The sequence below is a fragment of the Dipodomys spectabilis genome, unplaced genomic scaffold, assembly GCF_019054845.1.
Source record: "Dipodomys spectabilis isolate Male_0828 unplaced genomic scaffold, ASM1905484v1 ptg000067l, whole genome shotgun sequence".
NCBI classification, from domain to species: domain Eukaryota; kingdom Metazoa; phylum Chordata; class Mammalia; order Rodentia; family Heteromyidae; genus Dipodomys; species Dipodomys spectabilis.
The window spans coordinates 8,223,756-8,287,906 of NW_024870744.1; the positions used below are offsets into that span (position 1 = coordinate 8,223,756).

Below are 64,151 nucleotides of genomic sequence, written 5' to 3' on the forward strand. Positions count from 1 at the left end.
TCTCAAGCCTTGAGCACTTGACCCACAGCTCCACTTGCTGCTTTTTGATGTTTAATCGGAGGAAAGGGTTTCATAGACTTGCTTTCCTGATCGGGCTGGCTTTGACTTTGGTTTTATTTTTTGGGTCCGGTCGTGGGGCCTGAACTCTGGGCCTGGGAGCTGTCCCTCAGCTCTTCAGCTCAAGACTAGCGCTCTACCACTTGAGCCACAGCGCCACTTCTAGCTTTTTTTTTTTTCTTTTTGCTTATGTGGTGCTGAGGAATCGAACCCAGGGCCTCAGGCATGCAAGGCAAGCGCTCCACCACTGGGCCACCTTCCCAGCCCCCCCCACTGGCTTTGAACTGTGATCCTCAGAACTCAGCTCCCTTAGCAGCTGGGGTTGCAGGTGTGAGCCTCCGGCGCCCAACTTGAAAAGTATTTTTGTGCTGGTAGATGTTACTCAGAGCCCGGCATGTACAGATGGAGACAGACCCCCGAAGAAGGGCTGCCAGTGGTGCAGGGCAGGGAGCTGGCCTGCTGGGAGGCTGTGCTGCACAGGTGGTCAGGGAGGCCTCTCTGGTTGGAGAAGGAGTGGAGAGGTGGCCAAGTGGCCCAGGCAGAGGAACAGTGCTGGTGAGGGGCAGGGTGTGGAAGCCAGGTCAGGACAGACTTGGGTCTTCCCCACTGCGTTCTTCCTGAACAGCCTGGTGGCCTTTGTGTGTATTGTGAAAGTGGATGTTGAGACTCTGCAGGGTAGAAAATCCAAGGGACCCATGGAATTTGTGCCCTGATTTGGCATGTAGTAGCTGGAATCATGTTCGTGGGCATTTTGTGCAGGAGGAAAGTGGTTCAAGCAAGATGCTGACAGAGACCGATCACAAGATCTGAGAAATAAGGTTTTTTGGTGTGTTTTTTTTTTTTTTCCTATGAAAGAGAATGACTTCTCCTGAGGCTGGTGTTGAGGTTTATTGTCCCACGCAGTTAATGAGGATCAGAAGCAGGCAGGCACAATCTAAGTCCAAAGTGACAAGAGTGACTTCACCCCCAGGGAAAGCTCTGGGGAGATCTGGTCCCGTTTCACGCCAGCTCCGATACTGGATGGAGCCGTCGGCAGGCAACCAGACAGGCACTGTGGAATCTGAGGCAAAGCTGTAGGGTTTCTCTGGGGGAGATTTATTGCAGTGCCAAGTATGTGTGTATAAAATACATAATTCCTCTCATATGGCCGCATAAATCCAAGAGGGTTGGCAGTAAATAGAAAAAAGTAAAAAGGAATTACTGACTAATTTGTTCAGAAACTAGAAGGAAATCAATAGGAAAGCTGTAGCTCAAAGTGTGTTTTGAAATAATGTGCCCAGAGAAGGAGCAGGCCGCCCTCACTGGTGCAGGACCAGACATCTTAGGCACTCTGGGGTGGTCTGGGGACGCGGCAGGCAAAGCCAGAGGAGTGATCCTAGTTGGCATCTCTTCAATGGAGGTGTCCATCTGGGGCATGAGTACTGCCTGGGAGGTTGGCCTGCTGGCCTTGGGCCTCCTAGAGCTCGCCAGGGTGGAGGGGCAGCCAGGGAGGGACTCTTGCTCAGGGGCTAAACAGTGTTCTAGGAGCCTGGGATCTCTCAACACAGCAATGAGGACAAGGGATGATAGCTCTGTGTCCTGTCACCTGGCACACCTTGGAGCTCTGCCAGCTGTGCTTTGGAGAAGTCTCTGACTGAAACCATGGGTACATGGAAATGCGTCCACGGGAGCCACATGCAAAGATGGAGGAGCATCTGACTTACAACTGGGGATTGCTGAGACCTGCAAGGCTCAGCGTGGGGCTCTGTCTCTGAGGCTAGCATGTTGCCCATTGGTCCGGACTCCCCACTCATGTGGAGACCTTCTAGTTCAAGAAGTAAACTGCGCCAGGCACCAGTAGCTCAGATCTGTAATCCTAGCTACTCAGGAGGCTGAGATCTGAGGATCACAGCTCAAAGCCAGTCTGGGCGGGAAAGTCCAAGAGACTCTTTATCTCCAATAAACCACTCAGAAAATTGTTTCTATACCAAAACTCGTTATTTTATTTTTATTTTTTGGTTGGTCGTGGGGCTTGAACTCTGGGCCTGGGCGCTGTCCCTCAGCTCTTCAGCTCAAGACGAGCGCTCTACCACTTGAGCTACAGCGCCACTTCCAGTTTTCTGCTGGTTTATTGGAGATGAGAGTCTCATGGTCTCTCCTGCCCGGGCTGGCTTTGAACCACGATCCTCAGATCTCAGCCTCCTGAGTAGCTAGGATTACAGGCGTGAGCCACCAGCGCCCGGCAAAACTTGTTATTTTAGTATAGTTCTATACTAAAACTCATTCATTTTAAAATGGTAATTTTAAATTGTTTTATCTTTAATTGTACAAAGGACTTGCCATTCAATAGAACCGCTTATGAATATAACCTATTTTGATCACTGACATGCCTTTCATCATTTTCCACCGTTCCTCCCAACCTACCCCTTCCCCTGCAATGGGGTTGTGGTTATGTCTTAAGAAGTTAGGACTAAGCTGGGTGCTGGTGGCTCACGCCTGCAAGCCTAGCTACTCAGGAGGCTAAGATCTGAGAATCATGGTTCAAAGCCAGCCTGGGTAAGAAACTGTGTGAGTCTCCTTATTTCCAATGCACTATCAAAGAAACAACAACAACAACAAAAAAAGTGGTAGAGCACCAGTCTTGACTTTTTAAAAAAGCTCAGGGACAGTGCCCAAGCCCTGAGTTCAAGTCCCAGGACTGGCACACACACAAGAACTAAGTGTAATATATCCATGGAAACTTTGGGAAATATAGTAGTATAAAAAAGCAGAGAAGGGTCTGGGAGGGTGGCTGAGTGGTAGAGTGCTTGTCTCGCATGCATGAGGCCCTGGGTTTGATTTCTCATTACCATATAAGCAGAAAAAAGTCAAAAGTGGTGCTTTGGCTCAAGTGGTAGAGCCCTAGCCTTGAGCTGAAGAGCTGAAGGACAGCGCCCAGGCCTAGAGTTCAGGCCCTACAACCAAAAAAATCAAAAAACAAAAAACAAAACAAAACAAACAAAAAAAAAAAAACCAAAAAAATTTTCTGAAGACAATTTTTTTTTTGGGGGGTCCGGCTGTGGAGCCTGAACTCTGGGCCTGGGCACTGTACCTCAGCTCTTCAGCTCAAGGCTAGCGCTCTACCACTTGAGCCACAGCGCCACTTCTGGCTTTTTTCTTTTTGCTTATGTGGTGCTGAGGAATGGAACCCAGGGCCTCATGCATGCAAGGCAAGCACTCTACCACTGAGCCACCTTCCCAGCCCTGAAGACAATTTCTTCATATTTTAAAATATTTATTCAAGTGGGTTTTAGATTTTTAAATTTCTGATACATAAAACCAAACTCTATGTTTTCAAGAGGATTTTTAATGTATCTTTTTCAGCTGCTAAACTGTATATTTATCCTGCCTTTTTAATATAAGTTGATGCCACTGGTACAAATTATTCATGAACTTACTTTTTAGTGATTTAAATAAATAAATTGCTTTAAAAAATAAGCCAATTGGATGGATGGTAAATGATTGATGGTCAATGAAAGCTAGATACAGATGAATGACAGATGATATATGCACACATAACATACTCATGTACATGTGTATACATACATACAACACATATACGCATACATACCACTTTGGGACACAATACAAAGCCTCTAAAAGGTCCAGGCATGTATGTAGTCCTCATCTCAGGAAATCTTAGCTGCCTTGGAATCAGAAGGCAAACTGAAGGCTGCTCCCTGGGTCACAAAGGATTGCAGGGGCTTGCTTAGAAGTCATGTTCCCCAGCATACAAGATACAATTCAGAACAGAAATCACAAGACTACCGAAACAGGCGCTACCAAGTGTGGTCCGTTCAGAGGACTGTGGGCTGGCTTCTGGAACAAGCTACATCACACTGGGATGCTTTTTGCTTTTGTGCCAGTCTTAGGGCTTGAACTCAGGGTCTGGGTGCTGTCCCTGAGCTCTGTGCTCAAGGCTAGTGCTCTACCTCTTGAGCCAGAGCTCCATTTCCTGCTTTTTGATGAGTTTTCCTGAGATTCTTAAAGCAAGCCAGCCAGAAAACTGGTTATACAAAGCATGGTCCATCCCAAGGACTCTAAGCTGGTTTCTCGTACGAGCTCTAAGGTGCTGTCAGCTGAGATGCTTAAAGACAAAGCAGCTCTCTGATGGTGAGGGGTACCACAAAGCCTCTACAGTGGTTTGAAGGAGTCAGATGACCATCCTGTACAGCTGGCTGCAGAGGGCCATTCAGCAGGACCTGCCCACCCTGTGACACCCAAGGTCCTCACACACAACGCCTCTCAAGGGTGAGTCCCTGTTGGCACAGAACATGCCCCTAGGCACTGTCCTGGGGGTTTAGCCCTGAAATTGCAGCCAGGGAGACACACAGAATCCTCCTGCTGAGCTGGGTGGACACCAAGTCTACTACCCTCTCTGTGCCTGAGGCAGGGTCAGTGTCTCTGTCTCTGCCCAGGAAACCCTGGAGCCTGGGCTGGTCGTCGGCCTGGCGGCTCAGGCCTCCCTCACCATCCTCACCGGCATGCTGCAGGGACCCAACCTGGCCCTCGGCCACCAGCAGCACGGGGCCTGGGGGAGGAGCTGCAGGCCAGGGGTGTAGGGACTCAGGGGCCCTTCTGTCTAAGAGGTCCTCTGACCCATGCTGGTCCTCGGCACCCTCAAAACACTGTACCCCTTTCTTGGACTGGCCCACATTTCCCAAGGACCTGTCCAGGGTTGAACCAGCATTGAGTCCCAAGTCCCGAACAGAAAGCTGGGGCTCATGCTGGGTGCTAGATCGCGTGCCTGTGAGCTGGGGCTCCCCCTCGGGGTTAGCCACCAATGGCCTTGCCAGACCCTCCCTCCCCCCACAACCCATCCGGAACGCTGTCGGGGACTTTGCTGGCCTTGGGACCCCCCCACAAGTACTGCCTCTATCCCCGCTCAAAGGGGGTGTGGGCCAGTGCACACGCTCAGACCCCTGGCTGGGGGCAGCTGGACTCCCTGTTAGCGAGCCAGACCCGCTCAGTTGACCACCAAGGCAGAACTCAGCTTCCTGGGGCCCCAGGGCCAGGGCCTCCTCCAGAGCCTCCTGGGAAGAGGAGGAGGGCAAGCCGTCCGCGGAGCTGTCGCTGTCCTCCTCCAGGTCGGCCAGGGAGCTGGGAAACATGGCCTCCTCTGGCGGGGAGGGGAAGTCTGAGCTGATGGTCCCCTCCACGTCACTCTTTGCTGCGGGGCTGGGAGGCAGCGCAGGGATATGGGCGGAGGACGGGAGGTCCCCACTGCCGTAGGACAGCTGCTCATCCACAGGAGACAGGATCTCAGGCAGGAAGCCACTGGCACCCGGGGGACCGGCTTTCTCCAGGACAAGGGGGCCACCGCCGTCCCCCCACCCAGGTGCCTGGACTGTTGGGGTGGCCTCAGGAGGGGCCAGTAGAGTTGTGGGGACCTGGGGCTCAGGCAAGGCCCGGAGGGGCATGCTCTCAGTGGGCAGGCACAGGCCAGCATTCAGGAACCCCTCGCTGTGGCCGAGGGAGGCCTGGGGAAGAGTGGCCTCTGCCCCAAGGCCTCCCTCCCCTTGCCATGTGGAGGTCCCCGAGGGACAGGACAGTGACAGCTCTAAGTCACTGGTGGAAGGGGGTTGGGCCTCAGGGCTTGCCTGCTTGGTTTTCTCCATATGCGATCTACTGGTCAGGCTCTTGCTGGTTCTGGAAGCTTCCTGTCTACTCCCAGGGCCTGGGGAGGAGCAAGCCACATAGGGCTCTCTATTGTTTTCAGGGCTGGAGGAGCCGTCTGCGGGATGGGGGCTTCCTGATGCCAGCTCAGCCCCAGGGCTGGGTCCTGCTGGCCTCCCGTCACTGTCCTCCTCCCAGATCCTGCTGGAGACCTCCGACAGCTCTGACCCCGACCCTGGGGAGGGGCTCTCTGGGGAAGGCGGAGGCTGGCCTGCATGGAGGAGGCACTCGGGCCCTGGACCTTCCGCCTCAGCGGCTTCCTCGGTGGAGCTGCACGGGGACCCGACGCCCCTGCCCTCGGCCCTCTGCCAGGACACCTGTCCCTTGTCTCCAGGAGCAGCACCTGGAGAAGGATGCTCCTGGTGAAGATCACAGGACAAAGGCCAGCCAAACTCCTGTGAGTCCAGAGCAAAGAACTCTCCAGAGCCACTGGAGCCTGCGCCTGGGCTGATCTCAGCCTCCGCGCTGGCCGGAGAGGGGGAGCTGTCAGAAAGCTGGACCCTGGTGGCTGTGACCTTCTCAAACTCCTGGAGAGACGAACAGCTCAGGCTACTGGCAGAACCCACAGAGGAGGAGGGAGACGGCAGATCCAAGGCGGCAGTAAGCTCGGGCAGGAAGCTGCCTGGGCCCGGGGCGGCGGGTGGCGCCTCCTCTTCTGAGGCTGCAGGAGCTGCAGACACAGGGCAGTTTGGGGCATTGCTGGTACACCTGGCACTGCAGACCCCACCCCTCAAGCAGCCTGGGCCTCTGCCCTCCTGCCTCACCCCACTGCCCCCCACGCCCAGTGCCTCTCAAGCAGAAAGACCCCAACAGAGGCAGGAGGAGGGCAGAGACGCTAGTGCAGTTGGCCTCTGACTCCAGCCAGTGGGTGGTTCTCCCAGAATGGGGCTGTGGCCTTCGCCTCCCACCTGGCTCCCAGAGGTAGGAAGGCTGGCCTATGTCCTGCCTCTGACTTAGCACCTGGCCTGGAATGCCCCTTAAATGGGGATGTGACAGTCGCCGAGTGAGCCCTGGAAGGCCCGGAGCAGTGAGCGCATCACCTGGGCAGGCAGCGGGCGGGGAGGCTTCCCCACAGACGGAAGGGGTGCTGGGGTCTTCCTGCTGCCAGGCCTCCACCCTGCAAGCACAGAGGTAGACACCGTGTGAGGGGCAGCGTGTCAGGGAGCCTGCCCCCAGCCACACACCAGGGCTCTCGGTCAGGAACTGCAGGGCATCTACGACCTCACACGGCCCTGCCCATCACCCGTACCATCTGGCTGACCAGCAGCACACAGGCCCAGAGCTGCTGCCTTTGGTAGGTGTCTGACCTCAGGGCCCCTTCCAGGGTCCCTCCTCTTCCCCTTCCTCCTTCCCCCCCCCCCCCACGTTACACCCCCCCCCCTCTGGTACAGATGGGGACAGTCCCTCCCAGTGGGATCAGGAGGCGGTGCTCTATGGCAGGGTGCCCCCACACACACCTTGGGTCCACTCACTGGGCAATACCATTGTTTGCAAACTGGTACAAGGGGCAGGAGGGTGTCAAACTCAGGAAGCAGGGTACACAAGGGGCCCAGACAAAGGAGGGAAGGGTCTCAGCAGGGAGGGGTGGGGAGTCTTGTGCCTCAGGCCCCACCCTTCCAGGTCCCACACCTCTGCTTCCCTGACTGCCAGCTCTGTCTTTCCTGGGTGTCCCACTGAGGGCTTCTGGCAACATCCACCACTTCAGCCACCTGCTGGAAACACAGAGTTAAAATGACACATGGGGTGGGCTGCTGCGGGGCTGCCCATGCTCTCAGCTGGGCATCGCACCCCAGTGCCTCCCAGGACCATCATGGAGGAGCCGAGACCATCTCCTGCTGGGGGCTGGAGGCTCACCAGGGAATCCTAGCTATTCAGGAGGCTGAGGTCTAGAGGATCACAGCCAGCATGGAAAGTCTGTGAGACTCTACCTCCAATCACCAGCAAAATATCCTTGAAGTGGAGTTATGGCTCAAGTGGTAGAATAACAGCCTTGAGCAAACCCACACATAATCTCCCGAAATAGAGCTGTGGGCTGTGTACATAGCCCTCTGCAGACCCTCCTCCACCACAGAAAAGACCATCTCTGTCCAGGTGTTGAACCCAGGTGAAGCCCAGAGAACCAGCACCCCTCAGAACCACATGAGCCCCAGGGAGGGTCCTCAGGGACCCCCTGCCACTGCAGTGGACTCACACTGGCTTCCTGGGGACCATGAGGTCCCTCTCTGCTCTGTCCATGGAAGCCTCTAGCATAGCCATCCGCTGAGGAGGGGCGGGGCTTGGTGGCGGGGTCTCCTGCGAGGCAAAGGGGCTGTCAACGCTGGCCGACACAGACAAAGGCTGGAGGCCCAGGAAGCAGCCTTTGGGAACTCCAAAGCTACCTGGAAGAAGTCTGAGGATTCAAAATGGACACAAGACTTGCTTGGCGCACGGTTAGTTTGGGGAGGTAAAGCACGTGGTTATTTGCTCCTAAGATGACTGTATTGGATGGTGAGGGGAAGACCCTGGAAGAAGTGCCTAAGAAAGCACCTTCATCTGGGGACCCTCTTGCAGGTGGCTGAACTCTTGTTGGACCCGCCTCTTTCCCTGACCTTTCCTTACTGACCACTTCAGACACAGCTGGAGGACCTGGTAGACCAGGAAGGGGAGGATCAGATAAGCCAGGTCACCCACAGCACAGCTGTGTCCCCTCAGCAAAGCAGGAACAAAGAGGCCACAGAGCCTCCTCGTGGTACACTACCACCCCACATCTGAGCTCCTGGCTGGGGGCTGGGACCCGAGCCCCAAGGCCACCAGAGCTCCATGCTAAAGCTCTCGTCCACATGCTGGTATTGGTGGAGGTGCCGAGGGCTCTCAGGAAGGACCAGGATGATGTTACCATGGAGAGCCTGTAAGCACTGTCTTCTGGCCACAAAACAGCCAGTGCTGGGTCAGATGACCCCTGGACAGGTCCCATACCCGTCATTAACAAGCTCTGGGACCAGGGTCCATCGCTCCAGAGTCTCAGGTTTCAGTCAACCTCATCTACAGGGTGAGTGTCATGAGCGTGCTCACTTCAACAGTCCACAAGGGTCCGAGGGGGGTGTAGGCCCTGGCTGGTCCTCGGCACGTGATGGCCAGCACACGTGGGCATGGACAGCAAAGAGACTTCAGGCCAAACATTGGAGGACGCAGGAAGGGAGGTCACGGAAATACGCCTGCCCACCAGGGAGCTCCTCCCAGTCTGGGCCTCCTCGGTGCAGGAGCAGGTACTCACTCTCCCACGCTGAATGGACTAGGCTGTCTATGGCGGCAGCCGCCTGTGCCCATCTGGGAAGCCAGCCAGTGAAAAGTGTCCTTCCTTCCCGCCCGTGGAGACTGGGGGAGCTTCTGAACCCAAAGCTGGGAGCTGGGGATAGGGTCTCCAAGACTGAACTATGCAGCCCTCATTGCCAGCCAGCTGCCACTGATCGGCCCCCCGAGCTATGAGCGGGGCTCCTCCATCCACTGCAGATCTGAGCCTTGGATCGCAGGGAGTGAAGTACTTGATTCCTGCAAAACCTTCCTTGCATTAATTAAGGAAGACTCTTCCAGCAAAGCTGATTTCCAAACATTTAGAAAACACATTCCAGATAAAAGGTGGGCATGTGGGCCATGCATGTATCCCAGCTACATGGGGTGGGGGTGGGGGTGGAGGAGAGGTGTTGGGAGGATCACAGTTCCACTCAGGCTGTTCCTTGGCGGAGGGTGGGGAGGGGAGTCTGTGAGACCCTCCCGCCTCACTAGCACACACAAGTCCACCTCACTAACCCCAGCACAGGCAAATGAGTGTGGTCCCAGCTATCCAAGAAACAGAAGAGGATCGTTGTTCAAGCTGCCCCAGGCAAAAACAAGTTAAAGCAGAAACAAAAAGGCATGGTTTAACTGGTAGAGTGCCTACCTAGCCGGCAGAAGGCCTCAGTACTACTGAAAAAATATATATACATACATATGTTCCAGATAGACCAAGTTGTGAGTAAAGCAATTCAAACGTTATAAATTTTAATTTCTCTAGATGAGCGGCCGTGTCACCTCTCACAGCAAACGGAGCCAGCCATTCTTCTGGCTGTGAAGGGGTCTGCGGTCAGGGCGGGGGGCCACCAGGGCTCAGTGTCTCCGGCTGTCCTCGGGGGCCTCCCTGTTCTTGCCTGGTGGCTGGGTACCAGACTTGGACGGGATCTTCCAGACGGTGGGGATGCTGCTGGCCAGGTCCTCACTGGGGGGGCCCACGGGCTGTCTCCAGGGGGCTTACCTGGGGGCAGGTCCTTGGCCTCCTGTGGCCTGAGCTGGGCTGGGGGCCTCCCTGCTGCCTGGATGGCCTGCAGTGACAAGACAGGGAAAATGTCAGGCGGCGTGCCTGGAGAGACAGTGCCAGAGCAGGGGTGAGGGGAGCAGGGTGCAGGGTGTCCGGGATCTGCAGGAAGACCAGGCTGCAGGCGGGCACGATGGGAGGTGGGCGCACTCGGGCAAGGCTAGGGGCGAGTGCTCGCTGGGGGCTTGCATACGGGAAAGTCCGGGCCTGGCAGCTGTCCAACGTCCGGAGAACTTGAGTGCAGAGGGACGCGAGGCTGCTCCTCCCGCGCTGGAAGACATGACCCAGAGTCACAGGCGCCAGCCAGCCGGCGGGGTCTCCAGACCTGGAGTCACCTCTGGCTGGGGAGCGTCGGTGCAGCTGCTCGCTCACCCCTCCCTCCGCAGACCCCAGAGCTCCACGCACCCCAGGGCCCACTTCTGAGGCCCCATCGCCCCACCTGTCCTTTGTCCCTTCTGGAATGCCTTCGGATTCCCTAATCCACAGATGCCAGCGTCTTAGAGGCTTCACTCTGTGCTCCCAAAGTGTGCCAGGCTGTTCTAGGGCTCTAAGACTGCCCAGTGTTCACACCGGGGCCAGAGGAGTCCCGTGAGCTGGGCTGTGGAGATGCCTGCAATTCACTACCCACGTGCCACGTCTATCTGCCTGCCATGGCTTCTCTAAGTCCAGCCCACTGCTGTGAGACAAGACCCTGGTGGGTGGAAGGGGAAGTAAATGGACAGCAAGGCTGGGCAGCAGGGTGGTGGTCAGTGCCTGTCAGGGCAGAGCTGGCTGAGCAATGACTCCTGAGGCTGAGCATGGGAGGCTCCCTCGTGCAGGCATGCCTAAGGCAGACACCCTGTCTGAATGATCCTGCAGAAGACGCGTCCACAGACCTGGGGACCGGACTTCACAGGAAAACAGATCCTGGCAGCTGCGATCACGTCGAGGATCTCTAGATGAGTTAGTTGTGGAATTAGGTTGGCTCTAAATCCATCAACTTGGGCTCTCATTTTTATTTTTATTTTTTGGTCAGTTGTGGGGCCTGAACTCTGGGCCTGGGCGCTGTCTCTCAGCTCTTCAGCTCAAGGCTAGCACTCTACCACTTGAGCCACAGCGCCACTCCCGGCTTTTTCTGCTTATGTGGTGCTGAGGAATGGAACCCAGGGCCTCATGCATGCAAGGCAAACACTCTACCGCTGAGCCACCTTCCTAGCCCCAACTGGGCTCTTAAAAGAGCTGAGAAGCCAGGCATCAGTGGCTCACGTCTGTAATCCTAGATACTCAAGAAACTGATATCTGAGGATCACGGTTCAAAGCAGAAGACTCTTATCTCTAAGTTACTACCAAAAATCCAGAAATGATGCTATGGCTGAAGGCTAGAGCACTAGCCTTGAGCACAAAAGCTCAGAGACAGTGTCCAGGCCCTGAGTTCAAGCCCCAGGACTGGCACCAAATGATAAACAAGAATAGAAAGAAAAGAAGGCGAGGAGCTTGACACAGTGGCTCATGCCTGTTCTCCTTAGTTACTCAAGAGGCTGAGATCTGAGAATCCCTGTTAGATGCTAGTCTGAGCAAACAGATCTGAAAGACTGAATCTCCAATTAACCAGCAAAAAAAAGTGTGGCTCAAGTGGTACAGAGCCAGCCTTCAGCTCAAAAAGCTAAATGAGGTAAAGAGGTAGACACAGAGGAGCAGAGACAGCCATGGGAGGACAGAGGGACCCCTGAGCCATCAGAGCAGGCCGCAGCGGGAAGGCCCCTCTGGAGCCTCGGGGAGTGCTGGCACCTCCAGAGAGCAGGCATCTTTGCTTAAACCACCCAGTTTGTGGACCTCTGTCATGCAACCTCAGGAAAGGCACCCATCTCCCGACCCCAAGCTGTCGCTGTTCAGAGGGGAGACAGGGCAGGGAGAACAGGCAGGAGGGGGCCCTCAGGCTGACGTGACCACGTTCCTCACCAATTCCCCCACGGGACAGCCGGCAAACCAGCCAGCCCTGTGGGCTACCTGGCAGCCTGGGCCACGTCAGTTCCTGTACTCTAACCCCGTCATGTTCCTATCTAGGTGCTCCTGGCTTCTGTCCAAGGACAGGCTGGGCCTAATCCTCCTTCCGCCTTGGCAGAAGCCGGTGCAGCCAGGTGCTGCGGTCTGGCTGGTCTGTGTGCCCGGCCCTGCCTGGCAACAGCGTCAGGCCTGCAGGTGACTGGCAGCCAGGGCCTGGCCAAGCCTGGCTGCCCCCGCCAAGAGCCTTCGCCCAGGCAGCAGAGTGTGTCTGCGTGGCTCCCGGCTGGTGCCCAGGCCCTGTTCTCAGAGGCAGTGCCTGGGAGGACTGTCCTTCTGGAAGGCCCGCTGTTCACCCAGGTGGAGACAGGGAGGCCCAGGGGTCCACACCACACAGCTGGCATGGCGGGCAGAAGGGAGGGCTGTCTGATCACGCAGTGGACGCTGAGGCCCACGGACAGATGGCCTGTGTGCTTGGCTGGCCCTGCCACTCCCACTACCTACCTTGGCTGGCCTGCTTGGCACTCTTCACCTGCGGGCTGCTGGCCTCGGGGGTGTCCTCCCCTCCTGGCTCTAGGTCATCTGCCTCCCACGTTGTCTGGGGCGGGGTCGCCTGTTGCTCAGAGTGGGGCCTACAAGGCAGAGCAGAGGGAGACGTGACTGTCCGCCCAGCAGCTCTGCCCAGGGTGCCCAGTTCTGCTCACAACACCCCCCCCCCGCCCCCATTCCCAGGAACAGCCTCAAGGCCCATATGGGTTGGCTGAAGCCAGTGGCCAAGCAGGAGACAGGGTTCTGGGCCTTTCCTGCCTGGGTGCCTCCCGGGCAGAGCCTGGGCCCCACAGAGTGGCTGCTGTGGGGCTCATGACCGGGCTCGCAGGGGCGGGGGCTGGGGAGGCACCTGCCTGTCCGCAGAGGCTCGGGCAGGTTTCTGGGTGAGACTCACTTCTCATTCTGTGGAGCAGCACCCATGTGTACAGCGTGCCCCCACCCGAGCCTGGGCCCCCGCAGGCCACACCCATGCCTGCTGCCAGGCTCTAGGCACCTCTGTTCTTTCCTGAGACACAATGCCAGTGCAACATGAGGTCACCCATCACAGCCTCGGGATGGTGGTGAGGCCCCTTCTGGGTCAAGGTCAGTGCTGAGAGCCTGCCTGGGCCCCAGAGCATCTCCCTGGGCAGCGAGCATTAGCCTGAGGAGCTGGGCTCACAGGAGGATGGCCAGCCCGGAGATGTTTCCAAGCCCTTGAGGGTACGGCTGCGGGCTGCAGCTGGTCCACATCATTGTGTCCCAGACACAGGCTTGTCGCCGAGGCCAGGCCAGCACAGAGCTGGAGACCTTGTCCGCCAGACGCCCTCCCAGCCTTCAGGGCAGCCATGGGAGCAGAACGGGGTCTAGTGACACAGGAACAGGACCCCCAAGCTTTATCACCCTGAGAAGCCTGGGGGATGGTCCTGGGTCTCAGGCAGGGACCTTGTAGCTCATCCCTCTTTCCCTGCCTGCAGCACACACTTGGGGCACAGGGCCACAGATCCCCGGTGTACACCCACATCAGGACAAATGACCCAAGTCTGCCTGTTTCCCCGTGTGTGATCCCCAGCAGGGTGTCAGAAGCTACTTGCTCACTTGCTTGCTTGGGCTACAGGAAACCCCAAGATACTCCTGTCCTGTCCTGTCCCGTCCTCCTCTATTTTGTAACTTTGGGGCAATCCTGAGCTTCGCTGGAATGACAAGAAAAGCCTAGGGCCGGCCAGCCCTTCCTCCTGGCCCCACAACCACGTGTGTGCCCACCGGCTGGCCTCCAGCTCCAGAATGCCCCAGCAGGTCATGCTGAAAAGCACCCTGGGAGAAGCCAGGGCAGTGGGCAGCCTGAGGCTGGGCAACCCATGGCTTCCTGAGCAGAGAGAGGTCCCACAGGGGGAAAAAAGAGCTGATGTGTGGGGGTGACCAGCCCAGGGCAGGCCCTGGGTCCCTGGGAACCCCTGCCTGTGGAGAGGACACTCCTGGGGGCCCTCCATAGCTGCTTCACCCCAACATTGCTGCAGCAACCTCACAGTGGGTGCTCTGGCCCGGAAGCCTCCAAGGAGAAAGCCTGCTGCTCACACAGCCGGCCCAGAACACACAGCCCACCGCGCCTCAGCCCTGCTGAGCCCAGTTCTCTTTCGCTGTGAAGCAAGTCCAGGGGCCACGTGGCCAGGATGTAGAAAGGGCCCAGATGCCGCTAGCCATGGAACCACCCCTGGATGTGTGCCCAGAGGCTGGGGCAGCCATGCGAATGCCATATGCTGCCCTGGGCCAGGCTGTCTAACTGTTCTGTCCCTCCACACCCCATACAATAGCCCCAGGAGACTTCCGGAAGACACACTCCAGCTAGCCCAGAGCCAGTGAATTGGCTGCCCTTTTCTTTTGGGACCAGAGCAGCGCTGGGCTGCTTGGTAGAAGCCGGCACCCACGGCATGTGCCTGGGTAGGTGGGTGGGTGAAGTGGGCTCAGTTACACAGCAGCAAGCAAACACGCAGAACACTTGCGATGTCAAGCACCAGGCCCATGGCCACCGGGACCCACTCACTGTGTGGCCGCTGAGCTCTGGAGGCTCCTTGGAGGCTGGAGGTCGGGCAGTGGCAGGAGGCACAGTGCCCTCTTTGGTTGCTGGCTTGTCTTGGGGCTCCCCTTCAAGACGTCCTTGACTCTGCCGCTGGGACTCTGGGGAAGAACACCGAGTCAGCCTGCAGGGGCCAAGCACGTGCGGCCTATTTGCTTCTTTAGCCACCCCAGGGCCACCATTAGCCTGGCCCTGCATGCTACTTGTTGCCACATTCCAGCAGACACCACTGGAAATGGTCATGGGCCCTGGTCGGGGCTGCGTGCCCCCTGACAGGTACAGACAAGGAGCTTAGAGGGGACGTCCCTGCCCAGGGCCGGCCCAGCTCCTGGGGACTCCAGCCATGCAGCCTAGGGTCTCTTCTCTTGCAGGCGGGCCTGTGGTCAAGTGCTTTCTTCTTTCTTCCTTTTTCTTTGCAGAGCTGAGTACTTACCTGGGAAGTACTCTTCCACTGAGCTAAATCCCCAACCTCAGCTATGATGATGGTGATGTGTGTGTGTGTGCATGTTAGTGCGTGCTAGTTCTGAGGCTCCAACTCAGGGCCTGGGCACCGTCCCTTAGCTTTTTCACTCAAGACTGGTGTTCTATCGCCCGAGCCACACTTCTACTTGTGGCTTTTTTTTGTGGTTAACTGGAGGTAAGAGTCTCTCAGACTTTACTGTCTGGGTTGGTGTCACACCACAATCCACAGATCTCACAAGAGTGAGCCACTGGTGCTCAGCAGGGGCAGGGGCTTTAGAGAATATAGCTCTTTCTCCTCCCTCCCGCCTTTCATTCCTCCTCTTTCTGGCAGTACTGGGTTTAAACTCAGGGCCTCACACTCTAGATGCCCTACCATTTGAGCCACTCTGTCAGCCCTTTTAGACAAGCTCTTACACTGATGCCAGGAGCTTGCCTGTACTATGATCCTATTTGTGCTCCCACAAAACAAGATTCTGCTGCTAGCTATGACAGACATGTCCCTGAACCCAGACATCGATCAAGATGAAGTCCTATGAACTTTTTATTTTTTGTGGGGGGGCTGAGCCGGCTAGAACCATGATCCTCCAGGTCTCTGTCTCCCAAGTAAAACTAGGATTACAGTTTTGTGTCACCATACCCAGCCAAGTCCAGTTCTTTTGATCCTCATTTTGGCTCTCAAGGTGGGGACCACCATCTCCCAGTTTACAGAGCATGCTCTGGTGCAGGGAGCACATCGTGCCTGGGAACGCCCCCTTCTCCTTGTTTATACAACTCTTTCTTGGGAGGCAGCTGTGGGGAGGCCAGCTCCAAGGACACAGTGTCTGCCCTGTTCTGCCATGTCTGGCTGTCCCAACGTGTCACAGGCCACGGCGCCTCCTCTGCTCCCTCTGGAGTGAAGCCCAGCCACCCTCCAGCTGGGCCTATGCCTTTCATCCCTTTTGCTCCAGCCCTGGCCTGGATGAAGCACCTTCCACAAAGGCTAGGCATCTGGTCCCTCCTCCAGGATACCCAGGTAGGGGACTCCTTGGGGGTCACTCAGTGGGTGACCTTGTCCTGCCCTCTATGTGCGCTGCCCACCTGGGCCAGAGCCTGGAGCTCCTGCCGCAGATGGGCAACAGACCTCTGTGCTTCCAGGATGGCTTTCTGACGCTGTAGGAGCTGCTTCCTGCCTTGGTGCATGGCCAGGGAACAGTTTTTCAGGTATCGGACTTCCCTCTGAACCAGCCAGAGGAGAAATATCAGTTAGCATTATCCCCAACCTGCAGGAGCTCACATGGGAAAAAGAGAAGGGCTATGGGGCAGTGAAGATCATGAGGGACCCCCCAGCTCTCCCATCGTCTGGCCCTCCTTTCCTCCACATGCCCTGTGCTTGGCACAAGGGGCAGGCAGGAGGCAAGGTGGCGGCTGAGGGGCTCTTCTCCCAAGTGTTCTGGTGGGGCCAGCACAGCTTCCCTTTCTCCAGGTTTGGAGCCTGGCTCCATCTTTCCAACTCATCCCTTGATTAAGCCCTCCCATGCCCCAGGAAGGACCCTAAGGTTCAGACAGGGAACTGAGGATGGGAGTCTACAGCCAGCAAGAGGTTGAGCCTGGCTTGGAGTCGGGGCTGTAGGCCATACTCCACAGAGCGGAGCTGTCTGCCCTGGCATGCATTCTCCCAGGTGACACAGGGAGTCGTGGGATGGAGGAAGATGGCTAGGGCTCTGAGTGTCTTGCTGCTGCCCCCTCCCCAACAAGGGCCGCAGCACTGCCTGTGTGTGGCTACCCCCAAGCCATGCCTACCCGCTCTTTCTCCAGCTTGCTGATGGCTTGCTGTTTCCTCTCGGACAGCTCAGCAGTTTTCTCCCCCTTGATCTCCAGACACCTGGAGGAGGTGGAGTGTTACTGTCCATCTGGAGTCCATCTTGAGGTGGGCATGGAGAGCCACAGATAGGGCGAGTCCTGTGCACCGGGGGGCTCCGGGGATAGCCAGCCCCCACCCCAGGCGGGCACCAGGAGGTCAGAGCCGGAGCCAGGAAGCTGGAGGGCTCCGGCGCCCCCAGGCCCAGCCCAAGCTGTCCCTCTGCCCACTCGCCACTCACTACTTTGGGGTCTAAGGGAGACAGGCCAGTGAATGGCAGTACCTCCTGCCCTGGACCCGGCCCAGGCTGGAGATCATAGAGGTCACGGGAGCCCCCCAACCCCACGCCCCGGCCCCAGGGGGGCGCGAGCCCGGGAGAGAACTTGAACCGGGCAACCCTGCACAGGCCAGTCTGCCCCCCGGCGGCCTCCGATGTGTGTTCACCCACACGGAAGCTCCAGTCTGAGAAGCCACGGGAAGGAAATGGCCTCTTGGATGTTAGCAGTGGCAGAAACAGACACAACCACCAGGCCCCGCTACTGGAGACAAGCTGAGGGAAGGCCCCGCGGCCACGGCGCCTGCGCGAGGTAGAGCTGGGGGGAGGGGGGAGGCGCCACCAGGGCGCCTGCGCGTGGTGCAGCGGGCCCCCGCCGCCACGGCGCCTGCGCGTGGTGCAGCGGGCCCCCGCCGCCACGGCGCCTGCGCGAGGTAGAGTTGGGGGGGAGGGGGGAGGGGGAGGGGAAGGCGCCGCCACGGCGCCTGCGCGTGGTGCGGCGGGCCCCCGCCGCCACGGCGCCTGCGCGTGGTGCACTGGCCTCGCCGCCACGGCGCCTGCGCGTGGTGCACTGGCCTCGCCGCCACGGCGCCTGCGCGTGGTGCACTGGCCTCGCCGCCACGGCGCCTGCAGCGGACGCGTGAGGTAGGGGAGAGGCTTCTTTGACCCCTTAAACGCAAGTCACGTGAGGAGCGTGCATGCTGCGGGTCTAAGAGCCGTGTTTCGGGCCGGGTGAGCATTTCACACGCTGACAGGACTCTGGAAAGCGTGCACAGAAGTCTGGAGACGTGAGACTGTGAGTGGTGGGATTTGGGTTTTTCATTCCGGGCTCTTTCCTATCTTACCTCATTCTCGACAGCTGCTACTGTTGGGATCAGTATAGTATACGTATGTGTGCGCGCGCACGCGTGTGTGCGCAGGGGCCACCAGAAGGGGCGTGGCTGCCGGGGCGGGGCCAGGCCTGCGCATGCGCTCACCCTCTCTGGTGGTCCAGCCAGGCCAGCTCCGTACGTTCCTTCTCCTCCAGCGCCAGCTCGCGCAGGCGCAGCAGCGAAGCCTGGTGCCGGGCGTGCAGCTCCTCTTCGTGCAGGCTCTGCTCCAACATGGCCACCCTGAAGCCTTTGGGCGCTAGAAGTAGAGGAGCTTCCATGGCAGACCACCTGCATTGCTCCCACAGAAGGGGAGACTGAGGCCCGAGGGGCACACTTCCAGGTCCAGCACCAAGCAGGGGACAGAGGACGGCAGAGCCCAGATGCCCACATCTTGCTTCTGACCTATGCTCTTTTGTAACTGCTCTACAGAAACAAAAACAACACAAAACAAAAACAAAACCCACCAAGGATTTTTGCTTTCCTCCAGGAAAGGATAATAGGGATTTGGATTCGGATTCAACATCCCATCTGAAACAACTTAGAATTTTACACATAGGAAAGGACATTTTCCCAGACACCCAACAGCAAACAGCTTGGCAGAGTCAACACTGATAGGCAGACACAATGGAAGTAAGACCTGTAATTGTAACATCTTAGGAGTTTCTAGGCTGTAGTGCATGGGGGTAAAACAGGTGGAGCCCCAACCCCGCAGACCCTGGCGTAGAAGAGGTGGAACTGAATCTGGAGAGATGACGCCAGCTTGCACTGACTGAATAGAGAATCAGAATGGATACTCTGGTTTCTCTTCAGATCGTATAAATCTTTTGCCTTTTACTAAAGAGAATCAGAATGGGTAGTACATGCCTATCATCACCGCCATGGCACCAAATATAAACAGAGTCACAGTCCAGGCTGGCCCAGGCAAAAAGTGAGATACTGTCTCTAAAACAACGAGAACAAAAGGGCTGTAGGTGTTGCATAAAATGGTAGAGTACCCATTTAGCAAACGCAAACCTCTGAGTTCAAACCCCAGTGTCACCAAAAGAAGAATATATGTAGAAATATATGTGTAGCAAGATAAAATTCACAGTGTCCAGTAGATAAAATAAGAAGCAGGAAAACATCTATGAGGATAATGATCAATTTGAACCAATCCAGGCTTGACATGGTGACAGGATTAGCAAAGGCTAGTGGAAGTTTTTATAACTGTATTTTATTTCATATGCTTAGAAGGGTAAATAGAGTCCTGGAGGAAAAGGATCCAGATAGAACTCTTATGAGATGAAAACATAAACATGTGAGATGAAAACATACTGGATGGGACAAATAGCAGGTCAGACATAGCTAGCAGCAGAAAAGAGCTCAGGGCTTCAAGTTTCAGAATATACTGGTTACCAGAGTTTCTGAAGGAGAAGAGAGAGAAGAGGTGAGCATATTTGAAGAAATAAGAGGTGGAAGTTTTCCAAATTGAAGAAAGTGGTAAAGCCACAGATCCAAGAATAAGAAACAAGAAAGAACACAGCACAGACTATTAATATTAAATTGCTCAAAATAGTAAGAAAGACCAAAAGCAGCCAGCGCGAGCAGATGCTACAGATGAACCAAGATATGGTGACAGGTGGAATACTGCAAGCCAGAAAACATTAGGGATAGGATTGTTTTGCTTTGTTTTTAAATCATGCTAGGGATGGAACCCAGGGGTTCCTGCGTACTAGGAATACTCACTAGGGAATATTCTCCCACTGAGCCACACCCTCAGCCATAAGTGATGTCTTTAAAAGTGTACTCAGGGTGACTTTGCCACAAAAGAAGTTATTCTTTACCTGACTTATGTAACTGTAACCCCTCTATACATCATCTTTATAGTAACAATTAAAAATAATAATTATACTTTTTAAAAGTCCATCCAGATTAAATGGTTTGCAAAGAGTATATGAAGAAGAAAGTCAAAATGAGCCATGCACTGGTAGACACATCTGTTATCCTAGCCACTCAGGAGGCTGAGATCTGAGGTTTGCAATGTGAAGCCAGCCCAGGCAGAAGAGTCTGTGAGAGTTATCTCGAACTAACCAGCAAAAAGCCAGAAATACAAGTGTGACTCAAGTGATAGAGTACCAGCCATGAACAAATAAAAATTCCAAATGAGAACTTGAGGCCCTGAGTTCAATTCCCAGTACCAACATGCACGTAGCAAATGCAAAATTCAGCCCTAAGCATAGGGACAGTCCTGGTCCATGTGAATCAAAGAAGCACATCAATAGAAGGTAGAGATTGAGAAGGAAGAAGAGGGGGTGGCGGAGGGAAAGGGAAAGGGAGGGAGGGAAAAGAAGAAAGATCCAACCAAATGCTGCCTGTAAGAAACACTTCAGATAGGAACAGGCTGAAAGGGAGAGGATATGATGAGAAAGGACTTCCTCCATGACTTTGGCTGGGCCAGGCACTAGTGGCTCACCCCTGGAATCCCAGCTGCTGTGGAGGCTGAGATTGTGGAGATCATGGTTTGGGGCCAGCCCAGGCATAAGAAAGGTACTGGAAAGCCTAACCAGGTGATCACACCCAAGCATGTGTCCAGGCAGGAAGCAAGATGCAATCTGAAAAGTGACCAGCAAAAGTCAGGGCTAGAGGTGTGACTCAGTGGTAAGCCCACTTTGGAAGTACAAGGCCCGGAGTTCAAACCTCAATACTGGGGGTGGAGGTGGGGAGGTACTGGAGTGTTCTACAAGTAGACTGCAAATGTCCAAGCCGGCTTTGTAGGGAAGCACCTTGCAGGGATGGGGAGGATTGTTCCTCAAGGACACAACATGCCCTGAAGTGTTTACGTGCTGATGGAACTAGAACTTCAAGGAGAACCAGACAAACCTGCAGTAGTAGCTGCGATAGTTCACTTCCCTGCTCAATAATGCATAGGAACAGGAGGCAGAGCCCCACAGGGTAGCATAGACTTAAATAATACCATTAACCAACGGGGTCCAATGAACAATATAACCACTACCGCAACACCTGTAGATCATGCATTCTTTTTAAGAGCACATGGAACCGTCTGGACTGAAATTCAAGTCTAGGCATAACTGGAATCATTCATACGTGCTTTAATCTGGGCACTGGTGGCTCACACCTGTCATCCTAGCTACTTAGGAGGCTGAGATCTGAGGACAGTAGTTCAAAGCCAGCCCAGGCAGAAAAGTCCATGAGACTCTTATCTCCAATAAACCACTCAGAAAATGAAAGTGGCGCCAGTGGCTCAAGTGGTAGAGTGCTTGCCTGGAGCGCCAGGGACAGTACCCAGAGCTAGAGTTTAAGCCCACGATTGACACCGCCCCCCCCCCAACACACACACAACAAACGTGCTTTAAGGCACAGGTACCAAGCTCCCAGGAGTATGACATAGCTAGCCCCCCTCCCCTGGAGGCTTTTCTACACTGCCCTTACAGCCTTCCTTTGCCCACACAGGTCACACGAGACACTCACCTGCAGATGGCGCCAAGCCTGCCCTGCTCCTAGGCGTAGCCGCGGGACTCTGGGAGGATGCCCTGGAAACTCTGCCCCGGGCTGGCACTGATCTGCTGGGGGAGAAGACAGCCCAGACCAGCGCCATCATGCCAGCACCTGAGGGCTGCCCGCCTCCCCCTCCTCTGCCCCGGGAGGGGGTGGCCATCCCTCCCCTACACCTCACCTGGGTCTAGCTGTCACAGGCTTTGAGCCCCCGCAGGGCTGCGGTTCTTCCAGCGTCAAAGCCTTTTCTGGGCTGGCCTGGGCTGAATGTCTTTGCATCAGTTCCTGTGAGGATGAGGAGGCAGGTGCTGCCCAGGGCGGGGGAGGCCACGCCAGCTTCCGGGAGGAGGCTGTGAGCTCGCTGGTGGCTAGCGTTCAGCCCCAGGGACGGCATGCCCAGTGGGCAAGGCAAGACCAGTGCACCAAGAGGCGTGTGGTGGGCTGAGGGCGGGAGGGGGCGGGTGGCATGCGGGCACCAAGGGCCAGGTGTGGAACGTGGACGTCTGCATCCTGACAGCAGCTGCAGGACAGCAGTGTGGTGCTCAAATCCTCAGCAGGAAGAAGAGGAGCAAGTGTGTGTGATGGGAGAAGACAGGACAGGGAAAGGGAGGCTGGTCACAGGTCTCTGCTTTTCTGGTCTGAGAATCCTTACACACACACACACACACACACACACACACACACACTCCCTGTGGTATCATACTGTCTTGGAAACACCTCCTAAAGCGAGCTGGGAAGGTGGCTTAGTAGAGTGCTTGCCTAGCATGCGTGAAGCCCTGGGTTTGATTCCTCAGTACCACATACACAGAAAAGCCATGGCCTGGCACTGGTGGCTCACGCCTGTCAACATAACGACTCAGGAGGCTGAGATCTGAGGATTGTGGTTCAAAGCCAGCCTGGACAGGAAAGTCACTGAGCTCTTATCTCCAGTTAACCAACAGAAAACTGGGAGTGGTGCTGTGGCTCAAGTGGTAGAGCACTTGCCTTGAGCTGAAGAGCTCAGGGACAGAGCCCAGGCCCAGAGTTCAAGCGCCATGATGGCACTAACATCCCAGAATCATGGACATTGCAAAGCAAGATCCTCTCTCAGCTTGTGACAGCCAGCCAGCTCACAGCCATCATGGGTCAGTGTGCCACGGCCACAGTCATTTCATTCATCATCCATCCCCTGCTGGGGCAGGTGCTGGGCCACCCTGGGCTACAAGAGCTGCCTCTCTGATGGGTTCCTCAGTGCCGGTGCAGCATGGCTGGAGACTGCGGGGGGTTTGTGTGTTGTACACAGCTCAGGCCTGGGCTCTGGGCTCTCACTGAGAACGGAGCTCAGTGCTGAACAAGCCTGGAGGCCAAGATGCTCATTAGTGACCCAGTTCTGTGTCCTTCCTGGACACAAGTGACCAAGCTGTTCCGTCTCTGCTCAGAGGCTTTGCTGTCTTTCTTTCTCTCATCCTCTTCTCTTAATTCCTTCTTCCCTTTCTCCTGTCTTTATTTGTTCTTTCTCTTCTTTCTTCCTTCCCTCCTCCTCCCTCCCTTTTTTCCTTCCTTCATTCTTTCTGCCAGTACTAGGGCTTGAATTCAGGGCCTGGGCTCTCCCTTAACTTCTCATCCAAGGCTAGCCCTCTGCCTCCTGAGTCACAGCTCCATTTCGGGCTCTTTGCTGGTTAACAGGAGTTGAGACTATCACAGACTTTCCTGCCTAGGCTGGTTTTGAACAGCAACCCTCAGATTCAGCCTCCTAAGTAGCTAGGATTACAGATGTGAGCCACTGGTACCTGGCTACTCAGAGGCTTTGCTTTGGGATGAGATCTTAAGTAAGCCCATCATGCAATGCAGCCCTTGCTTTTGGGCAGGGGCAAGGCCGATGGTTCACGGGTTCAAATGGTCTTTAGAGGTGTCCAGTTTAGAAGGGTCTCAGGCTGGGCAGGCCTCAGGCTGGGCAGGGCTCTGGTGGGGCAGGCCTTGGGCTGGGCGGGGCCTGGGTGTGGGTGGGGCCTCGGGCTGGGCAGTGCTCTGGTAGGGCAGGCCTGGGGCTGGGCGGAGCCTCAGGCTGGGCCGGGTAAGGGGGATTTGAAGGGTGGTTAGAGCCTCAGAGGGCCAGCCTCCTGACCTCCAGCTGGTGTTTGAAGAGCAGTCCTTCCAGCGCCATCTGCGTTTCCCAGACCTCCTGTTCAGCCCGCTGCCGTAGAAGGCTCAGAGCTTTCTCCTGCTTCCGCTGGTCTAGCTGCAAAAATCCACACCTCCTGGTTGGCAGAGGGAGCCATTTGCACTGGGAGCAGGACCCCTGCGCAGCAGGCCCCATGCCTGGGAAGGGCCTTCAGGCAACCCCACTCCTCTCCCTGCCTGGGGCTTCCCCACCCAGGCCCGAAGGCTCGGGATCCACCTCCAAGTCCCGTGGTGGGGGGGAGGGGGAGCCTGTGGGGATGGGAGTGGCCAGCTTCCAAATCCTACAGTTCTCTACTTCGGGGTCTTCCGCTAGCCTCAGGAGGCAAAGGCTGTGCTAGCTCAGCACCCCACACAGGAGAGGCCTGAAGCGGTCACAGCAGTCCTCAGCCTCGTGTGATGGGTTGGGCCGTACCTTCAGGGACTGGAGGAAGCTCCGGGACTTGAGCCGCAGCTTGGCTAGGAACCGGCCTCCGGGCGGGTGTTCAGGACGCTGCTCCTGCTGACCTGCAGCAGGAGGAGGGGCGGCTGAGGGCGGGGAGCATGCCCGGGCTGTCTCCTCATGCAGCCTCAGCACTCTGCAGCAGGTTAACGCAGCCTCTCCACCTGCAAGGAAACTGAGGCACAGAGGCCAGGAGGGCAGGCGCCTGACTCCTGGGTGGGGCTGTGCTGGCATGGGCCACGTCAGGAAAAGCCCCGGCCCCGCGGCTGGATGGGAGGGTGCAGACCTCTGCCATGTGCCTTCCCCGGCCGGGCCGGCACGACCTCACCCTGGCCACACTGCCCTGCATCGCCCTCCTCCGGGGAGGCAGGAGCCACGCACAGACTTGGGCTCCAGCCTCAGCTCTGCCATGTGCATGGCAGGTGCCACTGGCCAGCCGGAGCCTCTGGTGACACTTCTCTGCTCCCCTGAGTGGGGCTCCAAGATGGCTCACCTGGCTTCAAATGCCTGGCAATGGCAGCTCTTGTCACTGCCAGCATGACAAGCCAGGAGGGTGTGGCAATACAGAAGGACCCAGATAGGGCTCCCCTCAGATTGAAGGCTAGCGAGGGTCTTCTCTCTTTCTGGTGGTCCCCAGGGCCTGGCGCTGGCTGCCGCTGGCTCTCCAGCCCCGGGGGCCTCCACGAGGGGGCAGGGCGGGGGCTGAAATGTGCCCCGCGCCTCCTTCCTCACCCACCCCAGGCCCAGGGCCCGGGATTGCCAGTCCATCCAGGCAAGGCCTGTGTAGTCCAGATGACAGGGCCCTCGGGGTGCAGAGGGGGCCCAGGACCGGAGCCTGCCCCGAGAACACGTCTTCCCAGCTGCCTGGGCTCCTTCTGGGGCTCGGCTTCTTAGAGTGGGCACAGCGAAACGGGGAACAGCAGCGGCGCGGACTGCTGGAGAGCCGGGCACAGGACCCATGCTGAGCACGGGGTGCTCCCCAAGTCCCCCTTCCTGGTACAATAAGAAACCCATGGCAAGCTCTTCCGTTTGGGCTTGGGCTGCTCTGAGCTATGATTCCTTCGTGGAGAGAAAAGCCTGTCCTTTTTATGGCCCTTCCGGGGGGAGGGGAGGCTGAAGTCCCAGAGGGCTCCAGGCCCAGCCTGCATGGGACCCCGAGACCCCCTACTCCTCCCTGCCATGTGGCCTGAGTGGGCCGCCAGGACCTCTCCCCACCTCAGCACCCCGGCAGGTTCCACAGAGCTGTGGGGTGCGTTTCCCTGAGCCCGGGGCAGGAGCAGCCTGCCCAGGGGGACCCTGGCCTCCATCCCCAACTCCTCTCACTCCGCAGTGAGGAACCCCAAGATTTCAGCCCCATCCACCACCCTAAAGAGCTAGCCTCAGGAACGTGCAGTGTCATGACAGTTGCCTTAACAGCCCCTGCTAGGCCCGTGCTCAGGTGTGAGGAGGGGCTGGGTGTGAGCTGCTCAGGTGTGAGGAGGGGCTGGGTGTGAGCAGCTCAGGTGTGAGGAGGGGCTGGGTATGAGCAGCTCAGGTGTGAGGAGGGGCTGGGTGTGAGCTGCTCAGGTGTGAGGAGGGGCTGGGTGTGAGCAGCTCAGGTGTGAGGAGGGGCTGGGTGTGAGCAGCTCAGGTGTGAGGAGGGGCTGGGTGTGAGCAGCTCAGGTGTGAGGAGGGGCTGGGTGTGAGCTGCTCAGGTGTGAGGAGGGGCTTGAGTGTGAGGAGGGGCTTGGGTGTGAGTGGCTCGGGAATAGCTAGCCTCCCCCCATGGGCAGGGGAGACCCACTGTGCATGAGAGCCAGGTGCTATTTCCTGTGTGAGAGCCGGGTGCTGTTTCCTGTGTGAGAGCTGGGTGCTGTTTCCTGTGGGAGCTGGGTGCTGTTTCCTGTGTGAGAGCCTGGTGCTATTTCCTGTGTGAGAGCCGGGTGCTGTTTCCTGTGTGAGAGCTGGGTGCTGTTTCCTGTGGGAGCTAGATGCTATTTCCTGTGTGAGAGCCTGGTGCTATTTCCTGTGTGAGAGCTGGGTGCTGTTTCCTGTGGGAGCTGGGTGCTGTTTCCTGTGGGAGCTGGGTGCTGTTTCCTGTGGGAGCTGGGTGCTGTTTCCCGTGGGAGCTGGGTGCTGTTTCCCGTGAGAGCCGGGTGCTGTTTCCCGTGAGAGCCGGGTGCTGTTTCCTGTGGGAGCTGGGTGCTGTTTCCTGTGGGAGCTGGGTGCTGTTTCCTGTGACAGCCGGGTGCTGTTTCCTATGCCTGAGAGCCGGGTGCTGTTTCCTGTGGGAGCTGGGTGCTGTTTCCTGTGTGAGAGCCAGGTGCTGTTTCCCGTGGAAGCTGGGTGCTGTTTCCCGTGACAGCTGGGTGCTGTTTCCTGTGGGAGCTGGGTGCTGTTTCCTGTGTGAGCTGGGTGCTGTTTCCTGTGACAGCTGGGTGCTGTTCCTGTGAGAGCCGGGTGCTGTTTCCTGTGGGAGCCGGGTGCTGTTTCCCGTGACAGCTGGGTGCTGTTTCCTGTGGGAGCTGGGTGCTGTTTCCTGTGGGAGCCGGGTGCTGTTTCCCGTGGGAGCCGGGTGCTGTTTCCCGTGGGAGCCGGGTGCTGTTTCCCGTGGGAGCCGGGTGCTGTTTCCCGTGGGAGCCGGGTGCTGTTTCCTGTGGGAGCTGGGTGCTGTTTCCTGTGGGAGCTGGGTGCTGTTTCCCGTGGGAGCCGGGTGCTGTTTCCTGTGACAGCTGGGTGCTGTTTCCTGTGGGAGCTGGGTGCTGTTTCCTGTGACAGCTGGGTGCTGTTTCCTGTGACAGCTGGGTGCTGTTCCTGTGGGAGCCGGGTGCTGTTTCCTGTGGGAGCTGGGTGCTGTTTCCTGTGGGAGCCGGGTGCTGTTTCCTGTGGGAGCCGGGTGCTGTTTCCTGTGAGAGCCGGGTGCCGTTTCCTGTGACAGCCGGGTACTGTTTCCCGTGGGAGCCGGGTGCTGTTTCCCGTGGGAGCCGGGTGCTGTTTCCTGTGGGAGCTGGGTGCTGTTTCCTGTGGGAGCCGGGTGCTGTTTCCTGTGGGAGCCGGGTGCTGTTTCCTGTGGGAGCCGGGTGCTGTTTCCTGTGGGAGCCGGGTGCTGTTTCCTGTGGGAGCCGGGTGCTGTTTCCTGTGTGAGAGCTGGGTGCTGTTTCCTGTGGGAGCTGGGTGCTGTTTCCTGTGAGAGCCGGGTGCTGTTTCCTGTGGGAGCCGGGTGCTGTTTCCTGTGGGAGCCGGGTGCTGTTTCCTGTGGGAGCTGGGTGCTGTTTCCTGTGAGAGCCAGGTGCTGTTTCCTGTGGGAGCTGGGTGCTGTTTCCTGTGGGAGCTGGGTGCTGTTTCCTGTGACAGCTGGGTGCTGTTTCCTGTGGGAGCTGGAGTCACTGTCAGTAGGGCTGTTGGCCCCTTCCGCCCAGTGGGTGGTGAATGAGGCTGAGAGGTAAGTCCGAGGGCTGCCCTCTGTGAGGACGGGGCCCTGGTGTGGCCGCCATCCACCCCTCTGGAAGAGCCTGGCCGGGTGCCCACCGCTGTGGTCAGGAAGGGTCCTCGACCCAACACCATGGCCGGCCCTGAGCTCAAGCAGAAGCTGGCAAACTCAGGACTGGGCCGGCCCGGGCAGCTCACTGCCCGCTGGGCGGTGCTCTGATTGGATGTCACCTCCCAAAGCCAGGTTGGCATCTGATTGCCATGGTAATGGGATGGGAGGCGCCCGGGCGCCAGGGTTCCACCCGTTCTGCCGGTGCTGTCTCCAAGCTCGGGGTGAGGGCGACGTGTGACCAGGCGGCCGGAGGCCCCCCGAAGCCCCTGAGCTATGAGCCAGGAAAGCTCCCTTCTGTCTACATCACTGTCTCGAGTGTGTTACAGACCAAGGCAGGCGAGGCCCACCAGCACGTGCATGCTGTCCCTTCCGGCCCAGCCGTCGAAGGGCCGTGGGTTTTCACCTGCTCTTCTTGCTTCTGCCTGCACCCCTCACACACGGCACTGTGAGGTTCTGTCTAGCCAGTGCCAGATATGCAGCAGCGCTTGGTGACTGTGGGCGGGGTGTGTGCATGCACACATGTGAGCGTGTGTGTGCAAGACAAATCCCACCTCCCCCGAAGGCTCTGTGCACCCCTGCAGCCCGGGCGTGCAGTCCTTCCAGCTGCCTCACTGAAGGATCTCCAGGAGCCAGAGGCAAGGGGCCCCCCTGTGCCCACCTGTCTACGCCCATACGCACGCGGCGCAAGCCCAGCAGGCCGCCCATACACCACGCTAGAGCAGGCCCACAACGCCAGCCAGTACTGAGACCAGGTCCTGGAGCGAAGCCCTGGGGCTCGGCTACCTCCTCCAGGCTTCCTCCACCCCCAGCCCCCCAGGCCTCACAGCCCGCCCTGTGTGGAATGTGGAGTGCTCCCAGAGCTGCTCTGGTGGGTTTGGGGGTCTGGGGCAGGGCTGGGGGTGGCATTTACTCTCAATGTACACCAGGCATCATCTTCCACAGCTGGATGTGACCATGTCTTTGTGTGGGGGGTGGGGTGTGTGTGTGTGTGTGTGTGTGTGTGTGTGTGTGTGTGTGTGTGTGTGTGTGTGTGTGTGTGTGTATTGTTTGAGGCTAGGCCTCACTACATAGCCCAGGCTGATCTGGAACTCACAACCCAGAATTTGAGGATTACAGGATCGCAAATTGCTAGCATATTCTTGTTCAAAACCTGCTCTTTCAAAGAGAATCCAGACAAGGATGAAACCGTGAGTCACTCGAGTAGACACAATGGCTGGAAGCCACGCCAGCCTCAGCTCTCCGCCTCTGCCCACCCCACCACAGCCACGGGCCTCGCCAGGGCCAGGATTTATAGGACCAAGGTGGTCCTGCAGGCAGCTGGGGGTTCCCTGTACCCATGCCAGCAGCGGCTCTTAAGCCCTGGCTGTAATTTAATTAGCCAGAAAATCCAGTGATGGATTTAGGGATGGCCGCACAAGCCAGGCTCCCGGACCAGGCATCGCTTTCTCGACGACCCGCACCACAACTGGACAGGACAGGGTGGGCAGCGGGGCCAAAAGCCTCCAAAACACTTTAATCGAAGTGTGGATGCAGTCCACGTAGAAAAGGATCTCTGCCCTGCAGGGCCAGCTCACACTAGGCGGTGGAAGGGGTCCCCAGTGGGCCCCTCTGGCTACCCGACCAGCCAGCCCAGGGTCTGTCCGCCGTCTGGTCCTTACCGCAGCTCCGGCCCGTCCAGGGCGTTACCAAGCCTGCTGCTCTGGCTGATGGCACTTCCTCCAGCCACAGGGAGGAGCTGGTGGGGTTCACTGTGGCTGGTGTCCTGGAGGAGCTGGAGACACAACGCACAGTGAGCAGAGCTGCGAGCCCTGGGGCTCGGGGGCAGCGTCCTCACTCAGCGGGAATCTGGCCTTCTGGGTGGTGTGTCCAGGGTGGGACCCTGGCAGGGAACAGGCCTGTGACCTGTGACCCAGGACCTGTGAGCAGAGCTAGCAGAGCCCCTACCGCAGCACTCCAGCAGGGGCAGGGGGATCCGCTCTGTGCTTCCCTGGAATCAGAGCCTCCTTTGCCAGTCTGGCCGTCCTAGCACCCCTGCCAGCTGCTCAGGGCACTGCCTACCAACCTAAAGCAAAACGAGGGCTTGGCTTCAGCTTTGCTCCAACTCAATCCCGATCTCTAGCCTGGTGCTGTGACCGCCCTTTGGAGAGCCAGAGAGGGCAAGCCTGACCTGTCTGGGACCCCCAGCCATAGCCACAGACCAAGGCCTGGATGGACGTGGGAAGGCAGCCTGCCCTGCACCTGCTCTAAGGGTTAGGAGACAGGTGTGGCGCTGGACCCTTCCCAGGTGGCAGCCGCCAAGATGGGTGGGAGCTGCTGGCCTGCGTTCAGCAGCGGCTGGGGTTGGAGGATCTCAGGCCCAGGGCCCCGTGGCGGGCGTGGGTGGGTGGTTAGCAGTGCCCCACCTCGCCCTGCTTCCTCCCAGGCACCTCCTGTCCCTGTCACAGTGACCCTGGACCCACTGAGTCACCCAAGATGCCACCCACTCCTGCGTCCAGGCACCACAGGGCACACCTGCTACAGTTGGGGTGACATGTGGTGGGCACAGTGGTGGCAGGTGTGGTGTGGCTCCGTGGGGTGTGGCGTGACCCCCTCTCCACATGCGGTCTGTGTTAAGACTGCGAGGGGCTATGTGGGACCCTGAGAATACAGAATGGAAGAAGCTTCCAGGAAACAGGAGACAGTCCTGAGGGGTAGGGCTCCTGGGGCCGAGCTGGCAGACGGCTGTGGTCCAAAGCGCTGTGCCCGGGGGTGTGGAGGAGGTGCCCCGTGCAGGCCAGAAGCCGGACTGAGAGGCAGCATGGACCAGGTGCTGGGGGAGAGGGCAGGGAGGAGGAGGAAACGCTGTCCCCCAGGGGAGAGCTGGCAGGCCCTAACGCTGCTCCCCAGGGGAGAGCTGGCAGGACCTAACGCTGCCCCCCAGGGGAGAGCTGGCAGGACCTAACGCTGCCCCCCAGGGGAGAGCTGGCAGGACCTAACGCTGCCCCCCAGGGGAGAGCTGGCAGGCCCTAATGCTGCCCCCCCAGGGGAGAGCTGGCAGGCCCGCCGGCCTCAGCGTAAGAGCACTCAGAACAGCCCCCACATCTGTCTCCACACCCTAGTCCCTGCTCTTCCAGAGCCTCATCCTGGGGTGCTGGTCCTGTCTCTCCTGCCTAGGTGGTGGGGAACTTGGGGACAGAAGGCCCAGCCACGGTTCTGCCCTCAGACTCCTCGGTGATGGGCGGGGAACACATGGACCTTCTGGGCCTGGCCTGCTGGGGACAGATTCCCCCCCCCCCTTCCTAGATCCTCTCCAGAAATTCTCCACCCCACACCCTTGCCCACCTCAGAGCCTGCTTGCTGTGGGATGGGGAAGCCCAGCCCAATGCTGCCCTCTACAGGCCACAGAGAGTCAAGCAGGACACAGTCCCCAGAACCAAAGAGAAAAAGGTTCTCAAAGATCAAAGAGGGCGTGCAGCAGGAAAGATGGGAAGTAGAACAGGCTCAGTGCCCTTCCCTGTTCCTGCGCTTCCCTGGGAGCCTCTGAGGCTGGGGCATGACTGTACTCCAGGTCAGCTGACAGCTGGGGTTCAACCCTGACTCGCTCAATCCCCCATCCTAGGTGATCCTAGCGGGCACACCAGCTCCCTGCCCCGGGCCGGGGGCCATGGCAGCCTTAAGCAGTACCAACCCTCACTGAAGCAGGTGCTTGGCTCAGCCTGGCTGGGCCCCTCTTTGGGGGAGGGGTGGCCTCCGAGCCGGCAAAGGGGCTGCCAAGCAAGGCCGCCAGGGTGAAGCCATGTCGGGTGTCCCCCACCCCCCACAACAGGCCCACACGTGGCCAGCCATCCCCAGAAACGCCTCCCTCTGTGCCTCTCTGGACACAATTCTGGGATTTATTTTTTCCAGATCCTGGGGCTTAAACTCGGGGTCTCTGAGCTTTACCACTTTGAGCCACAGCTCCACTTAGGGCTTTTTGTGGTTATTAGGAGATAAGAGTTTCACAGACTTTCCTGCTCGGGCTGGCTTTGAACTGCGATCCTCAGCTCTCAGCCTCCTGAGTAGCTAGGATGACAGGCGTGGGCCTCCGGCGCCGGGCTTGGTTCTGGGATCTGGAGGCAGGCAGCCTGGGTGGCGGTCATGGCGGCGGAGGTGCACTATGCGGGACTCACCTCCGTGTGTAGGTGCTGAGGGCTTGGAGCGGGGCTGACGCCCCCCGCGGCCTCTTCTCCAGCTCCCACTCATCCTCGTCCGGGATGTCTTTGGGAGGGGCACATGGTTTCACAGTGACCCAGAGGGCGCGGCACTGCCAGTCGAGGGGCGGGAGGGGCGGGGGCGGGGCAAGCTGGCTGCCCAGTCCTTTAGAACCATAGGGGACTCGCTCAACTTCTGCAGGAAGGAGCCTCCAGCCACGGCCTCGCCACAGGCCACGCCAGGAGGGTCAGCCACGCTCACTCCTCGCACCCCCCGACCGCCACTGTCTTCCTGTCTCCCTTTCTAGCCCTACCTTTGGCCTGGCTCTGGAGGTAGGCCGGCGTGCTTGGGCTCTGTGGCTCCCACCTCGAGCTCCATGGCCACGTCTCAGCATCTGGGAAGCAGGCGGCAGGGAGGACGGACCGGGGCTGCACACGCACTGCGTCCGCGGACGCCGCTCTTCCCCCACTGGGAACCATGTCGGGGAAGGCAGAGGAAGTGAGAGTGGGGGTGGCAGGCACCGGGCCGGGCCCCGAGCGGGGCAGATCCGAGGCCAGGCTCCTGCCAGTGTCCGGCGACTCCGTCCGGCGCAGCTTGGCGGTCAGGATGTCGATGCGCTGCTTGAGGACGTCGGCCATGGTCTCCAGCGCCTGCAGCCGGGCCTGTTTGTAATGGAACTGCAGGGGGGACCGGCCCAGGGCCTCAGCTTCCCAGGGCTCCACATAGATGCACAGCCTCTGGGGCAGGTCCTCGAGCTTTGGGGGGGCCCAGGAGGCGGTGGATGGCAGCAGCGGGGCGCCACTCATGCTGTCCAGGCGGCCTCTGGAGTCCGGGGTCTCAGCACGGTTCCAGGCTCTGTTCAAACACAGACAGAAGCTGCAGAAGAGAAGAGTGAGCAGACGCTCAGCCCCAGCCAGGCCATGGTAGATGCTGTGTGCAAAACGTGTGTGTGTGTGTGTGTGTGTGTGTGTGTGTGTGTGTGTGTGTGTGTGTGGCCGAAGTGTGGAGCGGGAGGCAGCTGCGTGGAGGCTTGGACATCATGGCTCATCCGACCACGTGCAGTGAGTTGTCAACTAGGACAAAGGGCAGGGGTGGCAGGGCATGGCCGCACCAACCACACACCAGGGTGAGACTGTCAGACAGTACAGCTGCTGAGGGAAACCAGATCCTCAAATACTAGACTGAATTACCACCTGATTCAACAGGTCCACTTCTGGGCAAAAGTATGGAAAGCAGGCCAGATGCTGTGGCTCACGCCTGTAATCCCAGCTACTTGGGAGGTGGAGATGAAGCAAGACTATGGTTCAAGGCCACCAGGTCAGGCAAAAGTGTTTGTGAGGCCCTGTCTGGAGCAGTAGTTGAGGGGAGGATCCGTCACCCGGGCTCCTCAGGAAGTGTCCTGTGTCATGGTCCAGACAGGCCTAGGCAAAAACGCAAGACTCCAGCCCCAAAATACAGACCAGAAAGAGTGGGGGGAGCGTGGCATAGGTGGTACAGCACTGCTCAAGCAAGCATAAGGCCCCGAGTTCAACCCCCAGCACCCACCGACTCCCCCAAAAGTACTGGGAGCACAGCATGAGCAGACATCTGCACCCCATGTCTACAGCATAAATATTCACACCAACCAAAGACAAAACAACCCAATGTCCCTCCCATCGGGGACGGGAGGACCCCAAGAGGCATGGGTACTGGATACCACATGGGTCAAGGCCTGTCCAACTCTTGCCTCTGGCAAGAGGCACACCCAGGGGCTCCGGAGTGAGCCCAGCGCAGGACTCTTCCGGCAGGGGTACTCTGGGGCTCAGCCATGTCCTAGCTGTGTGCCCGCTCCCCCTGCCCAGGCTGCCCGGGACGTCCTTGGCGCGTGGCCAGATGAGGCCCTGCCGCGTGGGCCGGCCCTGCCACGGCCCCTGGGTGTCCAAGCAGCCCTTCCTGGCAACACCGAGGGCCAGCAGAGTGGGGGGGGGGAGGGGAGGGAGGCACTGCAGCATTCCCGTGTGGCCTAGGAAGGAAAGCTGACTTGGATTGGTTAAAATACAGGCTAGGCAAAGCCAGGCATTGTGGTTCCTACCCTGAGTTAGCCTATAATCCCAGCTATCTAGGAACTGAAATCTGGGGACCGCAGTTCAAAGCCATCCTGGCAGGAGAAGTTGTGAGTCTCTTATTTCCAGTGAACCACCAAAAAGCTAGAAGTGGAGCTGCAATTCAAGTGGCAGCACGCCAGCCTGCAGGGACAGAGCTCAGGCCCAGAGTTCAAGCCCAGTACCCATACCTACGCACGTGTGCACACACATACATACATGCACACACATGCACCAAAATCAAAAAGGGGAAAGGAAAGTCAGTACGTTGGCACCGGTAGGGTCACGAGAATTCTCACATTTCCAGAGACCTGCCTGGAAACACCTAGAAAAGCGATAGAGAGAGAGCTGCTGTGACGCCCTCCCAGCTCTGGGCCCCGGTGCCCAGGTTCTAACCTGATAGGCCACAATCCTAGATGTTGAAATCCTGTAAGAGCAAAACTCCAAAATCTAAAATCTCAACCCCAAAAGGGAAGGCCGAAGTCCTGAATCCTGACATGAGGAACTCTACCATTCCCATGAAGAAAGCCGGGGGAAGGGCTGGGGCCCAGTGCTGAGGTCGGGGCTGGTACGCCTCCTGCGTGATGGCCACACCACGTCAGGCAGAAGCAGCACCTAGAAACATGGGAAGCCTGACTGGGCGGGAAAGGAAAATGAGCATGACCTCCGGGAAAAGCAAAACCAAAGCAGCCGCCCTCCACCTACCCCTGTAACCTACTTTCTCATGGCAAACCTTTTGAGTTTCTCTATGTGGCCCAAGCGTGGAACTCACTGTGTAGCTGAGGCTGGCCTTGAACTTGTGATTCTCTTGCTGAGCCTTCCAAGTGCTGGATTTACAGGTATGCACCCCAAGCTCTGCTATCTTTTCTTTCTCATTTTCCCCCCAGCATTAAAAAAAACAGCATCATTTTGTACAATTCACTTTGCTGTGCATTTCATATTCATGTCACTGACGGACATGAAGCTATAAATCGTGTGAGACCTCTAAGAGTTCTAAATGGCTTATGTGCTTTCTGCAGATTTGACCCCAGGGTAAATACAATACCACAGTGCTGGCAATGTACATAAGCATTTTGGGGTACATGAAACACTGAAACTCACTGGCTTGGGCCAGTAGCTCATGCCTATAATCACAGCTACTTAGGAGGCTGTGATCTGAGATTGTGGTTTTAAGTAAGCCTTGACTTACTTGACTTTTTTTCCCCCCAGTCCATTACTCTATCACTTGAGCCACAGTGCAGCTTCTGGAATTTTCTGAGTAGTTTGTTGGAGATAGTCTCATGGATGGGCTGGGAAGGTGGCTCAGTGGTAGAGCACTTGCCTCGCATACATGAGTCCCTGGGTTCAAATCCTCAGCACCACATAAAAGCTGGAAATGGTGCTGTGCCTCAAGTGGTAGAGCCCTAGCCTTGAGCTAAAGCAACTCAGGGACAGTGCCCAGGCCCTGAGCTCAAGCCTCAGGACCGGCACAAAAAAAAAAAAAAAAGTCTCATGGACTTTGCTGCCCGGTCTGGCTAACGGAGATCTTCAGATCTCAGTCTGAATAGCTAGCATTACAGGTGTGAACCACCAGTGCCCAACTATTAGACCTTTGTCTCCAATTAACCATCAAAAAAGCTGGTACTAGACTCATGGTTCAAGTGGTGGAGTGCTAACCTGGAGCAAAAAAGCTCAGCAACAGTGCCCAGACCCTGAGTTCAAGCCTCAGAATGACACAGAAGACAAAAAAAAAAAAAACACCACTGAAACTCAGCCAGGCACCAATGACTCAGACCTGTCACTCTAGCTCCTTGGGAGGCTGAGATCTGAAGGATCACAGTTTGAAGCCAACCCAAGCAGAAAAATCTCCCAGACTCTATCTCCAAAATAACCAGCAAAAAGCAGGGTTGGAGGCATGGCTCAAGTGCAGAGCACCAGCTGAACAAGCACAGGCCGAATTCGAACATTTATGCTGGCAAATAAAATAAATAAATAAAAGCAATTCCCTCGGTATATGAGGGGTGCTTTTGTTCAAGATGGGATTTCTCAGTATTAATTGTGTGTCCATGGCTCAGGCCTGTAGTTCTAGCTACTCAGGAGATCCTGAGATCTGAGATCTCAGGAGGACAGTTCAAAGTCAGCTTAGGAAGGAAAGTCCATGAGATTCTTATCTCCAGTTAGCTGCCAGAAAAGCCAGAAGTGGAGCTATGGCTCAAGTGACAGCATGCCAGCCTAGAGCAAAAAAGCTCAGGGACAGAGCCCAGGCCCTGAGTTCAAACCGCGGTGCTGGCACATGCACAGGAACTCAGTACCTTGACGCCACTGGCTCTTGGAGGATTGGGAAGGGTCTGCCGTGAGCGGGCTGCTGTGAGCGGGCTGCCGCTCGCAGTAAGCAGATGACAGAGTGTGGAGCTGGTCCACAGGTGTGCACCATCAGCTTACTTTCACACCTTTGAATTCAGACTCATTTCTTTGTAAATATGGCTCACAACTGACACACCCACTGTGTTTATGCTCAGAAAAAAAAAGATGCTATGCAGTTCTACCCGTTCTACTGTGTCAAGCAGCCTATAAAGTGTCACGCTCCTATGCACCACGGCAGTCCCCGGTTGAAAATTAAATATCTATGTCTCCTAAAGAACTTTAAATGATCATTTCCAGGACTTCAGTCTTTTGGGGTTGTGATTTGGGGAATTTCAGGCATTAGGGATTTTGGCTTTGGGGGGGATTTCAACATTAGGGATTATGGCACTTGGGACTGTGTGTTTCTGGATTATGATTGTAACCCCCAGGACATCCCCTGGGAAATAAGAACAGGTACCCCAACAAGCACATGCACACCAAGGTTTACAGCCACCAAAAGGTGGAAGAGACCCAAGAGCCCACCAACAGTAGCGGGTTGTAAACAGAAAGAAGTCCTGCCTGGCCTGGTAGCATGGGTGAACATGCCTTCTAGGAAGGCGAACCAGACCCCCAGCGCCTTTACCTGAACGTCGGGAAGAGGAGAACCTACAGAGATGGCGGCTGGAGCCGAGTGTGGGTCTGCTCTACGCATGCCAAAGGGACAGAGAGCTAGACAGGGATGAGCCCATCCCTGGGCCTGTACTAAACGCTCTCAAGCTGGGCATTTAGAAATGGACAGTTTAAGTCCAGTGCTGTTGGCTCACGCCTGCAATCCTAACCCCAGGAGGCTGGGATCTGAAGATTGTGGTTTGAACCCAGCCTGGGTGGGAAAGTCTGTGAGACTCTTATCTCCAACTACCCACACCAAAAAGCCAGGCGTGGAACTGGGGCTCAAGTGCTAAGACTGCCAGCCTTGTGTGAACAAGCTAAGGGACAGTGCTCTCCTGGGCCCCGGGTTCAACTCCCTTTTCCCCCAAAGCATAATTTCAGTTCACGGCAATTCTCACCTCAACAGAAACACAGCGGTGACCATTGCTGTGTACAGCGCTGGGCAGTGGGAGACATTCCCCAGGGGATTCACTGTCACAGCCGTCAAGTGCCCAGATTTTACGCCCCTCCCCCCCACATATACCCTTGTACCCACCTGCCTGGGGCCTCCTGGTCCCCCAGCACCTTGCCGGATGTCACCTTGCTCCACTCCTGCAAACCCAGGCTCCCAGGGACTTCTAAATCCTTCAGCAGAGGAGACCCATCAGAGCCCTAGGCCAGAAGACCCCACAGCCCCTTCTCCTGAGGCTCAGAGGCTGGACCAAGACCCCCACTGGCCCTCCAGGCACATACCCCAGCCTGCGCAGAACTGGGAACAAAGGTGACGATGCTAGGCTTCGTCTGGGAGACCATGGGGAACGCCTTGCCCAGCATGGCCTCCCTCTGCTTCTGGTACACCTCCTGCAGCCTCTGGTTCCTCAGGTCCAGTGTGTGGGCTGTCCTGGCCTTCTGCTCCAGGGCCTGCTGCTGCCGGGCCTGGGCCTTGCGGCGCATGAAGTCTCGTAAGGACTCGGAGCTGTGGGGCTGCTCCACAGCCTTCTGCGGCCTGGGACGGGGTGTGTCCTGCCCCCGGGGGTGCCTCGGCCAGGCCTGCTTGGCTCCCCAGGGAGGGGGCCCTGCCTTCTGCAGGAAGGAGCTGCTCCAGGAGGGCTTGGGGGAGAGGCCAGGTCTTTCCAGAGGGCTCCAGGGTCTGGAGACGTGAACCTTCCGGTCTTCATAAGTTGCCCAGGGGCTCAGGGGGCTGGGAGGCCGCCCGGAGGAGCTCAGCCCCTCGGCAGGGCTCCGGGGCCTTCGGCTCAGCCCCTTGGCAGGGCTCCCGGGCCTTCGGCTCAGCCTCTCCGCGGGGCTCCCGGGCCTTCGGCTCAGCCCCTCGGCAGGGCTCCCGGGCCTTCGGCTCAGCCCCTCGGCAGGGCTCCTGGGCCTTCGGTAGCAGTCCTGGCCTTGGGCTGCCCGGTTCTTCTGCGGATAGGCCTGTCCAGCCAGGGCACTCCAGGGGCGCTCAGGAAACAGGCCTGATCCCTCGGCAGGGCCCCTGGGCCTTGGGAAGGACGGGTCTGGGGTCTTGGCCCTCGAGGCCCTCTGTAGACTGGGCTTCCTTTCAGTCAGCGAGCTCCAAGGCCTCTGGCTGTGGAAGCTCCTTGCTCGGCCTAAAGAGGACCGTGTCCCCTCGGTCGCCACAGTCCACGGGCTCTTGGGAGAGGCGCCCTGTGCGGCCTGGGCGCTGGGGAGGCCCGGCTGCCTCCTCCCTGATGGGTTCTGCGGCTTCGGCCTCCGTGCGCCCCTGGGGTGCTGAGCCATCTCCAGCCCAGCCTGAATCTGCTGGCGCAGGTCCTGGAGGACGGCCAGAGCGGTGTGGACGGTCGCCGGTGGCCCGCGGGAAGCCAGCTGGTCACTGTGAGCAGAGGTGGGCCTGGACAGCCAGGGGGAGCCGGGGGAGCCCTCGGCGGCTGGGGCTCTCTCATCAGCTCCTGCAAAGACAGGCAGCGGTGGGGCCTTGGGCGCTGCAGACCGGAGGGAAGAGTTTCCCCATGGTCTCAGCGATCACCGTCGGGATGGGTACGTGGAGGTGCGCATGCACACGGCCTGCCCGGGGTGCCGGGCTGAGCGAGCATGTACATGGCCTGCTCCAGGTGCTGTGCTGAGTGAGCATGTGCATGGCCTGCTCCAGGTGCTGTGCTGAGTGAGCATGTACATGGCCTGCTCCGTGTGCTGTGCTGAGTGAGCATGTACATGGCCTGCTCCAGGTGCTGTGCTGAGTGAGCATGTGCATGGCCTGCTCCAGGTGCTGTGCTGAGTGAGCATGTACATGGCCTGCTCCGTGTGCTGTGCTGAGTGAGCATGTACATGGCCTGCTCCAGGTGCTGTGCTGAGTGAGCATATACATGGCCTGCTCCAGGTGCTGTGCTGAGTGAGCATGTACATGGCCTGCTCCAGGTGCTGTGCTGAGTGAGCATGTACATGGCCTGCTCCGTGTGCTGTGCTGAGTGAGCATGTACATGGCCTGCTCCAGGTGCTGTGCTGAGTGAGCATGTGCATGGCCTGCTCCAGGTGCTGTGCTGAGTGAGCATGTACATGGCCTGCTCCAGGTGCTGTGCTGAGCGAGCATGTGCACAGCTTGCGCGGGTGCGGGGCTGAGCGAGCAGGGGCATGCAGGGGAGGGGGCTGTTTGTCTCTGAAGCAGCCCAAGGAGGCTGCTCCTGTTTCTTAGATTGTTTCCCTTTCTCATACTTGGGATGGAACTCAGGGCTGTGCACCTGCTATGCAGCTAATCTATCTAGCATTTGAGCTACTTCTCCAGCCCCTGCCCCTTTTTTTGTAGTCCTGGACCTTGAACTGAGCCTGGGCACTGTCCCTGAGCTTCTTTGTGCTCAAGGTAAGCCCTCTACCACTGGAGCCACAGCTCCACTTCTGGCTTTTGGTGGTTCATTGGAGATAAGAGTCTCTCAGACTTTCCTGACCCGGCTGGCTTTGAACCGCGATCCTCAGACCCCAGCCTCCTAGGATACAGGTGTGGGCCTGCAGCACCCGGCTCTCGCCCCTTTTCACCTTGGTTACTGTCAAGGTAGAGTCTGGCTCCGTGCCTGGGTCAGCCGGAGCTGCAGTCCTCCACCAAGGATGGCAGCAGCTCTGCCCTGCCCGGCCCTGGGCTTCCCCCTGTGCCCAGCCATTGGTTGGCACCTCACAAACTTCTTCTTACCCCAACTTGCCTTGGACCATGATCCCCTGGGGGATTCCAAGTAGCTAGGATTACTGGCTTGAGCCGCTGCACTCAGCTTTGTTTAGGTTTTCTTCTGGGGGAAGGGCTTGAACTCAGGGCCTCACGCTGTCATTTAGTTTTTTTCTCTCAAGGCTGGTGCTCTACCTCTTCAACCACAGAGTCTACTTCTGGTGTTTTGGTGGTTTATCTAGAGACAAAAGTCTTATAGACTTGCCTGCCTAGGCTGGCTTTGAACCATGATCCTCAGATCTCAGCCTCGTAAATAGCTAGAGTTGAAAATATGAGCCGCCGGCGTGCGCATCATAGGGTTTTGAAAGGTAATTATCTCCAAAGTCACTTCCCAGGCAATGAACTAGGAGGATGATTGGCAGGTCCTATACCGCCTTTGCCAATGGTGTGCATCTGTGGCTGGGGGCATCTCCTCTTCCACGCCCACCCTACCGCCCCCAGATGCCGTAGCAAAGCAGGACAGCCCATGGCAGAGGCGAGAGGTACCTAAGTCGGCGGCGGGGGCGGGCTGTCTGGAGGGTGGCTTGCTCTGGAGCCCGGGGCGGGCCGGAGGGGGCCCCAGCAGCGACCGTACCAGTGCTTGTCCTCTCCGCCAGGCGTAAACGCCAACCAACTCAGAATCTTAAACAGAGAAGACACCACACACAGCCGGGCACCCTGGTGCCTGAGGGGTGTGGATGGACAGGTGGCTCGCTCCACTCTGTCCCCACAGACCAAGGGGCTCGGTGCAATCCTTCCTGGGGTGCAGGACCAAGCCCTCAGGCACCGGGCAGCGGCGCCCTGTGCTGGGGAGACCGTGGGCCGTGTCCTGAGGCCTCGGACCCTTAGACTCCCTTTCAGTGAGGGGGCAGTGGGGCTCCCCACCGCCCTGCCTGGGCAGCAGAGCCCTGCCCCAGCCCCCGCCCCCAGCATGCCCTGGGAGGAGCCAGGCAGCCTGGGGCAGGGCAGCCTGCACACGGCCACCCCTGCAGGAGCCATGGCTCCAAGCTCCGGCTGACCACACTCCACAGTCCAGTCTAAAGCCGGGCAGAGTCACAGACGTGGGCAGATCCGTGCCAGAGTCCTGGCCGTCCAGAGGCAGCAGAAATAAAGGGCCCGCCACGTCCCAGACACAGAGCAGCTTTCCTTCAACCTGTTGTCACGTTCAGCGCCACTCACTGAGGCTTTACTTCGAATCCCAGGTCCCAATCCCCAACCACCACTGCCAGCCCTTCTCTACTGACCCATTTCCCAGGACGCGGCAAAGGCAGGCAGCAGACTTTTTGCTCACGCACTCTCACACACACATGCGCTCACACACTCATACACACTCATTCGTATGTTCCTATGCACACGATCACACCTGCACTCTCACGCACACACACGCTCATGTGCATATCCGCACATACGCCCGCTCTTTAAGGCAGAAACCACATGTGTGCTGGGCTCCTGGCCCCCCACACTCTGCTCTGGGGTCCAGCCCATGGTGGTGCTAACTTGAGACCTAGGACAAAGCTCCCTCCTTGGCCAAGTAGCCAGGCCCTTGGCTGCCCCGGGGCAAACCACCTGGCCGAGCAGAGCCCATTCTACGTCCTCCTGCCCTGCCTCAACCTCCCCCCAGGCTGGGCAGCACCAGGCAGCTCTCGGGCCACGTCCTGGGGGAGGGAGGGATAGGGTACCCAGGCCAGCACAGGGCAACAGTGCTGGCTTACAGCCCTAGACCTGGGATTTCAGCGTCCTCACAACACTTCTTTACAGGGCCACGAAGATGGATGGATGGCCACCATCTTTCTAAGACGAACCCTGACTCTGCTGGCTCAGGGTGGAGACCCGGGCAATGAGCTTGGCTGGGCCATGTCTGGGTGGCAGGTGGAGTGTGGGGCAGGGACCTCCGCCAGGGTTCCCCCCCCCCACGGCTGCCACCTGCCGGCCCCTCGGCCCCAGCCCCTCCCTCCAGGCTGCTCGACCCCCTCCCACCAGCCCACCGAGGGGCCTGGTCGATGAATGGGCCCTGATGGGCACATTTTTTTCTTCCACGGAGCAGTTTAATGGCAATTAATTTTTTTACGAGCGGATTTTTAATCTGTGGAAATGGAAGGCGTCCCCAGGTGCCCTGTCAGCGCTCCGGGCCAACCTAATCTATGATAACAAATGCAAAGCAAGGCCATATAATCGGAGATTAAATATCAGCCTTAATTTTCCTTTGGCCCGGATGGATGAATATTTTATAACTATTGTGGTTTAATTTTTTGTTAACTACAGCAAATTTCTAATTCATCCAATTCCCGAGTCCTGTGGTTGTGACCTCTGAACTCCAACTCATCTCTCCTTAGCCCGGCTGCGCCTTCCTCACTGACAGAAACTAATGGTCACCGTGGCCGGGGTGACACGGTGCTTACGATGATGGATGCGGCCCGTGGCATGCCCTTCTGACCCCATGTCAGGCAGGAGGCAGGTCATTTTTCAAGGAAGCCATTAAAACCAAGCTCACCAAAACGCTGGGGGTGGGGAGGGGGGATGACGCGGCCATGTTTTATGCAGGTTCAGGAATCTTCCGGAACCTTTTGGGAGCCCTCTCACGGCCCCTCTCCTGGACGCCTGCCCGGTGGCACCTCTGCCCGCCGAGCAGCCCTGCCCTCCCTGTCCCACAGCACTGGCCCTGTCCAGCTGCCCCACTTCCCCAGGGGCCCCTCGCTGAGCAGGGTGCGGAGACGCCACCGCGCTGCCTGGGGACATCTGGCCGTGCCAGACAGTCCGCAGCACCCACTGCCCAAGCGGACGGACCCGGGACTGCGATCTCACCCACCGAGGGGAGGCTGAGACGCGGACTCGCAGGGCTGTGAGCTGCCGCCGGTGTAGAGTGAGGGTCTACAGAGCTGGCTGCAGCCCCTGCGTGTTCCCAGAGCCCAGTTCCCCGTGCCCAGGCCCGGGCAGAACGCGAAACCTCCCCAGCCTCAGTTTCTGCATCTCCTGAACGGGTGCCAGCCTGCCTCCCTGGGGAGAGCGGCTGGGACAGAGTGGGTGGACATTCTGGGAGACAGCACCACACCCAGCCTGGCCCTGAGGTGCTGAGGGACCTGAGGGCTCTGCCACCCACCTGGCCCGGGGGGACCCCGAGGACCACGCCCCAACTCCAAATGTAGCCCCTCGGCTGGGAAGCTAGGTCTCCATAGACCCCAGCCTCAGGGAGGGGCCTGAGTTAGAAACCTGCCAGTCCTCCTGCCACCCACAGGGCCACTGAGGACAGCCCTCCTGGACATGCCCTGACACTGGCCACCATGTCGACCTGGGGCTGGCCTGCACCCAGGGCCAGGGGAGGGCGGGGTCTGCCCGCGCCCCCCTCCCTCCTGGTGCGTGCTGCTCCCCGCGCATGCCGCCTGCCATCCAGATCCCAAGTCATAGAAGCGGGAGCCACCGGCTGTCTCAGTGCTCTGAGCACAAGACCCTGATGCTGGGGCCAGCCCCGCGGGTCCCGGGTCTCCCCATGTCCTGCAGGGCTGCCTGCCCGCCCGCCGGGGGCCCACATAGCAAATCTCACCTTTGCTTTTGGCAGCTCTGCTGGGGACGGGCAGTCTGGGGGCCTTCTCGCTTTTATAAGAACTGCTTTTCATCCTCTTGGCGTTTTCCCAGGGAACTTCAGGGAGGAGAGCGGGGGGAGAGGGAGGGAGAGAGGGAAGGAGGGAGGGTCAGTGGTAAGACGGCACACGCACCACATGCTTGCTCGCCAAGCGGAGCCTGGGTTCCTCTGCTGAGTGCATGAACCCCTGCGTGAACCACATCTGGAGGAAGCCCAGGGCACGCCGCCTCCGCTCAGGCCAGGAGAAGAAGATGGAGGGCTGGGAACGAGGGGCCCACCCTCTGGCCAGCACAGGCAAAGCTCCTTTAACCTCCCTCCCGTAGCAAGCCGAGAGACTGCTCAGGGGAAAGCCAGTCCCAAGGCCTGTCTACCGCATTTCCCAGCACCACTGGCCCTAATTTAGGCTCTGTGCCTGCAAGCCCAAACACCAACCAGCCAGGAGGCCTGGCCAGGCTGAGAGGAAGACCATGCCCAGGTTGCCAGGCGTCCACCACACTGGGTTCCATCTTGGTTTCTGTCATGGCTCTATGCATCCCAATCCTGTGGGCAGGAAGGTACTCAAGATTCAAGCGCCCTTAAATGGACAAGTCCTCAGCCAGGCATGGTAGTACATGCCTTTAATTCCAGCACTGGAGGCTGAGGCAAGAGGATCCATGTTGGAGGCCAGACTGGGCTCCACAGCCAAAAGAAAAAAAAAAAAAAGTAAAAGGACAGTCTTGTGAGATTCCAGTCACATGATTTCTTCAGAGTTGGCAGCTGCACAGAGACAGGAAGTAGTTGGAAGTAGGTGGCGGGTTGGAGAGATGGAGAGCAAAGTTTGTGGGGACAGAGAGGTCATGTGGGGAAAAAGAGAGGGTCTGTGGGTAGGTGCGGGGAGGGTGGTGAGTTTGTGCTACCTGTGCTTACCACAATTTGTGGTGCTGGGATTTGAACTTGGGGTCTCACAGGTGCACAGCTGATGCTTTACCACTGAATCACAACTGCAGCCTGGCTTTTTGCTGGTTATTTTGGAAATGGAGTCTCTCATCGTCTTTTCTGCCTGGATTGGCATAAAATTGCCACCCCCTGGGCCTGGGCCTCGGCCTCCTGAGTCGCTAGGATTGGAGAGTCCTGGATTCCTAGACTACCATCGTGTTCGTTTTTTAAAGGCTTTCCTCTAGAGAGCTCTGGTTGGCGGGAAGGGGCTGGGTCCTGCGTCCTGGGCCAATGGGTGGGTGGCTGCCCTGGAATGAGGCGGGGGCACAGTCCACTGGCCCTCCGGGGAAGGAGGGGTGAGGGCAGTCAGCGCGGGCCCCAGCCACCAGCCTGCCAGGCCCCTGCCTGTCTGCCCATCTGGCCCGAGCTGCATGGTAGGACCCACCCCAGCGCTCCCGGGCCCGCTGCCTACGTGGGGCAGGTGGGGTGCCAACCAGCCTCTCCCCTGCCCACCTCCCAGCTCCAGGGTACGCCCACCGTCCTCCCCAGCTGAGCGCTCGGGCAGCCTGCGGGGAGCTCAAGTCCTGCAGGGCGGGCTTCCTATCCCCCTGGCTGGTGGAGACAGACTCCACCCTGGGCCGGCCCAGCACCCACCTGACACACTCCGAAGGGAGAGGCCGTGTTCCCAAACACCCCAGCCCTCCAGGCCCCAGAGCGGGTCCTGTCCACCCCTCCCTGACCCTCTGCTCTCAGACCCCTCCGCCCCCTCCCCCCGGTCTACCCAGAGCCGTCACCACCTCCAAGGTCGGGTGTTGTCTGGGGTGGGGAGGGAAGGGGCGGTGCTGCCCACCTTCAGGAGGGAACAGGGAACACAGCACCTGCGGGGCCCCTTGCCTGGCTCCCTTACCGGAAAGGTCTTCTCAGAGTCCTCCTCCCGGGAGGCAGCGCTCGGAGCCCAGGACTCAGAGACTAGAGGCCAGCTCTACCTCCTCCCTCAGCCCTTTCCCACTAGAGGCTGGGCTCCCTCTGTCTCTTCACCTGTGAACAGGTCACCCTATATGGTCCACACCACCACGATCCAAGCCTCCAACCTGGAGCTGCTCACGGGATGGCCCGGGAGAGCTCCCGCCCCCCGGCCCCGGGCTGGGTGCTGCCTGCGCCCCCCCCCCACACACACAGAATGCCCACTGCCTGAGCAGAGTGCAAGGAAAGGCGTGTGTGAAGAGGTCCCACTAGGGCTCCCAGGGCCAGGCTCTAGTTTGGAGCCACTCAGACCTGGAGCCGGGCCCAAGAACACACCATCTGCACACACACTGGCGCTCAGCCAGACAGCCACATCTCATTGGCAGTCTAACTGGTACAAACTGCTCGGAGGCTTCATGGAGGTAGCATGGCTGTGCACACCTGGTGCTGGGCACCCAGGGGCAGGCATCACACACACATGCAGCAAATCCCATTTTTGAGCCAGGTGCTAGTGGCTACTCGGAGCTCACACCTGTCATCCTAGCTACTCAGGAGGCTGAGATCAGAGGGTTGTAGTTTGAAGCCAGCACAGGCAGGAAAATCCTTGAGACTCTTATCTCCAACGAACTAGCAAACCCAGAACTAGAGCTGAGGCTCAAGTAGAACACTGGCCTTCAACAGCTGAGAAAGATTGGCTCGTGGGCGCTGGAGCAGTGGATCCGTCTGCTGATAGATCATAATCAGGGGCATGTTTGGGGGGGATGGGAAGCAGGAATGGAGGATGTAGCTCACTCTCCCCGTTGTCCTCCCTGGCTCCCCACTTCCCCGACGCTCTGCTGGCTGGCTGCAGTGAGGTGAGAACTCTCTCTCTCTCCTTCTCTCTCTCTCTCTGCTTCCTGGATGCCGGAGGTGAGCAGCTTTCCCCTGCCACATTCTCTGAGGCTGAGAGTCAAAATAAGCCTCTCTTCCTTTAACCCGCATTTGTCACCATGGTGACAGCACAGAAAGTTGCTAGTGGAAAGTGGGTCGTGACTGTAACTAAACCTAGAGATGCGAGTATCAGAGTTCATGTGGTTCCGTCCCAGCTCAGGGCTGGGTGTGGCAGTGTATGCCTGTCAGCCCAGCTACAGGGGAAGCACAACAGCCAGGTACAATGGTATGTGTCAACCCCAGCGACTCACAGGAAAGCGCACGTAGGAGGTCAATGTTCAGGCTGGCCAGGGCACAAATCCAGAGCCTCCCTCCAAAACAACCAAGGCTGCTAGGGGAGGCAGCTGTGGTTCAAGTACTAGAGTGCCTTGTGAGGCCTTCAGTTCAATACCCAGTATTGCCAAAAGAACAAAAAGAAATGAAGATAATAAGTTTCATGTTGTATGTTTTTACCATAATTTTGTTTCAAATAAGCTTTTTAATCTTAAAAAGGAAGAAAGAAAAGCTGTGGGCATGGCTTAAGTGGTCAAGTGTCTGCCCCGAGTTCAAAACCCTATACTTCCCCAAACTGAAAGACGAAATAGGAGTCAAAAAGGCAGACACCCCCTGTGTCCTTAGAGCTAAGGGACTGGGTCACTACATCCCATCAGCAAGAACATTCTTGAGATATTGAATTGCCACCCATGTCCCAGTCCCCCCTGCCTTTTTTGGTGCCCATACTGGGGCTTGAACTCAGGGCCTGGGTGACGTCCCTTTTGTGCTCAAGGCTAGCACTCTACCACTTGAGCCGCAGCTTCACTTCCGGCTTTTTTGGTGGTTCATTGGACATAAGAGTCTCACAGCTTTTCCTGCCCAGGCTGGCTTTTGAAACTGTGATCCTCAGATCTCCGCTTCCTGAGTGGCTAGGAAGACAGGTGTGAGCCTGGGAGGAAGCAAGTAGGCCTCAAGACATCAGGGACACAGCCCCCGGCCCCGGCCCAGGCCCCAGCTCCCTTCCACGCCTCCTAGGGGCCGGCTGTGGCCCCGTCCTTCCGGGCACCATCCCTCTCTTGCCCATCATGCGCCTGCCTCATCCTCACCCCAGCTCGGAAGCCCCTCGCCCCCACTGGCTCTCCTCCCTGTTCCCACGGCCTTGCTGCCACTGACCTGGGACTGCCAGGGCGCTGGTCACCTTGCGGGTCTTCCTCTGGAGTGCCACAGCGGGGGCTTTGGAGAGGCGTGAGGTGCCGGAGGGCACCGAGGTGCCCAGGGAGGCGCAGCTCCCCTGCCACTGGGCCTGGGCCCGGATCTTGTCCCTCAGCTGCTCCAGCCTGGGGTCTCTCTTTCTGGGCTGCTGCTGGTGCCCCGGAGCCTGGGGCGGCCGCTCCCTCCAGGGCCCTCGGGGAGGGAAGCAGGGTTCATGGCCACCAGAGGAGCCTGAGAGGCGGCCCGATGACACGGACGATGCCGAGCTGCCCCCGTCCTGGTCTTCCTGGCCTGCGGTCCACGTGGGCGGGCTGGGGGTCCTCACCCAGGAGCCCGGCTCCTCCCTGCAGTCAGGCCAGGCCTCGGGAGGGACTGCCCGAAATGGCCCCGGCCGCCTCAGGGCATCCATGAGCTCATGCTTAGCCGCAGGGAGATGGAGTCTGTCTTCCCTGAGAGGACAAGGAGCAGCTGGTTAGGCTGGAGGCCCGGCCACGCCGCTGTCTCACCGCGTGAGGGACCCAGCAGGGACCAGGCAGCTGTGCTGACCTTGTCCTTGGAGACAGAAACCAAGGCTGGGTGCCAACAGCTCACACCTGGCATCTCAGGTAGCCCAAAGGGGCTAAAACCTGGAGGGTCTCTGTTCAAAGCCAGTTTGGGCAGAAAATGCTGGAGTGGACATGTGGCTCAAGAGGGAAAGCACCAGCCATGAGAGAAAATAAAAACCAAGTGAGAATGCAAAACCCTGTGCGGAAGCCTTGGTACTGGCACGTACACATGCACGCGCACGCACGCACACACGCACACTCATGCAATGCACATGCATGTGCGTGCACACGCACACACAAAACTACAAATATGATCAACCCAATTTACAGATGGGAACACTAGAGGTGCCCAGCAGGGCAGATCTGGGCTCCAGGCGTCTGTGCTCACCCCGCCTCCTCCTGCCTCACGCTGGTGGCTAGCCCGGCCATCCCGTGCTCACCACTGCGCTGACACAATCCAGACAAGCACTACCTGGGCCCGATGCTGCCCTTCCCTCGGGCGGCTCTCCCCAGGGAGAGGAGGCTGGGCCGCCAGCTCTCCCTCTGGCAGGGCTGCAGCGCCACGCCCACGGGCACGGGCAGCAGGTCCAGGACGGGGGCTGGCATGCTGGTTTGGAGGAGGCCGGTGAGCGCACAGAATGAGCCCAGCCACCACCACGCCCGAGGCGGATTTCACATCACGGCCTCCATCCGAGGCCACTGCTCAGCACCAGGCACTGCTCAGGATGCACCGGCGCTGCCCAACCCTGGATGCTGGCCTGTGCCGACGCCCTGGTCCGCGGGGCGGCCCTCCCGACGGTCATGGGTAGAGGGTAGGGATGACGGGCGCAGGCTGCGCCCCGCAGTAGCTCCGGGGCTTCCTCTCGTCTGCCCCTCACAGGACGGAGAGAATTCCAGGGGGGCCATGACAGCATAATCACCCGTGTCACTCAGCGACAGCAAGGCCTCCAACCCCCTCCAAGCCGGGGCTCAGAACAGCGCCCCAGGCGCTGCCTGACGCAGGCGCCCCGCTCGCTGTCCCTTCCCTGCCACACCCCCGGGAGGCCTCTGGTCACCTTCGTGACGACCCGGGAGGGTGCCATGGCGGGAAGGGTACGGCTCTGCGGTTGGCCTGCCCTGGGTTCAGCATTGGACCAATTCGCTGAACCAATCCCAGCTCAGCCCCAGCCCCCAGGGTAACCTGGGGCACTGGGCCCCGCCCGCCCCCACCCACCCTGAGGATTGTGAAGCGCCAGGTGGCTCTGCTCTGCCACCTCCTCCCTGCCGGCCGGCCGGGGTGTGCACTGGACCAGACGTCCTGCCGGGAGTGGGCACCGCCCACACCACAGAGCGAGGGGCTACGCCCCCAAGACCCCCGATTCTAGGTGGCATGGAGAATGCCCAGAGCTCCTCTCCCTCTCCTTGTCTTCTCTCTTTGTTGGCAGGGCTGGGGCCTGGGGCTCACGCCCCCCAGCCCTACCTCAGCCTTTTTCTGACTTCAGGAAGATACCCCAGATGCCTGTGCGCGGAGACCAAGGAGAGACCTGCTGGAAACGGGGGTGCCGCCCCTTGCGCCCCTCCAGTTTCCCCAGCTCGCCAACAGTCAACATTTTGGCCCACAGCCAGCAGGGCCCCAGTCCCAGTCCAGGCCCCAGAGCAGACCCCACAGCCAGACACAGCCTCTGGAACAGCAAGGCTCCCTGGCAGTGCCACTGCCCGGGCTGGAGCCAAGCTCTCCTGCTCCCACGCGGACGCCACCCTCGAGGCTGAGCTGGAGCGGACCCACCCGTGTACTCCTCCAAGACCTTGTGAGACCTTTTCCCAGGGAAAAGCCCGAGGCGGCCGGAGAGCCCTCCACAGTTTGCAAGAAGCGTGTGGCCTTCTAGACCCTTCAAGTACGTGCCATACCCAACGGGCAAGGGCCTGTGGGCGCGCTGGCGGGGACTGCGCCTCACTGCCCACCCCAGGCTGACCTCGCTGGGCCACTCCAGGCAGCAGGTCCAGCACATTTCAGGAGCTCAGGGACAGCAGCACATGACTAGATGCCCCCCATATCACTGGGAGCCCGGACATGTCAGGGCCGCCCTTGGGGCTCCCCTAGCTCTCCGAGTCCCCCTGTCCTCAGGTCTGGGTGGCCCCCTCTGAGGCCCTGAAGAAGGGCACCTAGGTAGGCCCAGCCCCATAGCCCTGCGCCATGCAACCACCAGAGGCCCGGTCCCTTCGGATGCTCACTCCTCCTTGGTGGCCCCTGGAGCCATTGGGGTTCTGGGCTCCTGGCTCTGACCCCTAAAGAGAGAAGACAGGAGAGAAGCGAGCTGCGCAAGTCCCCCCAGCCTGCAGGCCGGCTGCTCTGTCCGTCTGAGGAGGACCGCGGATGCTCAGCCGTTCCTGCCAGGCATTCAGGGCCCGGCTGTCTCCAGAAGACGCCACAGCGCAGAGGCAGCAGAGGAAGCGCTGCCTGCAGAAAGAGCAAGGTTAGCAGGAGGCGCAGCTCCGCAGTAAAAGGGCCCGCCTGGCAACTGTGAGGCCCTGAGTTCAAATCCCAGCACTGTCCAAAAAAAGACAAAGTAAAAAGAGAGGGCAAAACAATGAAAACCAAGGCTGGTCCCCTCAGTCCCTGGCACAGACTGCCCGTCCGGCCCAGGACGGCCACACAGGGACTCGGCGCTGCGTCTCCCTAAAAACCAACAAGACTCCTAGGAAGCCACGGAACTCAGAAGAACGGGGCCCCGCCTGGCAGTGCCCAGCCAAGCCCACCCCCCGCAGGCCAGGCTGGGGTCCATGCCGTCCGGGCCTGCCCGGCCCCTGGCACAGACTAGCTTCTCTCCCTCAGCTCCACCCTGTGGCGTGTGGACCTCCAGCCTGGCTCCCTGGGCACAGGCAGACCCTGCCATTCTCAGCCTCCCCCTTCCCCTCTCTGTGACGTGTGACCTGGGCCTCCACCCTTGGACGGTCAGATCCCTGCCTGCCCACCCCCCCCCCCCAGGGCTGGAACCCAGCCTGGCTGGCTACTAACACTGGCATTCACAGAGAACCCCTGTGGACTTGGGCCTGTGCTGTCCAGCCCTGGGTCAGCCCTGGAGGGAGGGGAGGGAGTCTAGTTACCACTGCTATTCCACACAAGGGACATGGGAATCAGCTTGGACAGGCCCAGGTCCTGGCAGAGCTGCTCCTGTGATCTACCAAGGGCCCAAGAGCAACACCCGTGTCCTCAGGGCCACACGGAGCCAGGGGTGGCTTCTTGGCAGGGAGGAAGTAGGAAGGAAATCCAACAGAGCGGTGCGGGTGCTCACACCTGCAATTCCAGCTCCTCAGGAGGCTGAGATCTGAGCCAGCCCAGGCAGGAAAACCCTGACAGTCCTGTCTCCACTTAACTAGTAAAAAGCTAGCAGTGGAGCTGTGGCTCAAGTGATAGAGCACTAGCCTTGAGGGAAAAAAAAAAAAAAACAACTGAGGGACCGTGCCCAGGCCCAGAGTTCAAGACTCAGGATTTGCGTGCGTATTTGCACACACACACACACACACACGGGCGCACACATGCCAACACAGTAGCATGTACTCTGACACCGGGCACCGCAGGAAAGCGGGGCCAGGCCCTGGGGCAGCTGTCCACTTCCCGGCGGAGGCAGGCTGCAGTGCTCCTCACCCTTAGCAGGGCTCCCGAGGGGTCAGACAATGCGGGAGACCAGGTACTCACCTGGCTATACACAGAGGAAGAAAAGAAGGGCAGGAGCCCCACGGCACCACCTCAAGATCCACCCCAGAGCCATGCTGCGGCCAGGCTGACCCCTGCCGGGTAGGCTGGCATGGGCACTGCACAGGCAGGGGCAGGGAGGGAGGGGGAGGCAGCCCATCCGCCCCGCCCAGCGGGGGAGGGAGCGGGGAGGGTGTTTGTTCTAAGGGGTGACATTTGTTTATTCTCACCGCCTTGGCGCTGGAAACAAACCCAGAGCAGGTCCTGGCAGGCTGGACAGCCAGGGGACCATGAAGGGGAAATGGGCACGGCCCTCCCTGCTGCCAGTCCGCAGCAACGGGCCTGGTGTCCTGGTGTTGGCATGGCACCCAACTGCCACCCTGTCCACCCAACCAGCCAGCCAGACCCCAAAGCCGCAGCATCGGATGCCCAGGGAATGGAGCCTTGGGGCACCTGCAGCTGCCCGCTCCCCACCGCTGGGGCAGCCCGCCCCCGGGGAGAGCACACAGAAGGGAAGGCCTGGGCCCTGTGGCGAAAGCATAGACCCCGTGGAGACACACAACACACACACACGTGACTCACACCACGCACCGCACACAGTACAGCACGGCGCACACGACACACCGCACACATGACACACAACATGGCTACCACGCTACACACGCTACACACATTGCACTCTAAACACAGTACCACAGTACACACATGGACAAAGCCAGACACAAACCAGCTCAGGCTGCTCCCGGGAGGGGGGCTCACTGCCGCCTCCAGCGGGCCAGGCGCCTGACGCCACGGTGGCAGACACAAGGCGGGAACACTGACGCAGTAAGTGGCCATTTGGGCTGTGGGGGAAGCCAGACGGGCACGCAGAAGGTACAACAAGGCAGCGGTCAATCACAGGGACACACCAGTCATGGCACACCCCTTTAACCCAGCACTCAGGAGTCTACAGCAGGAGGATTAGACGTCTGAGGCCAGCCTGGGCTACATAGTAATACTGTCTGAAAACACCAAAAACGAATACAAATTAAACAGTAAGCCATGCAGGCAAATACGTGCTTGCCCTGGAGCCCTGGACGCTGCAGGAGGAGGTGCTGCATTTGGGAAACGTAGCCACAGCCACCATCAAGCTCCAACCTGGTCCAAGCTCCTCCACCGCCACCCCCACCCCCCGGCAGGGGCCCAGGCCCACCCAGGCCAGGCCAGGGCCACCCCGGGCGCAGTGTCCACTGACCTGCCTTCCCCATAGGGCTCCTGAACTGGTCCCCAGGCCATGCCTACACAGAGGCCAGGTGACCGGGCACCCCGATACCGCTCACTGCACCCACCTGCCCCTTGCCAGGACTTCCTGAGAAACCTGTGGCTGCTGACCGAGCAGCTCCTGGCCAGAGACTGGATCTGTGGAATCAACCATGGCATGGATACCTCATCCCCAGGGATCTCAGCCCCCAGGCCCTGGGGCATGGGTACCCTGTACCTGGGGGTCTGAGCCCATTGTCCTGGGGTGTGGCCCTCTGCCCTTCCACAAGCCTTCTGTTACTCTCTGACCCTGATGGGGGAGCTTCTAGAAGGACAGGCCAGCCAAGGAGCTGGCCCTATGTCCACTGGGTGTTAGGTGCAGCGTGTCGGGCAGAGCTGGGCACTCCAGGCCCGTCCAGCTGTCCTCTTCCATCTTGTGGTGGAGGCGATTGCTTGCAGATGCAGAACACAACCTCAGACCACTCGTAGCCGGCTGGCTGGGCAATGTCTGGTCTCATTTTACCAGTGGGGAAACAGAGGCAGGTCCATTGGATGCCAATCAGGCTTGGCCTGAGCTCAGAGGGTTAAGGAGAAGACTCAAGTCTATGTGTCCATCCATCCATGCCGTCTGTGTGTCCATCCTTGCTCCCTCCTCTGTCCCGCGCTCATTCCCTTCCTCCAAGGGGTCTGGGCAGACTGGGTAGGGCTCAGGCATGCCCTCGACCACTAGGTACTCACCAGCTGGAAGGCCAGAGGGCGCGGGGTGAAGAGCCACAGAGCCGGCACACTCTGTAGACTGGAAGTGGGCAGCGAGACGCGGGAGGGCGTGGGAGGGTGCAGGAGGGAGGTGGAAGGAAGCCAGCCTGCCCCACCCAAAGGTTGCCAGGAAACCGGCAGTGCCAGTGCAGGCTCCGCCCCGCCCCCCCCCAGCCTCACCGGCGCTGGGACACCTGGGACTCCCCGCCCCTGTGGGCCCCACAGGTGGAGAAGGCAGAGAGTAGGAGGGCTCTGGACCGCGTGAGGGGAGGGGGCAGCGCTCCGAGGGAGGGGTCCAGGGCCCACCCAGCTCTTGTCACCTGCCTGTCTCCTTTCTAAGTCCTCACCGCCTCCCCTCCCAGCTTGCTGCCCCTCCAGCATGCGGCTGGAGCACTGGAGGAAGGGGTTGTGGGGGAGACAGAGACCTGGCGGGGTCGGGCCCCGGTGGAGCAAGTGCAGGGCTCTCCTTGTAACCACTGGAGCCTCAACCTGCGGAGGGGGGCGGGGGAGAGGCCATGGGGCCAAGGCTGCTGGCCTAAAGTGCAGGGGGGCGGGGGAGAGGCCATGGGGCCAAGGCTGCTGGCCTAAAGTGCAGGGGGGCGGGGGAGAGGCCATGGGGCCAAGGCTGCTGGCCTAAAGTCTTGCCTGGCCACCCCAGGCCTTGGGTCTCAGATGAAATAACCTGCAGCTCCAGCCACTGTCTTGAGGGCTTTTTGTTTCTTAATGTGGTACTAAGGAATTGAAACCAGGACCTCATGCATGCTAGGCAAGCACTCTACCACTGAGCCACCTTCCCAGCCCCAACCCCACTCTGGTTTTTTGTTTGTTTGTTTTTAACAACAGCTACTTCCAGTTAAAAAAAAAAAAATTGGAGATAGTCTCAGGGACTTTCCTGCCCAGACTGGCTTTGAACCACAATCCTCAGATCTCAGTCCTGAGTAGGTGGGATTATAGGTGTGAGCCACCAGCACCCAGTTCCCATGGGTGCTTTGATGTGAGTTTTTCAATGTGGGGTGCTAAATAATGTGTGTGAAGGCTCGTTGCGTCCATTCTCTGCCCCAGCTCCAAATGCAGTTGCCCATTGCCCAACAGGCTAGGAGTCTCTTTTGGGAGACGTATCTGAAGGGTCCTAGCTGGGTAACCCTAGCTACACCTGTCATCCCAGCTACTCAGGAGGCTGAGATCTGAGGGTCATGGTTTAAAGACAGCCGGGCAGAAAAGTCCATTAGATTCTTACCTCCAATGGACCACCAGGAAAGTGGAAGCAGCGCTGTGGCTCAAGTGGTAGAGTACTGCCTTGTGCAAAAAAGCTCAGGGACGGAGCCCAGGCCCTGAGGTCAAGCCCCTCCACCCCATGCCCGCATTCACATGCGTGTGCACGTGCACACTCATGCACACTCATGCACACACACACACACACACACACAGAGGCATAGCAGGGTCCTCCCACACACGAATTACACCAGCAGGGGGCACCCTCTCCCCATCTCAGCCTGCTGTCACCCTGCAGGGAGCAGCTGTAGGGACTGCCTTCAGCTCCAGTCCAAGAAGAAATGACCCTCATATCCCCCGGCCAGGTGCTGGTGGCTCATGCCTGTAATCCTAGCTACTCAGGAGGCTGAGATCTGAGGATCACAGTTTGATGCCAGTTCAGGCAGAAAGTCCCTGTGAAACTCATCTCTAATTAAACATTTGAGAACAGAAAGGGGTGCTGTGGCTCAAGTGGTAGAGCACTAGCCATGAACACAAAGAGGCTCAGGGACAGTGTCCAAGCCCCGAGTCCAAGCCCCATAACCGATAAAAAAAAGTTTCAAAAAAATTCCAGGAAAAGTCATTTGTCAAGAAACTCCTCAAGCTGGGCACCCATGAACTGGTGGCCTGATATCCCACGAGGCTGAGGGGTGACTCAAAGCCGGCCTGCGCAGAAATGTCCATGAAACTCTTGGCTCCAATTGACCGGCAAAAAAGCCAGAAGTAGAGCTATGGCTCAAGTGGCAGAGCATCTGCCTTGAATAAAAAAAGCCAAGCAAGGATGAGAGACACCACACACACACACACACACACACACAAGGAAGGAAGGAAGGAAGGAAGGAAGGAAGGAAGGAAGGAAGGAAGGAAGAGGAGGAGGGAAAGAAGGGAAAAAAGAGAAACAAGGAAACTCTTCAAATGGTAGAGCACTTACCAAACCAGTACCATCAAAAGGAAAGAAAGAAAGAGAGAGAGAGAGAGAGAAAGGAAGGAAGGAGGAAGGAAGGAAGGGAAACTTTAGGTGTTCAGGAAATTTGGACTTGGGGGCCAAATTTGGGGGGGCAAAGGCAGCCTTGCTCCGGGTGGACCTGCCTGGGGCTAGGAAGAGTCTGGTTATCCAAGACAAGGGCCCCACACTCCAATACCCAAAGATGTTATTCTTGCCTGTGGCTGGGGCTCGGGGTACACTGCTTCTGGGCGCTGGGCTCACAGGTTGACTTGGCACTGGTGTCAGAGAAACAAGGAGAAATAAGTTCACCAAGCAAGGGCAGTGCCCAGAGCCCCAGGGAGGAGCCAGGCTTCCTGGGCCCACCCCTATCCTGGGGGATGACCCAAGTCAGCAAAAGCAAGACCTCAGTGCCCGGGGCACCTCTGCTCATGAACGGAACGGTGCCCAGGCATCGGTCCCCACGGCACGAAACACTGCACCCACACAGCGGGCTCCAGCAGGCTCTGTTGGGCTCGGGTCTGTCATGTCTCCCATTCTGGTCTGTGGTCTCTGGCCAGTGGCTTCAGGACCCCTGGGGAGGGACTGAAGGCCTCCAAGGGGCAGCGATGCGGCTGAACACGCTCCCGCGGCCGTGGCTCCCAGCAGCAGCAAGAATAAAAACAGCTCCGGGCCGTGTGTGGCCCGTGGAGAGCCCACGGACTGGCTCCAGAGCACTTTGCACACCTGTTACAGACACAAGCGGCGCCTAACTGACTCCCCTGGGCTAACCACAGAGAATGTGCAGCTCAGGAGAATGTTCCAGAATCTTCTGACCCAGTCCACAGTGGACTATTTCCTCGCACGACAGACACCGCAGGGCTCCCCAGGATCTTTCTGAGCCATGTTTGCTCTGGAGAGTCCAACACTTGGCTGAGAGGAGCCTTCTCCTGCCTCCTCGCGGCACCCCCTCTTTCCGGCTTGACTCTGGGCCTGGTTTGCACACCGCCCCAGCAGCCCGCGGGCGGGGCACACGCCAGAGGTGCCGGTGCATTAGGGTGCCTGCGTGGCCAAGCTTTGGTGGCTCAGGCCTGTAATCCTAGCTACTCAAGAGGCCGAGATCGTAATTCAGAGCCAGTCTAGGCTAACCAATCTGAGAGACCAGCAAAAAGCCAGAAGTAGAGGTATGGCCCAAGTGGTAGAGTGCCAGCCTCAAGCCAGCCAAACAAGATTCAAGGCCCTGAGTTCAAGGCCCAGGTACCAATATCCACAGGAAAAGAAAGAAAGGAAAGAAGAGAGGGAGGGAAGGAGGAAAAAAGGGAGGAAGGAAAGCAGGGAGGGAGAAAAGAAAGAAAGGTGTTAGGTTTTTAAAAAGAGGTAGCCAAGTAAGAACTACACCATGCACGTGGTATTTAGGTAAGGGGTAGGTTTATTCATTGTTCTGGCTGGCACCAGGCCATGTTGGCCATGTTGGCCCTCCACGCGGCTGAGAAAGGCCTGGGAAAGACCTGGGAAAGAGGTGGAAAAGAGCTGGGAAAGAGAGAGAGCTGGGAAAGAGAGAGAGCTGGGAAAGAGAGAGAGCTGGGAAAGAGAGAGAGCTGGGAAAAAGAGCATCTGGGCCTGGGCTAGGCCTTATCTAGGGTATGGAGAAAGGTGTGGCCACATCAAATTCAGATGTGACCTCAGCAGATGCAGATGCGACCTCTTCCAGATGTGCTAGTTGCCTAGGTAACGCAGGTACTGGGTGGAGACTGCTGCGAGGAGGGTGGAGTCTGCTAGCCATCCAGGGGCGGACCTTATAGAAGGGAAGGAGGGAGGGAGGGAGGGAAGGAGGAAGGAGGGAAGGAGGAAGGAGGGAAGGGAGAGAGGAAGGAGGGAAGGAAGAGAGGAAGGAGGGAAGGGAGAGAGGAAGGAAGGAAGGAAGGAAGGAAGGAAGGAAGGAAGGAAGGAAGGGAGGGAGGGAGGAAGGGAGGGAGGGAGGGAAGGAGGGAAGGGAGTGAGGGGGAGGAAGGAAGGGAGGAAGGAAGGAAAAAGGAAGGAAAGGAGGAAGGAAGGGAGGGAGAGAGGCAGAGAAGGAGGAAGGGAGGAAGGAGGGAAGGGAGGGAAGAAGGAAGGTATGAAGGAAGGAAGGGAACGAGGGAGGGAGAGAGGGAGGGAGGGAGAGAGGGAGAAAGGAAGGTATAAAGGAAGGAAGGAAGGTATAAAAGGAGGAAGGAAGGGAGGGAGGAAAGGAGAGAGGGAGGGAGGGAGAAAGGGAGGGAGGAAGGAAGGAGGGAAGGGAAGGAGAGGGGAGGGAGGAAGGAAGGAAGGAAGGAAGGAAGGAAGGAAGGAAGGAAGGAAGGAAAAGAAGAAGGAAGGGAGACAGAGAAGGAGGAAGGGAGGAAGGAAGGAAGTGAGGGAAGAAGGAAGGTATGAAGGAAGAAAGGGAGCGAGGGAGGGTGGGAGGGAGGAAGGAAGAAAAAGGGAGGGAGGCGGAGGGAGGCAGAGAGGGAGAAAGGAAGGTATGAAGGAAGGAAGGAAGGGAGGGAGGGAGAGAGGGAGAGAAAAAGAGAGGGAGGGAGGAAGGAAGGAAGGAAAGAAAGGAAAGGAAAGGAGGAAGGGAAGAAGGAAGGTATGAAGGAAGGAAGGAAGCAAAGGAGGGAGGGAGGGAGGAAGGAAGGAAGAAAAGGAGGGAAGGGAGGAAGGAGGGAAGGGAGGAAGGAAAGGAGGGAGGAAGGGAGGGAGGGAGAAAGGGGGGAAGGAGGAAGGAAGGAAGGGGGAAGGAAGGAAGGAAGGAAGGAGGGAGGGAGGAAGAGAGGGGGAGGAGGGAGGAGGGGAGGGAGGGAGAGAGGAAGGGAGGGAGGATGACATAGCACACAGTCATCTAGCTTGTGTTGCTTCTTGAGAAGCCCAGTGCATGCCAAGCTGGAATGACTCCACACAGTCCAGAGAGCTCTGTCACAACGGCTCTACCCTCAAGGCAGCGACATGGGCGTGCTGCAAGGACCCGGCAGGCATCAGCTGCCCCAGACGGCAAAGGGGATGAGCAGAGCGCGGGGAGATGGCTGGAGTAACAGGGAAGCTGGGTGCCTGCAGGGCGGGGTAAGCCAAGGACAGGGACCGAGGGGGAAGACGTCACCCAAGCAACAGCTGGGTTTAGACATGGAGGAGTGGCCAGGATGGGGACCGCAAACGGTCCCTTGCCTGTCCTGACACCTTCCCTGAGAAAGGGACCGGATCGTTGAGAGCCCAGGGCTGAGCTGGCCACGGGACGTGGTCTCTAGGGTCAGGCCAGGTTAGGCTGGCCAGAGGACCACGTCCCCAGCTACAGAGTCCCTCTGTCCCTCCTCGGAAGAGGAAAACATATCAAAAGAAACCGCCGGTTCAAAGTGCCAGTTCTTATTTCCTGGACGTAACATGTGCCGGTGGCCTGAAGATCGGCGACCGTTTTGCCGCGCTGGGCCAGCCGGGAGGCCGAGCCGGCCGCCCTGGGCACGGAAGGCAGCTCGCAGGAAGGAAGCCACGTGCCATCTGGACCACTTCCTGGGTGTGTGTTTCCTCAGCAGACCTTCCTCCACCCGTGACAATGTCATCGTGCTTCACTTTGTTAGGTCTGCCCCAGTGATCTCCCACTTTTGTGGTGTCTTTTTTCAATAAAGTAAGGACTATGGGGGGAAGGGGAATGCAGGGACCAAGGCAGCTACTCAGGAGGCTGGAATGTGAGGATCACCATTCAAAGCCAGCCTGAGCAGGACAGTCCACAAGACTCCAGCCAAAAAACAGAAGTACAGCTGTGGCTCAAGGAGTAGAGTGCTAATTTTGATTAAGAAAGAAAGAAAGAAAGAAAAAAAAAACAACCTAAAGGATAGTAGCTAATCCCTGAGTTCAAACCACAGGACAGGCACAAACACACAAATCAAGAGAACCCAGGGAGAGGAGTTCACCCCAAACTAGGCTCGTGTTCCTGGCAGGAAATGCCACCTCCTGGACTTGGCCGTTCACCAGTCTCTGCCCGTGGCCCCGGCCCTCAGCTGCGCCTCTATGGTGGGTCCTTGGCTCATGTGATAGGAGCCACGGATGATGGCAGCCCGTTCAGGGGATCCCTGAGCACCTGCCTCTCCCGGCAGGGCAGCCTGGGGTGGAGGAGCAGGCCGAGGTGCGGAGAACTTGGCTGGGCAGCAGCCAGATGGCAGCCTCCCCCGGAGCGGGGCGCCTTGGCCCAGCCTCTCCCCAGAGAGCCGTCTGTCACCCTGCATTCTGCTTGCCATCGCCAATCCTGGTCCATATTTACAGTCCTGCCCGGAGCTATGCCTTGCCGTCCCGCCTGCCACCCAGACGTTGTTCAAAGCCTCCTGTGGGAGGCTGTCCATGGACGAGGTGGCAGGTGATGGGCGCCGGTGAGGACGGCGATGCAGAGGCCAGGGCTCAGGCACCAGCACTGGCAGGAGGTCTCATCCACACCAGCTCCGGAGGCCCGAGGGCAGGAGCGCTGCTGGGCCTCCCCTCCCCAGTAAAGGCCGTGATCTGAACCTGCACCTGCCTCCGGGAGAGAGCAGCCAGTTCAGGCCCTGGAAGCAGCACAGGCCACACCCGCGGCACGCTCCGGCCACCTGTAGCTCGAAGTCACGTCGGCCCGTCATCGGGTGGAGTGGGTCCAGCACGTCCGCCCTGGCAGCGGGTGTGTCTGGAATGGGACCCAGGGAAGGGGCCCGGGGCAATGGTGCCTTGTTGGCCACGCCTTCAGCTGTGGAAGGCTGGAGGGGGGAGGAGGAGCTGGCCTCACAGGTGGCACAGCTTAGCGCAGCCCAGAAACGTGGCCACCTGCATCCGAAGCCTCCGAGGCAGTGCAGAGGGGACTCAGCCCCTCGGCTTCCTCGGCTTCCTTCCACCTGGGTAAAGGGCAATCAATGTGCTTCAGCCCAGCTACACAGCGAGACTCAGCTCTTGAAGTGGCTGCCGGGCACCGGTGGCTCACGCCTGTAATCCTAGCTGCCCAGGAAGCTACTCAGGAAGATCTTTTCAGGGCAGGAAAGTCCATGAGACTCTTCTCTCCATTAAACTACCAAAAAGCCACAAGTGTCGCTGTGGCTCAAAGTGATAGAGCAGTAGTCGTGAGCACAAAACAGCTCAGGGACAATGAGTTCAAGCCCCCAGGATTGACAAAGGCTGGGAAAGGGGCAGCAGCAGCTTGGCTCAAGTGATAGAGGCTTTGCCCAGCAAGTGCCAAGGCCTAAGTTCAGCCCCAGTACAAAACACACATCAGAGAATACAAGCTGGAGCTTCCAGGAAAGCAGCGGCCGCCCACACCGGTCTGCCTCACACGACAAAGCTCAGCGGACGCCCGCAGCCTCATCCACATTTTAACTGTCCCCGGCCCCCGCCCGTCCGGGCTCCAGGGCTGCTGCAGATCGGGGGGTGTTGGCACCTGGGACCAGAGCTGCACTCTTGCCCCTAAGCATAAAATGGGTTGGTTCTGAACTTCGCTGTCAGTGCCAAACGGAGAGGGGCCGTGGGGCCTGGACCATGTCCTGTGGACTATCCTGATGGTTTGTTTTTTAGATTGTTGTGCCAGTACTGGGGCTTGAACTCAGGGCCCTGTGCTCTCCTTTAGCTTTTTCAACCAAGGATGGCACCATACTGCCCCTCCAGCTCCAGCTCTTTACTGGTAAACAAGATCAGAGTCTCGGGTTTGTCTGCCTGTGCTGACTTCTCAAACCGCGATCCTCAGGTCTCAGCTTCCTGAGCAGCTAGGATTCCAGTTGAGAACCACCAGTGCCCGGCTCCTATCTTGATTTTGTACGAAGCAGGCCTGAGGGCAGGAGGAGGAGGTGGCTGAGGGCAGCTCAGGGTCTCTGTGGAAACCAGCAGTTGTCACTGGGCCTGGGGTCAGTATAGAGGCTTGCAGAGGAGACGTGCGTGCGTGCGTGTGTGTATACGCGTGCGTGTGTGTGTGCATGCGGGCGTGTGTGCGTGCGTGCATGTATGTGTGTGCATGTGTGTGTGTGTGTGCGTGCGCATCCCTCTGCCAGGCCCGACGGGCACAGCTTGGCAGGAGGCCAGCCAAGACCACAGATACCCTGCCACAGGTGACTGAGCAGTGACTGCTTCCAGTGTGCCCGCCTATGCCTCAGGCCCTGGGGACGTCACCGGTGACAAAGCTGCCAGCAGCTCCCCAGGAATGCCACGGGGCCAGCCTCCCGCCCGGAGCTGCCGCTGCCCCATGACTCCTCAAGCTCCTTCCTGTGCGCGCGAGTGTCATCTCCCGTGTCCTCTGTGGCTCCCACAGGGGCCACGCCGGGCCGCTCAGCCCTGCTCCCTGGGGACTCTGAGGCCATTGAGGAAAGGACACAGCGGGGGTGGCACTGGCTCCGGGGGCGCAGGGCAGCAGAGAGCGGGGCAGGCCCCATCCGAGGGGGGGCGAGGCTCTGGCCCAGCCTTGAAGATTACTTGGAAGTAGCAGTAGAGTGGGGCGCATGTGTGCGCGTGTGCGCGTGTGCCCATGGGCACATTACCCTCTCTCTTTCTCCCCCACCCCATCCACTCTACGTCCCTTCTCCCACTCCACCTTAAGGTGTATGGCAGAGCCTGGTGAGGAGCCGTAGTCCCTGGCTTGGGCTGGGCACCTCCACGGTGGGCACCTGGGGTGTTCGCCGCTGCCCTGGGCCCTGCAGAGGGCAGGGGAGGAGGGCGGATCAGGACACCCTCTGGGACAATGTGACCCTCTAGGGGGCGGGCCGTGCCCAGAGGGGCTGCCACGGTGCCTTGTTCTGGAGTGGCTTGGGCCATGGCTTCCCTCGGCCTTCCTGGCTCTCACCAGGGCCCACAGCAGCCGCTGCCTGCCGCTCAGAGCCCGGCCTCCCCCCGCCCAGAGCTCAGAGCCCGCGAGCTGCCCTGCCGCCATCTCTGCGTGTTGGTTCAGGATGAGGCTGGGTGTAGAGTCAGGAAACCAAGGCTGAGCCCCGCTCCCCGCAGCCTGGCGGGCGGTCTTGGGCGGGACCGTTGTCCCCCAGGTGGGAGAGCGCATGCCACCGGTGAGTGATCTCAGGAGGCTCGCGGCAAGTGGCCACAGGGGAGGCGCTGGCGGCTGACACTAAGGCCTTGGCGCTCTGGATGCCATGGCTTGGCTGACGCCCGGCTATAATCCCAGCTGGGCTCTGGCTGAGCCGCTGGTTGGGGCTAGAAGGCACCCTCAGAATGGAAAACTGTCTTCTAAGATCCTTTGGGAATCAGGCCCCTGAGGGCCTGGCCGCAGGAGAGGCCTCTGCCCTGCGGGCACCGTGCCCACGGGGGACCCACAGAGCCATGTGGCAGGTGCCAGGCTGTTTGTGAGGCCTGAGTGGCTGGGGGGTGGGCCTAGGTGGCACAGAGGCCATGGCAGGTCCTGGTCAGCACCAGAGGGGCGGGAAGGGTGGGAATGGCAGGTTGGGAGTCTGGAGCTCTGCTTTCCCCAGACCCATCCTCCTGCCCTGCCTGGGCGCCCCCTTTCCCTTGGGAATGGTGTGTACTGCCCCCTCAGGGAGGAGCCTCAGGAGTCTCCGGACTGGTCCCGGGGTGGGTAGCACCCCACTGCGCAGTTCTGGTGGGTCCTGTGCCCCAATCCCGCCGGGTACCCCTTGTCCAGCACTTCCACAGGGTAGGTGGCCATCAACGTGTGTGCAGACACTGGAGCTGCTCGGGGGAGGCCCCGAACCTCAGCCTTCAGTGCTGCCTGCCTCATTCAAAGGCTATAGCACCGATGCTCAGAGAGGGAAAACCACCTGCACCAGCCACACAGCAGTGGGGTCTCAGCCAGGCACCATGCAGTGCCGGAGCCCACACTAGTGTCCCTGCCTGAGATTGCTGAGATGAGACCCCACCTTTCTGTCTCCAGGAAGAAGGGAAATGCCCTCTACCACTTGCTGTGGTCCAGGCACCCCTCCCCCCCACACCCACTAAAGGGTTCAGTGACCTGTATTGGCCAGAGCCAGGCCTGCCCCAGGTGGGCCTCCTGCCCTAGGAGGCAGCAAGGAGGAGGCCCAGCCCTGAGCCATGGCTCCCTGCTGGGGTCAGGCCTGGGCCGGGCCTGCCCACTCCCGCGGTCTCTGGGGGAGGCACGGGGGACACCGCCATCCTGGGG

General features: G+C 58.8%; 1 protein-coding gene across 1 annotated transcript; it reads right to left on the reverse strand.

Moving 5' to 3' along the window:
* Positions 1–3,366: 3,366 nt before the first annotated feature.
* Positions 3,367–53,923, reverse strand: Ccdc187 (coiled-coil domain containing 187). The gene is made up of 25 exons (XM_042680890.1): positions 53,866–53,923; positions 47,632–48,119; positions 43,639–43,734; positions 40,608–40,742; positions 37,688–38,862; positions 37,491–37,579; positions 32,197–32,759; positions 31,862–31,949; positions 29,372–29,484; positions 24,167–24,258; positions 23,699–23,812; positions 21,776–21,879; positions 21,571–21,662; positions 18,208–18,358; positions 16,899–16,980; positions 16,197–16,334; positions 14,625–14,758; positions 12,563–12,690; positions 10,272–10,348; positions 9,799–10,085; positions 8,954–9,057; positions 7,943–8,043; positions 7,381–7,460; positions 6,792–6,868; positions 3,367–6,421 (listed from the first exon to the last, which is right to left on the reverse strand). The coding sequence occupies exons 2-25, from the start codon at positions 48,077–48,079 to the stop codon at positions 4,356–4,358; spliced, it is 6,534 nt and encodes a 2,177-aa protein (XP_042536824.1). The 5' UTR covers positions 48,080–48,119; positions 53,866–53,923; the 3' UTR covers positions 3,367–4,355.
* Between the last annotated feature and the right edge of the window lie 10,228 nt (positions 53,924–64,151).

Bases quoted from the DNA above. Each gene is read 5' to 3' on its own strand.
- Ccdc187 (XM_042680890.1), bottom strand. From the start codon at position 48,079: ATGGATGCCCTGAGGCGGCCGGGGCCATTTCGGGCAGTCCCTCCCGAG. The intron at 7,461-7,942 runs GTGAGTCCACTG...TGTTTCCAGCAG, and splicing joins ATGGTCCCCAGGAAGCCAGT to GTGGCTGAAGTGGTGGATGT. The intron at 6,422-6,791 runs GTGATGCGCTCA...CTGTGTCTGCAG, and splicing joins CCCGCCCGCTGCCTGCCCAG to CTCCTGCAGCCTCAGAAGAG.